Genomic DNA, 72089 nt, shown 5'->3' with positions numbered 1-72089 from the left:
AATTTTATAATACCTAACCCCTAAACTAAAATCTATGTAGAGTTTCCCACTGCAATTTGAGAAGTAGAATTGTCAAAAAAAGACTCAAATAGATCATGTGAGTTGGTCATGTAATGAGAGGCTCTTATAATAATTATCTAACTTTGTGTGAATGAATATAAACCTTTAGTTGTAAGTGTTTTACCATTGCTAAATTTGAGAATATCAATGTTTTGCTTCTTCATGGCCTCCTCAAGGCTGCAATCCTATGATGATATATTTTTTTGTCATGAATTGATAGTCCACAATAAGAATATGGTCCTCTACTTTTTTCTTTATAATGGAGGTACTCTTATTTGACTTAGAAGAAGTGTCCTGTGTATAATTTTTGTTCTACTTCGAGGAATTATCACTTGCTAAAGTTGAATTTGCCTTAGGTTTTGAAGACTTGTTTCACTATCTTTAGAGGTTTGTATCATTAATGCTTGACTTTTAGATGAGGTAATTGTATCCATAGAGACTAACTTAAATTGTTACCTTGACAATCTATCACAAAACTACTCAAAAGTTTGCAGCTTAAATTTGACACCAAGAGCATCCTTTTTTGGGTAAAAGGTAGAAGAAAATATTTGATATGGGCTTTTTAACTTAGACAAAATCAAGAATACACATCTTTTTATCTACTTTTTATTTGCCACAACCTTGAAGAAGAGAGAGAGAGAGAGAGAGAGAGAGAGAGAGAGAGAGAGAGAGAGAGAGAGAGAGAGAGAGAGAGAGAGAGAAGTTAACTAAGAATTCTTCAATGGAAGGAAGGGCAATAGGAGATAGAGTTGTCAATTTTGCATTCAAACAAGATTTAAATTCATTGATTGTACCAAATAAATCATTCAATTTATCCCACGTTTGTTTATGTGAAGTACAATTTACAATATAAAATTAAAGATTATCAAATTCATGCAAACCAATGATTCTAGGTTGTTCTAATATACAAATTGTTCATATTCCCTTGTAAATTGTATTTGTTGCTAACTTAACATTTACCACTTAGATGCTCCTCCTGAAAATGTTGTCAAAGATGCTCCTCCTAAAAATGTTGTTGAAGATGCTCCTCCTGCTTCTAGTGAGATGGTTCGTTCGGAGCCAATCGACGGTTCGGAGTTGTCAAATGTTGTTGGATTTGCCCATGTTGCTAGTTTTAACAGGTCTGAGGGTGTTGTTCATGTGTCTAGGGAGGTTGCTGGAGCACTTCATGTGCCTGTTGTTGTTTCCAGGGGTGTTTCTGATCCAAGTCCTGCTATGCCTGTTGGAGCTTCGTTGCTTGTTGGCTATCTCTCAGTTGGTGGTTCAGAGGTGTCGAATGTTGTTGGAAATGCCCCTTGTTGTTAGTTTTGACAGGTCTGAGGGTGTTGTTCATGTGTCTAGGGAGGTTGCTGGAGTGGTCCTTGTGCCTGTTGTTGTTTCCAAGGGTGTTTCTGACCCAAGTCCTGCTATGCCTATTGGAGCTTCGTTGCTTGCTAGCTATCCCTCAGTTGTTGATTTTCCTGCGTTAAATTTGTTGGAGTGGAAAGATGAGGCTGCTAAAGTTGAAGATGGTTGGATAATGGTAAAAGGTAAAAGATCTAAGAGGTCCTCGCCTTCTTTTGACATGACCTTTCGATCCCACATGAAGGGTCCCAAAGGGAAATCCTAAGTGAGGGGATTGTCTTAACCCTTGTGGGCAGTTGTGCTCTGTTTGTTTTGGGGTGCCTGTAGTTCCTCAGGCAGCTTGTCTCTTTGGGGTTTCTACCCTTTCTTTATTTGGTAGGCCTGCTGGTTTTCTATGTCTATTCTTTTTCACAACTTCGTTGCTTTTGTTGGAAGTTGTTGGGTCAGTTGTGCTGGTTTTTGGTTGTGGTTTTCATTGTTAATATCTTTGCACAGCTTGCTTTGTTGGGTTCTAGATCCTAGTAAAATCTTTTGGGTTTTAGGTTTCTTCAAAACCTGTTGTATGGGGTTTCTGGCCCCCTTAAAACCTATTTTCCCTTATTCAAAAACATTTACCACTTAGATTGGAGTAGTTGTTGTACCTTGATCTTCTAGGTGTGATAGTTGTGTGTAGCTAAGAGTTTAATATTAGGATCCATAATATAAAAACACAAAAAGGAATCGTCTAATGGTTTAAACTTACTTGATAAAAGCATTGAGTTCGGAACTCAAGTTCAAATCTCAAATAAACATCTAATATAAAATTTTAAGTTGTGTCTCTTGATCTTTCATTGTTTCCTTCTAATGCGAGATGGTTTATAAATAAATTGTGGCTCTTGTTCTCCCATAGGTGGTTTCTAGTATGGTTGCTTGATAAGAGATGGTAGAAGCCTCATTGTTGTGCTTACAAGAGCTTCTATTGGTCTCATATTGACATTATATGAGTAGAATATTTATAAATGATTAGAAATATAAAAAACATAAAAAGAAGCACTTGAAAGTGTGCCTTGAAGTTCCCCCAAATCTTATTAGTGTTGTAAAATAGCCCCCAAACAAAATTAACATAATCTGATTTTTTATAATTTAAAAGCCAAAAAGCCTAAAATATTTTTTACGACTTTTACAGAGATAAGCTTGTCAAGAGTTTGAAATTATGGGAAAAGAATAATATAATATTTTCTTTGGTAGCCAATTTTTTTTGGTTGAAAAAACACAATTGCAAAAGTTCTAGTGAAGCCCAAAAGTTTGAATTTGTGTATAGTTTCTTTAGAGCATGGAAGTCCATAGGAGTCCAAATTCCTACAAAGTTGTATTGAAGTTTAATAGGCCAAAGTTCTATATTGTTGCTTCAAAGTCTAGAAATTCTTAGCAATTCAAAGTCTTGCAAAGCTACATTGAAGACCGAAAGTCCACAATTGTTCTCAATCCTATAAACTTAGGATGAAGTCTAAAATTTCACAACAATTCAAAGTTCAAATTCTAACAATAGTTTAGACTTCAAATTTTATTAGATATATGTGAATTTAAAATGTGTTGTGGTTTAATTGGGTGAAAATTAAAGATGGCTTCTGACTACTAATTGACCTATGTGTGTCCACCTTAAAATGACAGCCTTAGTTTTTTGCCACCCATGCATAAATTCTCAACTCACCAATTTTGTTGTCAACATAACAAACATCACTCTCCTTTTATAATTTATTAATCTACATTGTATGGAAAAAGTAACACTACATAACTATCAACAAAAATCCATTTGAAACCCAAAAACTGTAATTTACATGAATTAAATTTGAAAAATGATGATATAGCTTTCATAAGAAGCACCTTTAATAAAGGGCCCTTATGTTGCCCCTTCCTTTTGATCAATCAAATTTTGATAGAAAATATTAACCCAATGCAAGCTCCAAACAATCAATCAAAGTTGCTATGTCAAAAGAGTGTGTATGATTGTAGCCTTCAAAGTAAGCTTTCTAAAAAGTATAATTTGAACTTTTTTTTTAATTTTCTAATAAAAAAATATTTTTTGTCAAACATAAAAGTCTTTGTTCAACATGTATGTATGACATAAAAATACAAAAATAATGCATGCACTAAATATTGGCTTTGATCTATATTTCAGAAATTATCAAATGACCTTATTAAAAAAATATTATGTTAGATGAGAAATATCACCTATTAAAAATTATATAAAGGATAAGAAACAAGTTAGTATACATGTTTAAAATGCAGAACAAATTAATTTTAAAAAATGGTTAAATAAATATTTAGAATGTACACATGGAATCTCAAAATGATTAATTTGTATCATTATCAAATTCTTAACACTTTACACAAAAACTAAAAATTTAATTAAAAATACTAATTTGAGTGTCTCATGTAGACCATAAAGTGTGGCATGCCCTTATGCTTCTACCCACTACCCAATGACTAACATCTTGACAATTTTTCTCCCACTTAAGTTGCTCCTCTACTTTAGACCTAAACAGGCTTCTAAAATGATCTTGTATTGTTCATTATCCACCTACAGAGGCTATGAACTAGCTCCATGAACTTCCTCTTACCTAGTATGAAGCCTTGATAATAACTACTACAATAAACCCACTACCTAAGGTTTGAAGCCACCTACATCATCCAACTAAATGCATCTCATGATAGAATATCCCTCACTCTAGGCCTATGGAGACTCCCTGCCAAGTTCATCACAACTAGAATTACAAGTATGGTATGAGTTAGAAGGCATTCTTATTTTACAAGCAAGGATAAATGGTCAACACACATGCATCAGATCAACAAAGCATACACGAATAACCTCAAACAAACCAAAGTTCTTCGTGCTACAACTTAGGTGCTTTGATATCAAATGCAATACCAAAATTTATTAAAAACATTAATAGGTTAAAGCATGCTCAACATATTTTTCACAATAACAATTACAATATAATTATGTCACAATGCATGCTCATGCACTAAGGAAGGATTTTGTGAATACAAAAAAAAAAAACTAAGCATGAGACAACAATGCATAATTGCATTGTACATAAATAAAAGTCTTCAAAATTCTCATGAGATGACCTCATTATAAAGTACAAAAGGGTAGATAGGTCTCACCCTAACACCAATGATAGGGTTCTTGCCTTTAATCACCAAGATACACACAACAAAAGTAAAGAAGCTGCAAATAGCTTATGAGGAAAACAAAAAAAGCATGATTGAATCATTTGAATTGCCCAATTATAAGTGCACACATCATAAACAAATAAGATAATAACTATTAAATATTGACATTCATTTGCACAAATAATTGATCAATATGAAGATTGCATAGCTCACCCAATTTTCACAAGAGATTGATTAAATACATTCAAGAGCACAAGTAAAACACAAAACATGTCAAATTCACTTAAGAAAGCACAAATATATAATTCAATGCACATTGATCAGTATGAAGATTACATAGCTCACCCAATTCTCACAAGAGATTGATTAAATACACTCAAGAGCACAAGTAAAACATAAAACATGTCAAATTCACTTAAGAAAGCACAAATATATAGTTCAATGCACATGAGGTAAAATGCAAGTCTCCTAGGTCAACCTTCCTTTAGGGCAACTTTTTGAAAAAAAAAAAAACGAGGGGGGGGTGTGTGGGGGGGGTTCATTTTCAATCCATCTTAGATTTGCCCCTTTCAAGTGTATCATCAACCCTTTCACCGTTTTGCATTTGCCTCAATAGACGCACATTGCCTCCTATGCAAACAAGCAAATGAGAATGGAGAGGAGGCAAAAAGAAGGTAGCTTAAGTTCATTTTCTCATTTTTCATGTCATAGGAGGATGTTTAGTTGACACATTTTCTAGGTTTTCAAAACTAAAACACTATGTTTCGATCAATAAAATTCCATCCCAAACCCAAATGCAAGCAATTGACAATGCTATAAGTAAATGGCTACAAAATGTCTTTTTTAAATATTTTTTTTACCATTAAAACTAGAATTGAACGATTATGCTAACATCTTAATCATCATTTAAATAGTTACAATTTCATTATTTTCAAATTATAGAAAATGTAGCTTTCACACTGTTTATATAGGTTTTCCCACTTTCATATACACTTTCAAACTAAGTTCAATATACAAACAAGGTTACAACTTCACATTTGCACCTAATGAATATATAGATAGTTACATTTCAATATCACTACATACTTCAAAATAGTATTTACTCAAATTTAAAAGCTTGTTCAATCACAATGCATAAATGAAAACCAAGAAACTTGATGTCTTTTATGAGCTTTTCCAACTCATTTATCCATGGTTCTAATTGTTAAAGTTTGATCAGATTTAGAGGTTATAGTATTTTTAAAATTTTCTATATAATATGTTGATCACAATTTCTCTATAATTTCGTCTTGGATATATATTAATATCAATGTAATATGAATATATATCGATCTGTAGAATTCTTAATATCAATATTAATAAGGAGATGCTTCAATACAATGAGATTGCAATGCAGATCAGAACTGTATACATAATGTTGCCGATATATCCTTGATCCAACGATTCCAAAATATATATATTGTTGAGACTGGTTTAGCACTTATCGATTTCGGTTCCTCCCAAGTCATATTGGATCGAATATAAATATTAATGAGTGGAAACATGTCTCTGTAGGGACATGGCTCTATGCGGACATAGTCCACGTAGAGACATGTCTCTATGTAGACATGGTTGTCCACTGAACACAAACTAATGTCAATCATGTATTGGTTGTTAATTATCATCGACACTAATATCGATTCATATTGTAATTTTAACCAAGGTCGATACTCATTATCGAACCGTAATGACATCAATGCAACATTAATATATATATGATATCGGTGTTATAGTATGCTATCATTGATAGCATAGTATGATATCGATATCAGCAATGTGGATATCGATACTCAATATCGATGTATGTCTAAATTAATATCAACAATGTGATTAGTATTAACAACATGATTAACATTAATGATATGAACAAAATTAACAGCATGATTAATAATAGTTATATTTCAATCATGTATATGATAACCAATATTCATAGCAGTATATAGAAGAAGGATAGAGATCAAAAGCTCAAGGCCGGTAGGCCACTTATGCATTTGATTTCATCGATAGGAATAATCCGATTGAAGCTACAATTCATTAACACTCCCTCTTAGCTAGGGAGGATGATTACTATCGTCGTGTAAACACAATAGATCCATATATTGTGTGGGAGGGGTATCACCTCAATGTGATATCAGGAGTTGTGGCATATCCACGAATATCAAGTCTAATGATATCCACCATAAATGATGTCACCTCGTGGTGACATCAGGAGTAATGGAATGTTCACAAATATCAAGTCACATGATTTTCACCATACTCACAATATCCTTTCTGGTATGTGCACTAGCATCAAGTCACATGATGCCTACCAAAAGAATATATGCTCATGGCATATCTATGGATATTACATCACATAATATCCACCATGAAATATATCAGTAATATAACTCATTGTGGTTACTCGTCACTCAGTTAATATCACTTAAGAGATATGAACTATCATGACATGTCCACGGATATTAAGTCACGTGATATCCATCATGATAGTAAGGTTTAACTATTGTAAAGTCGTCACCTTAAACAGTAACCATAAGAACAAGGGTACAACATTGAAAGATCATCACCTTTCAAGATGTTCACAGGGGCCCATGAAGTCATGTAATCACACACATGACAAAAGAGTACACACATTAAACATCTTTCAAATATATTAGTACAATAAATTTATATTGTTGAGACTCAATCTGAGATAAGTTTACATTTCTACCATACCAAGCTTACCTCTAAAGTATTCCACCTTAGTTTTGGACAGAGGTTTGGTGAGAATGTCTGTTGTTTTTTCATCTGTACTAATATATCTCAACTGAATAACATTTATCTCCACCATGTCTTTAACATAATGGTAAGGGATCTCAATGTGCTTTGATCTGTCATGGAACACTGGATTCACTGAAAGCTTTATACAACTCTGGTTATCATAGTGGATGATCGTGGGATCCAAGGATTGTCCAAACAATCTTACAAGAAGTTTTCTTAATCACACAACTTCTCAAGCTCCCATAGATGCTGCAATATACTCGGCTTCGGTGGAACTCTATGCAATTGAAGATTGCTTCCTGCTAAACCAGGAAATCATGGTTGATCCTAAGTTGAAGCAACACCCTGAAGTACTCTTACGATCAACTACACTTCCAGCCGAATCTGAGTCAGTATATCCATGCAGATTTAGATCTACATTATTATATCTTAATCCATATTCAATTGTGCCACGCAGGTATCTCAGAATATGTTTTGCTGCAACTAAGTGTAACTGTCTTGCTTCACACATAAACTAACTGAGTGCATTTGTTGCATAACAAATATTTGGTTTGGTGTTGACCAAGTACATCAAGGGCCCAATCATCTGTCGGTAGAGAGTGGAATTTGCTAATTTAGAGTTTGTTGCCACTTCTTTTAACTTATGTAGATTTGTCTCCATGGGTGTAGACATTGGTTTACAATCCATCATTCCGAACCTTTTCAAAATGTCAATAGTGTATTTTCCTTGATTTAGGATAATACCATCAACCTGTTGCCATACTTCTAAACCAAGAAAATAGTGTAGAAGACCCAAGTCCTTCATGTCAAATTCATATGCTAGGTCTTGTTTACACTTGGTGATGAGATGGTCTTCTCTTGTAATCAACAATTCATCAACATAAAGAATGAGAATCAACATGTCACCATTTATTACGTTGAAGTAAAGGTTCGGATCTACATCATTCTTGGATAAACCTAATCCTGAAAGATAGTTGTCTATCCTCTCATACCAGGCTCGAGGAGCCTGTTTAAGACCATATAGAGCCTTCTTTAATTTGCAAACATGAGAACCATTCCATGTACCACAAATCCTTCAGGTTGCTCGAGGTACACTTCATCTTCTATTATGCCATTAAGAAAAGCAATCTTCACATCCATTTGGTGAATCTTCCATCCCTTTGATACAGCAATAGCAATCACAGCCCTAACGGAGGTATATCGAGCAACTGGAGCAAATGTTTCTTCATAATCAATTCCCTCCTTTTGTGAAAAAACTCTGGCAACAAACCTTGCTTTATATTTTTCAATGCTCCCATCTGCAGCATGTTTGATTTTGAAGAGTCATTTAGATGAAACTATTGATTTGTCTTTTGGTCTAGGTACAATGTCTCAGACATCATTCTCAAGTATAGATTGGTATTCTTCTGTCATGGCATCTTTCCAAACTTGATGTTTGAAGGCTTCCTCAACACTAGAAGGTTTTGATTTGATGATTTCACTCATAAGTGCAACATAGCTGGAATATCTATTAGGTCTCTTTCTTTCCCTGAAGGTTCCTTTTGGAGCTGCATAATTTTTAGCCTCTTGAATCATTTTCCTCGCCCATAGAGGTCTTTTACGATTCGCATTAGGGTCTCTAGGCTCGTCAGCAAAATCCATAGGTTCATTGTGATTATTATCTTCTATAGGTTCATGTGTCTCCCTTTGAATCTTAGAAGCATGATCCTCTTCCATATTTAGAGGAGACTCATCATCAATTTCATTAATGTCTTTAGATCTTTTGAATGCAACATCTTCTTCAAATATTACATCCCTGCTTAGCTCAATTAATTTTTGTCTAGGGATATAAATTCTATAGGCTTTAGATGATTCGTTGTAGTCAACAAATATTCTCTTTTTCCCTTAGGGTTCTAGCTTAGATATTTTCTCTTTGGGTATGTGGATGTAAATAGGATAACCAAAGATTCTAAAATGACTTATGTCAGGTTTTATCTCTGTAAATGCTTCTTCAAGGGTTTTGTTATCTAGAAGGGAGTGAGGACATCTATTTTGAATGTAAACAACAGTACTAGAGGCTTCAACCTTGAAGGAGGTATGAAGGTTTTGGTCATGCATCATAGCTTTGGTTGCTTCTACAATAGTTTTATTTTTCCTTTCTGCTACCCCATTTTGTTGAGGGTTGTAAGGAACAGTGAACTCCCTCTTAATCCCAACATTATTACAAAAGTCTTTGAAGTTATCAGAAATGTATTCCCCCCCATTATCTAACCTTAGGGTTTTGATTCTTTTGCCTGACATATTCTCTACTAGAGCCTTGAATTCCTTAAATCTTATAAGGACTTCATTAGACTCTTTACATTTCAGAAAATACATCCATGTTTTGCTAGAGTAGTCATCTACAAAAATAACATAGTACAAAAATCCTCCTAAAGAGGTTACTGTCATAGGTCCACATAAATCTGTATGAATGAGTTCTAATACATTTTTAGATTTACTTTCACTACTATGAAAGGTGCCCTTTGTGTTCTTTCCTAAGGCACACCCTTTGCAAGTTACTTCATGATCTTGTTTTAGTTTAGGTAAGCCTGTCACAATTTTCTCTTTTGAGGGCAACACCCGAAAGTGAAGATGCCCTAATCTTCTATGCCATATCTCACTTGTAGTAGAAGATTCATGAATTAAAGCTTGAGAAGGAGGAGTGCAAAGTTTGTATAGGCATCCATGTCGAATTCCTATGGTGTGAGCTTTCTTTATATTTGACTTCTTAGGCCATGCTAGAACTTTACCATCCATGAAAGTAATTTGGTATCCTTTGTCTTGAAGGGCTTAAATGGAAACCAAATTTCGCTTGATACCAGCACAAACAATACGCCTGTTAGTTGAAGAGAGATGCTTGATTTTAGTTGAATAGTGCAGGTTTTGATTCCTTTCATAGGGTAGTTGGAATCATCTCCAATGGTGACTTCTTCACCTGAATTTTCCACTAGGCTATCGAGATGTTCTCTAAACCATGTTATATGTCGGGATGCTCCACTGTCTATGACCCAAGTATTAAGGATGGTAGATACTTGGCTTGATAGGGCTGAATAGAATACAAGTCTTTCAGAGTCCTTATTTGAGCTAGTTTTACTAACTTCTGCTAGGGAGGTTTGAGGCTTAGGCCTATCCGGACACTTCATTGCAAGGTGACCATATCTATCACACCTAAAGCATTGCACTTTAGGCATGTCCCTTTTTCTCTTGAATGAGCATTGTCCATGGGAGTCCTTTCCTTTCTTCCATTTGAAGTTGCCTTCCTTCCCTTTCTTATGAGAATTAGAATTTAAGACTTGAATCTCTTCATTTGAGATGTTTAATCCAATTCCTCTAGTTATCAGCCTTGACTCTTCTTGAATGCAATCGGTTTTTAAACAATCAAACTTAGGAAGTTTAGATCAAGCACTTATCCTTTGTATGAATGCTTCCCAAGATGTAGGGAGTTTGTTGAGAGCCAACATTGTTAACTCCTTGCTATCAATTATGTGTCCATTGGTGGATAGTTAATCTCTTAACTCTGTTATCCTCATGAAGTAAGACGTGATGGTTTCTCCCTTGTTCATCTTGACATAGTGGAGTTGTTGTTTTAGAGCAAGAGCCATGCTAGTATTATTTATTTCATACATGTTCTCTAGAGTTGTGAACATTTGATATGTTGTATCTAGTTTGGATATGATTGGAACTATGTGATCCTTCGCTGCATCCACTAGTATCTTCATAACCTTCTTGTTGTTCTTCATCCATAGAAGTTTATCATCATCTTCATTAGGTATAGGTATTGCCTTCTCCACAAATGCATTCAAATCATGTTCTCTTAGTGCAAGCATGATTCTAAATTTCCAAGATACAAAATTTGCAACTCCTTCAAGTTGGTCCTCAACTCTAACACCATTCACCATTTTGCTTAATATGAAATTCTGAGAATTTAATGGTGGTTAGTTTGCCTCTCTTTATCAATCTGATCGGATCTTCCTTATGCTAGCTCTGATACCATGTTAAAGTTTGATCAGATTTAGAGGTTATAGTATTTTTAAAATTTTCTATATAATATGTTGATCACAATGTCTATAATTTCTTCTTGGATATATATTAATATCAATGTAATATGAATATATATCAATTTGCAGAGTTCTTAATATCAATATTAATAAGGAGATGCTTCAATATAATGAGATTGCAATGCATATCAGAACTGTATATATAATGTTGTCAATATATCCTTGATCCAACGATTCCAAAATATATATATTGCTAAGACTGGTTTAGCACTTATTGATTTCGGTTCCTCCCAAGTCATATTGGATTGAATATAAATATTAATGAGTGGAGACATGACTCCATAGGGATGTCTCTACATAGACATGTCTGTCCACTGAACACAAACTAATGTTAATCAACATGTGTTGGCTGTTAATTATCATCAATACTAATATCGATTCATATTGTAATTTTAACCAAGGTCAATACTGATTATCGAACCGTAATGACATCAATGCAAAATTAATATATATGTTATCGGTATCATAGTATGCTATCATTAATAGCATAGTATGATATCGATATCAGCAATGTGGATATCAATACTCAATATAGATGTATGTCTAAATTAATATCAACAATGTGATTAGTATTAACAGCCTGATTAACATTAATGATATGAACAAATTTAACAGCATGATTAATAATAGTTATATTTCAATCATGTATATGATAACCAATAATCATAGCAGAATACAAAAGAAGGATAGAGATCAAAAGCTCAAGGCTGGTAGACCACTTATGCATTTGATTTCATTATTCCTATCGAAGCTACAATTCATTAACACTAATCTCACAAATCAATGGCAATGTCTACGACTTAACCTCGTAGTTTTGAGAGACCTGCCCTACAAGAGTGGGAGGCAAACACATGGATAACCAAACATGCTCACATCAAACATGTGGGAATGGCAACACACAAGTACATACAGCATGGTTTATCAAAAGGCCCATTTTATACCAAGAAAAAAAAATAGTCGAAGGCAAATGGAGTGTCATTTTACTCATCTAAGACACAATGCAAGGCAAGGTTGAGGATACAAAGCAACCTACAATAGATTTGTCTTAATGAACATCAACATCAATAATGCAAGGATTGCTAATAATGTTTCTTCATAATATTTCATCGAAACCTTAAAGAGGATTCATAGCTAATCCTTTATCTTTCTATGGTTTGTTACATTTAACTAGTTTGTTTTACTTGATTTAATTAATCTCTCTCTTACCACAACCATTATTTTCATTTAAAAAAAATATCAAGTGGAGATAGGCCACTCCATGCCTTTACCAATTCACTATTTTCTACATACTAAGGATGCTAATATTGCATTATCACCCTTAGTAAGGAACAAATAGGTTTGCAAGCAAATATACAAATATCCCATTTGATTTGATAAAAAAACCCACAGAATAAAAATCTCAAATTTCATTCACAATTTCAAAATTCAACTTTCCAGTTTTTGCATGAAGCTCAAAAACTCAAAAAATTCACACGTCCTTCGTTTATGTGATCTCTTAAGCTTTTTAAGCTAACTTGTAAAATACCTGAAAAAAATATTTTGTTTTCCTTTGCACAAGCAAAAATCTACAATCTTTCCTTAACATTCATACCGAAATCACAAAATAAGTACCTCGTCTTCCAAAAGCATACCCAAACAAACAACCTCAAACAAATGATCCACATCCAACAAAAGCTTCTCCAATAATCTCAAACATTCCTACAAGGGTTTTGGAATCATAGACTTTCTTTTTCAAAAATCACATAACATAAAATAGTAGAATAAAACTGACTCTTTCGGGGTGTAAGGTTAAAAGCCTTACAAAATAACTCAAAATCACAAAATAAGTACCTCGTCTTCCAAAAGCACACCCAAACAAACAACCTCAAACAAATGATCGACATCCAACAAAAGCTTCTCCAATAATCTTAAACAATTCTGCAAGGGTTTTGGAATCACAGGCTTTCTTTTTCAAAAATAAGTATCTCGTCTTCCAAAAGCACATCGAAACAAACAACCTCAAACAAATGATTGACATCCAACAAAAGCTTCTCCAATAATGTCAAACATTCCTAAAAGGGTTTTGGAATCATATATTTTTTTCAAAAATCACATAACATAAAATAGTAGAATAAAAATGACTCTTCTGGGGCATAAGGTAAAGCCTTAACAAAATAACTCTTTTCTCCTTTTCACATTCACAACGCACCTAGAGCTGATATCTTCTGAATCAAAATATGAAATGGCCCTCTAACTATGCTGTCAACAATCAAAGTCGAAAAAGTAGAAGTCAATTCTCTAGTGATAAAAACCAAGCCCTCCACCTCTCTATATAGCTGTTGGAAGCGACATCTATACATAGGAGACACTTAGCTATTTTTTGAAAAGTCCTTTGTATGATGCGCTAAATATATGGCTGGATAGCCACCAGCCTGTTGGAACACCCCTTTCATGCTCAAGAATAATCCAAATGGAATAATAATCCGAATGGAATTTAAAGTGGAAAAGTCAGCTGTTCATTTAGCGAAAAACGTTTTCCCATGAGAAAGAAACTGCCCTTAAAGGATTGATTACAAAACCGTTACAGCAATTTCAAACTCCACCTGTGGTAAACCGCTAATTTAGAAATTGTCCCCAATACAGAAACGGCAGATAGTAGAAAAGTTGGCTTTTCATTTCAAAATTGTTCATTTTTTCCATTGGAAAGAAGCTGCCCCTTTACACCAGGGGGTGATTACAAAACCACTGGAGAAATTTCAAACACACCCTGTGGAAAACCAACAGTTTTTAAACCGCCCCCTATACACAAATGTCAGTTGTATAAAACTGAGTTCTGCGGGTGATTTCTTTGCCTAAAACTTGCTGAAATGATTTCCTTTGAGGATAAGCTTTTCCTGGAACCAATATGGATCAATAGGAAATCAGCTAACTATGATCTCAGCAAGGACGGTTGGTGTGCATGATTTATTTTGTTTCCAGCCACCAGTCAAAAAAAGTGGAGTCAAAAACAGTCAAAATATTGCATTGATTTCTTTAGATTTGTAACAGATGACTGATACCAAACTAATTTGCTTGCTTATGCTTTTTGCGACATGTATGCTGTATGCATATCAACAGCGTGCTACTATGCTGTCCTTGTTTCAGGAAATATAACCGTGTGTCAAAAAGAGAATCAGGGAAATTCATTCATTTCTCTAAGAAAGTAGAAAATGGTATATATATATAGCGTCCTAAATTGTACTCCCTTAGAATTTTGACCGCATTTGAGCCCTCACCTTGGCATTCGTGTTCCGAGCCCTGAATAGGACTTGATTATGCCCTTGCTTTGCACATTTATCAACAAATTCACTAGGCACATCATCCAACCCTCAAATTTTGGAGTCTAACTGGGCAGGACCAGGGTGCCACACCCTGGTCTTCCCAATTAGGACCCAAATTTGGGCCTCTTAACGATCATAAAATTTGAGCAGGAATCCCAGCTTCGTGTCAACTCATGTCGACGGGCAAGTATAAAAAAGGTCTACCCCTCTCATTTGATCATCCACACACATGAAATCCAATTCAATATCGAGCAATCAAGCATTCAAGTTCAAGCAAGCAAGCAATCAGCCTTCCTTCAAGCATTAGAGCAGAGATAAAGTCAAGATTTAGGTGTTGGAGTTGACATTCATGTTCTATGTTATTGAAGACTTCATGAAACCCTAATTCCGTGTGGAGACGAACAAAATTTCACAGGGAGGCATATCATTTGTGTTTTAGATATTATTTAGCATCTCCCTCAAAAGGAGAACATTTTTTCTACAATTCAATCATATTTCATTTCTATTTCATGGTTAATTCCAAAACCAGGGTTTGACCTAAGGCAAACCCCTATTTCCCTTCTCTAGTGTGTGCAGGAATAGGTACGGAGCTGTGATCTTCAGGATAAGCTTTATTTACAGAGACGAATTGATCCCCCATTGGAGTGCGAAAAGTTGGGAGGACCAAAGTGACCAGCACACCGGTCCTAACAAATCAAGAGCTATTTCTGAGAACAGATCCGGATCCTCTTATAATCTTTAGATCCACGTTCGTGGCTCGATCCAGTGACTGTTTACATCGATTTCCAACCCATTTACTCTAATTTCTGCAAATTCAATAAATCAATTTAACTTAAGGGAATGAAGAGGCATATTCAACACCCCTAGAATTAGATCAGTATTCAGACCTCTTAGGTTTAGATCTAATTCCTATCATTCCCTAATGTAATGGTCCCCAAGTAAAAATTAGTGGTTTTCCTTCTATGGTGGAAACCCTAAATTTTTCACTATCTACAATATATATATACATATATATGTACATATACATTCATACATACATACACATATGGAACTGTGATTGGATTAAAATACAAAAGTTAAAATGCCAATTTAACATTTATTAAGACATGATAACGTCCAATCAATTGAAAATAATATTCTGACATAAAATAACATAGAAGTTGAAGAATAAGGTGTTAGCATCTTAGGAAATAAAGTGTGATGTCTATGGCTAGGCATATTGTCAACCCATAAATGTTACTATTTGATCTCGGATGTCCAAGTTGAAACTCGTTAACTTGGCTACGTACTAGTCTTAAGATTCAGGAAAACTATAGCCTATATTATTGATCAAATTAATTTGATTAGCGTTCAGAAGTAAGAAATTAAACCTCACCTGTTTAATACCTGTTATGAGAGTTCTTGAAAGCAACTTCAAAAATATATTTCCAAAAATTCCAACATGTACCTCCAAGAAAAATAAGTCCACACTAGCCATCTTCTCTGCATTATTTCCCTTTTCATGGGAAAACCTGTATCCAGACCCTGCACCTGTTCAGCACTTACCATGGGAGACCCTGAAAGCAACTTCAAAAATATATTCCCAAAAATTACAACTTGTATCTCCAAGTGAAATAAATCGATATTAGCCACCTTCCTTGCATTATTTCCATTTTCATGGCAAACACTATATCCTGACCCTACACCAATTTCTTTTTAATGTCTTTTCAAATTCAAAAATATCAATTGTTTTTTGGCAACCCAGCGACACATTGAAATCCTTCCAGATGCAACAATACCACAAGTTATAACACATTCACATTTAATATGAAAGTTTCCTTGATCAATCAACCACTTCACAAATTTTATAAGACAAAAATTTTGTCTTGGAAGGAAAGAATCGTGTTCTCTTCTTATTTTCTGTTAATTTTTTTGAGAGAAAAAATAATAGGATAGCTATCTTTTTCAAAGATAAATTCCACTCTATGCTCTGATGAAAAGGGTGTGCAAAAGCATGGAATAGCTTTTGGCTGCACACCAAATAGCTAAGAAAATCTGCACAAGAGCAGCATTTGATTGCATAGTGTGTACAATAGGACAGTGTAGCAACCTACACAGCCCTATATTACAATTTACGATCACCACAAATGGTGGTCAAGATCATTGAATATAAATTTGTTCTGTGGATTGAATAAATATATATCATACAAGAATGCCTCCCATTACAATCTAAGAACTTGCTCTCTTCAGAAGCACAAGAACGATGGGTAACTTTGTCTGGACTCTACCAAATGATTGCAATATATATCAGTGCTGACTATAGGTATAACATGCTTGGATTAAATCTGCTTCTGATACAATTGTGGAATACAATGGATGCTGCGTTCTTCTTTCTCAATATCTCTGAAAAATCAGGGTGAAATGCTTCCTTAACTTCGAACTTGCAAGCAAGATGAAGAGCAGCATCAGCCTATTAAATGCAGCCAATATCAATAAGAACTGTTCATGCTGCTTCACTACATGCTGTTTGAAGGTGTAGCATTAAACTCATGGAATGCCACTTGTAAAATTCATAGCATTTTTCCCATTTGCTAATGTGACTTAATTATTCCACAGCTAATGTGCTACATAATTGTTACACTATTTGTCAAGCAATGGAAATGGCATGGTCCATTAAAACAACTAACTCTCTCAATCAAAATTTGTTGTCACCTGATAACTGAGTTAAAGATGAAGAGATGAGCAGACTTGGAATCAAAACTTGAAATCATGTGTTTACTGAGTTACACTTGGTGTGATGATGCAACACTATCTGCCTTGAAAGGCAATGACTGTGTGGAGCCCCCATTCACTGACTTGTCAACCCCCCTAACATCATACTTTTCAATTACCCTTGCACGATTGTCTGACCACCAAACTTCAGCTTGCCGCTCACTAAATCTTTTGCGACTGCATAAGAAGCATGGATAATTTAAACATGGTGAATCAAACAGCATAATTAATAAAACAGAGATAAATTTTACACCTTTTATTTTTAATACAATACAATAATCAAAACTAAAATGGTCCCAATACATACCTCAAATTTTACTGGAAATGGTTTCTAATTTACTAAAACAATTGTACTTTTATAAAGGCATTGGTAGAAACACTGGAATTGAAATTAGAAATTTTTACAATACCTGAATCTCACTCGTCTGAGGCCTTTAGTGCCATTTTTGAGTAACATGAGCGTCAAGTAAACACCAGGCTCATCTTGTTCAACCCACTCTCTCTCAACTTCAGGACCATTCTCTCCCGCAGAAAGTCTATTCAATGAATTATCTATGCTTTGGTGAGCTGTAATCTGCCTTTCATCATCATTAAGAGACCTTGTACTTTGCAGTTCCATGTGATCTTGAGCTCCAGTTAAAGGACCACTGTGAAAAGAACGTTGAGAAATGATACCAGCCACATCACCATGATCAGTTGTAGAAGCAGTAACACGTTCATATTCTGGAAGAACTGTATGTTGAATTTCTGTGTCAACTGTCTGATTTGGGTTCAGAATGGTAGTATGGTGTATACCATTCAAGGGTGGGGCAAGCAAATAAGCTGGCCTTGGCCTCTCGTTCTCATAGACACCAACTGGCATCTTCTCTGCCATATAATTTAGCTGAAAAATAAAATGTACAAAAGCATGATCAATTCAGATAGCCTAAAGAATGGGTCATTTTCCAAATCATAAAATAAAGAAATTAGAATCTCTCATATCCACACAAACCAAAGAGAGCATAAAATGGTTAGACTGTAGTACCAGCAGGGACTAAAATACATGAACCCTAATCTCTCAAACTGCAAATTTTGCATCACAGATATATTAACTTATTGCATACACTTGGATCCATAAAACAAATTTAGATAAGTGACTGTATCTGGGAGAACAGTGGGCAAACTAGGATCCTGGAAGTTCGAAAATAAAATGACAGAAAAACACAACTGAACTATAGTTCAAACTCAAAAACAGATACATGAAAAACCGGTGTACAAATTAAGCATGGAGAAATGAGTAGGCTTCGATAAATAGCAGTATAATTAATTGGCTGATAAGTATAAGTAACAACGAATAGCTAAATCAAGTTCTAATTTGATCAGCAGACTCAAATGATCAATGGCTTCAAGCTTCCACAGTCCATAATGATTAAAGAAAAATTAACAATCTTTTAGGTCATTTAACGTTGGGATCTTTCTACACACTTTTCTCCAAAGTCTTTCTTTAAAACTCAAAAGATCACTCAACTCTTTCTAAACCAGACCTTGTCTCAATTGGCCTCTACCAAAGGTGGTTCTGAAATGGATTTTGCTCTGTCGAAACCAAGAACAATATGCCATAACCTAGCTCACTCAGATTAAAATATAGATGTACAATGATCAGCATTAACAAGGGAAAAAATCTGAGCTTCAAAATGTGCCCTCTATTAGTAGCTATTCAGATACGAAATTATAATATTCAGATAATACTAGAAAACAACTAAAACCAATATTTACAAGCTATGCATTAATCTCCACAAGATTGCATGTTTACATGGTACAAGTAGCACATAAAAGTGGATCAATCACCAATGAACACACTTCAATTCAATGCATTTTCCTATCACTTTGAAATAAATTGTACTTTATGAAGCAGTAAAAGCACTCAGGTTTCTTTATCATATACTTAATTAATTAAATATTAAACCAGAGAGAGATCTATTTCATCTATAAGGAATTATACTTAAATCAGTCTTTTATTTGTGTTGGTGTAGAATTGCACCTAGTAATATGTTTACTTAAGATATTAAGAATATTTAATTTTCTCGCCTAGATAACTAATAATGACATGTTCACCTTGACTTCAGGTACACAAGTGCCACTACTGCCTCATCAATCCCTGATTAAAAGGAGTCCGGTGCCACCTCTATTCAGTCAAGGTCTCTGTCTTAGTCAGATTGAGTGGAACTGATCCACAGATTGGTAGCCAAATTCTTGACCTCTTAGTTGGATTGAGTTAACTCACCTCCAGATTGGAAATGATTGGGAGTTCAACTCATGACCTCTTGAACATGTAATCTCCATGATTCATGCAGCCAAAAAGGCCTAAATATTTGTAAGCACTTTCTTGTATTTTTTCATATCTTCGATATTGGAATAGTGGATATTTGCATTCTACATTAATTGGGTTTGCTTGTAGTTTGTGTGACATGTCTTCATTCATCTAGATCTAGGTTCATGTGCTTGGATTCTCATTGAATCTTACAAATTGAATCAAAATTCAACTAATGATAGGAATTAGCTTTCATCTAGAAGGAGTAAAATATTCAAGTTTCATAATCAAATTTGAAGCATTTCAATATTAAACCATAGAGGGATCTATTTCATTTGCATTAAGTTAATTTAGTCTTTCCTTGAACCAGAACTCAACTAAAGATAAGAATTAGCTCTCTAGATTTTAAACCATTTTGGCACCAATTTACTGCATATTATACATCTTTTGCATACACTCGGTAGTTTTTTAAAACCATGTCTCCTTCCCATAACTTTGATGAATAAAACTGTATGAATTGGGAATTATTTTTAATGTCCAGTTACAAAACCTTTGTGTCAGCCTTAGAGTCACAGAATTTAGATAAGCGATTTCAGAAAAAAAAATGTATTTTTCCTTTGAGAAAAGGGTACAACCCTCCATAACAATAGAGAGCCTCTCATACAGAATTTTACTTTTTTAAGAAATTGATAAGGAATAAAAAATGTATAGCTTTTTTCACATAGATACGACTTTAGAAAAGAAATTTAAGACTAAGGAAATGTTGAGCCCTCCTTTTGAGAGATTTTGGAAATTGAATTTTTCTGGGGATTCTCGTGGTAATCTAGCCTTGTGGAGACAGTTGTGGTGATTAGGGACTCTTCATGAAGTTTTTTAAAGGTAGGCTGCTTTTTGGGACAAAAATTCCACAGTGAAGCAAAATGGGAGGCAACGACGGTAGGACTTGCCTTCTCAAACGTGGAAGGGGTGTAAGATATTGATGGTTGATAGGAACTCAGAAAATGTGATTAAAGGCCTAAAAATAGTGTATTACCCAGATTGAAAACTCTGTGAGCTTTTAGAAGCAGCAATTATCGTTAGAATTTTGAATCCATTTCCTTTGCTCAATATTCCACAATGTAATGGGGTGTCAGATAGGCTTCTTAATAAAGGAATTGACTTATTTCCTTTTACATCCCTTGTTAGTTCTAAGTGGAGTAGGATGGTAAGAAGAAATCATAAAACAAGAGAAGCCACTGTAATATTCATTTTTTGTTGCCATTTGCAATCCCTTTTGGTTGGCTTTCCCAAAGGTGAGTACCAGCTTTATTTGGCTTGTGCCCCAAGTTGTGCATTGATGATGATTTAATGCAAATTTAGTTTGATGTGAATTATGCTTGTTATTTATGGCACATCATTGCTTTTCCCGTAAAAGATGGTCTGATTGGTTTCAGTTTTGACATTTGAATTGGGCTTGGATGGGATTTTGTTTTTGGTGTGTTTGTTTTGCTTGTTATGTTATTGACATATTGTTTCTTTAGGTCTTAAGACTCATTGCAAGCTGGTCAATAGTAGCAGGGATCCATTCAATCAGGGTTGGATTTCTAACCACCAAATGCATTAAATCTTTTGTTGTCCAAACTTATTCTGCTCGATCTACTTAAGAGTATCTTGGGCAAAGAGGCATGGAGGATACTGGTTCCCTGCACTCCTGTGGAACGCTGTTGCATATTTTTGTGATAAGCTATCTCAAGAAGTTCCTTCTGGGGAGGTATGGGGGTGGTTAGAGTTTCTAGTCATCCTCCCTACAAATGTAACAATGGCAGAGAAGGATGTAGGATGCTGCTTTGAATACTAATAACAGAGAAGGTCTGCTGCTCAGCAGGTGTTGATTTGGATGGTTCAAATTTAGTTATGATCAAGACAAAGTTGTGCGAGGTAACTACAGATATAGACAATTTAACTACTTTCTTATGCCTTGCAATTTGCAGTACAGAATTTTGCTGGTTTCTCACATGCGGAACAATGGACAATGGAAGTCACCAGTATGTACATCCTATGAGTGGTCAATTGCAAAGGCCACCAAAAGGTCTGAAATTATTCATGGAATTAATTTGGGGGTTTAGGATAACCTGTGGGAAAGAGTGATACAGAACCTAAGTCTGTGATTGTAGCAGCCAAGAGTTGGAACAGCCATATGTTTGATACAGATGATGGGTTTAAAAATGAAATGGAATTGGACATAGAGCGTTTTGGAACTTCCATAGCTGGGCTGTTGTCTGATGGGTTCTTGTTTGGTCTTGTTTTGCTCCCAGTTGGCTTACAATTTTGGTTAATTGTTGTTCTCAGCCTGCTCCACCCCTATGTGGGTTGTTCATAAACACCTTTTGTTAGTTTCTGGTGTTTTTCTAGTTAGCACAGACTACATCTTTTGAGAACCAGTAGAAGCTCGAACCTCATGGGTTCCTCAATTCTCTTTTGCTAGTTTCTTTGGCTAGGTCCCCTATAGATCCTCACTACTATTTTCTAAAAAGAATGCAGCTCTTCAAATACATTGATTCAAAACAAAACCATACCAAGTAGAAATGCCAACATAACTTCACAGATTGCATTGGTTCCAAACAAAACAGTAGCAAGTATTAGTCAATTTTCTGTATCAATATAATTAGCAATTCGATAGTGAACATTAAAATAGCTTCTGAATTCAGTGAGGACAGGTCAAAATTGGCAATACTCCAAAATTTGCCCCCAACAAAATAATTAGCAATCATTGCCATTGGCCACATCAACCCAACCAATGGAAGCAGAAAGAAAAATGCACAAGATGACATGTAAACATAACTAAAAAAGTTAGCATCATCTTTGAACAGGTTTCACAATAGATCTGGACTTAAATTCATAATTAGAAACCTTACACCATCTTTGAACAGATTCTATGAGAATTTATCTTCTAAATACGGCTTAAAAATTAAAGAGCAATTTCTGAATTTTGCATATCAATTATGATGTTTAACGGTATTCCCCTTTAATGTATGTTCAGATTTGAGATTGCACTTGTTCAGGGCTATACTCCCTGACAATGTGTCCACAAAATTTTTTCGCCATTCCTGTTCTGGGGACACCTTAGTAACATCCATGAGCCATCCCTGATTTTTTTTAAAATGTCCTAGCCATTCCGAAAATATTCCCTAGACAGGGGGGTGCTGTGGAGATGGCCAGATGTCCCCCCAAGACAGCTTGGGACATGTCAGGAATTCCCAAACTGTCCCAGGGACAACCAGCTGTCCCAACAGCAAATCAGCCTTTTTTTATAAGTCCAAAATGAACAAATAATTATAAAAACCTAATTAATTGATAAATTCAAGGTGTCTCATGACTTTGGGTACTTAAGCCTTAGTTCAAGTGAAAGACTGCCTCCTCTATCACTATCAAATTTTATTTGGCTCTGGATATGACTAAAGAAATGTCTAATTGGTTGTGGCCGTTGATGATATTGGGATGAAATACAATTCATCATATTGGAGGATGCTTTTAATGTCCTACGATGCAGTGTAAAGGGTGGATAAGTAGTCCTAAAATTTGTGGTCGAATTGCTTCATCTCCATGTTTTTAGTTTAGATTTTTTCTGCAACTGGAGTAATCTCTAGCAGATATTCTTCTTGTTTACTTTTGATGTTAAGTTTTTCAACCATAGACCTTAGCGGTAATGGTTATTGTTATAGCAAATTCAGTCTAACTTTGGAGCAAATTTTCCAGCCTCCCTGACTAGCCTCATATGGCTTCTATCTTACGATTTAGGGGTTCTGCTGGCCTGAAGAGTTCATATTTCTGTTGCCAAAAAAAAATAAGGGTGACAAATTTAACACTAAGGAAACATGGTTGTGAAGGTTTCAGTACAGAAAAGTGATTGAATATAATAAACCACACAACTCTTTGATTTTTTGTCAACTGTTATTGGCTTGACAGATACCAATTGAGGTGCTTTTGAAGAAATGCATTAATCTGACAGTCACTTTAATGCTGTCCCTGAAGCAGGATTGCACTAGTACTTGATGAAATTCATCAGTGGCTTTTGATTTCAACTAAACTACATTTTGAATTGGATGCTCGGGCTCTGATATTTAGTTCTTGTAAAATTACTGAATCCACGATTCCAGACCCTGTCAGCACAAAGGAGGGGAGAAATGCCTGGACAGAGGCTGAAGTTATGTAACAAAGCAATATGATTTTCCAAAGTAATAGCTTAAAAACTATCTGAGTAAGTGGATGCTCAGAATAAGACTCATATTTTACAATGTCAGGCATTGGCCGCATATAGTGAAAAATAATCAAATAGATTTCAAAATGCTTGGACCTTAATCAAATTGAAGATTTAAAAAAGAACAAAAGAAAGAAAATGAATCTTGATCAAATTTGTTCAACTCTCATATGAACTCTCAATTCAACTCTAATGTTGTGGATTAAGGATCTATAATGTATATGATGAATTTCTTATCAAAATTATCATATGAATATTTGAAATTTTCCTATAATTTAAAAAATTTCCAGATTTTTTTTATATAGCTGTCCCCTGTGCCATCCCCTGCAATCCCTAAAATGGCCTCAAAAATTTTCATCACAAAAACATCTCCTGCCATCCCCATCCTGAAAACTTGGCAGAACATATGTTTAGGGTCCTCCACTCATGCACTTCACATCCATAGTGACTAATTTTGTTGACCTGGAGGGAAGCAATAGGCAATGATCCCATAAGATACATGCAAGCTAGCTTGGGTAGGGAATATAAAGCAAAAAAAATGTGATAAGGCATAAAAGAAAGGAAAGGACGGCAGGATGCATCAATCCAAAACTTGATAGGATTAAAGGTAGATAAAGAAACATGTCTTGAATTTAATTGAGGTACACATGTGATGAAGAGCAAAGAAATTAAGGCATTATAGATTCTATTTTGTTAAAAAAGAGATGAAAAAACAAACACACTTCCATAAATCATGGACCATCGTATCATGCTCAAGGTTTTGTAACTCTTTTACTAGTTTATTTGATCCTACTTTGGATAGCCTCGACATCAACTAAATAGTAATATTGAACAAACTATAACCATGTATTTGAAATTTTAAATGCCAAACATGTCACAGCTGTTCTTTGCTCTAAGTTCATGATCCTTGTTTACATCCTAACATAGGACTCCCTCTTAAAGTAATATTTCAAGCCTCTTCAATTTTTTCATGACCACCTAAACTTTCTTCTACCAATTTTGCAGCTGTCCCTCCTTTGTTATTGTTCTTTGGATCCAAAACAAAAAAGTATAAAATGGTGGACATAACGGTGCATATATTTGCTATAAGGGACAATGATTATTCTCTTTGAAAATAAGTATTCTCAAGAGGTACTCTTCATCAATAGTTAAGGCCTTGTAAATGTTATGCCAGACTAATAAATGCAGCCTCTAAACTCCAATCTTTAGCTAATGGCATCATGCATTCATTATGAAGCATAAATATGATGCAGATAGAGATTTGACGGAAGCTGAGGACAGTTATCTTTGCTTGAAGAATAAGGAAGTAAGATCATACTTTCCTCCATTCCCTCATCCTCTCTATGAGAACTTTTAATTTTTTAAATCCTGGAGATTAGAAAATTGCTTCTCACTTACTGATGATATATGTTTGTTTCAGCACATACACAATTTAGCAGTTACCTCCAATTGGTTGGTTAACCTCCTTCAGTAATGCTTCACCTGTATTTCGCATGAAGCATAGTCAAATCCTTGTCCAATGTAACTACTACTTCACTGAAAATATTTCCGCACTTAGTTTCAAACTTCATAACCATGGTTACTAAATGCACTTCTACGTTCCACTAATGTCTTCACCATTCATATTGCCATGAACACTAATTTGATTGTACACAACACCTGGAAGACCTCTTCTGGCATCTATCTTCTCCTTTTAACATTCTGTGCTTCCTCAGTAAACTTGTCTTTCGACTGTCAGTAGTCTTTACTCATATTGTTTTATCTTTTGTAATTCTTTAATGATTAATATCCAATAGTTTAAAAAATGCCAATGGTTTGTACTGAAACCTGTCATATGCAAAAGAAGAGTTGGCCATATCCTATGCTTAGGATTCAACCACAAACTAAGCATCAGGCGAAGCAGGTGAAAGATAAGTCTTATGATCTGGTCCTCCTGCTGTCGTTGGGATGATGCTGAACTCATGTAGGTCCACTCATCCCAATACAGCAGTCAATAATCATGCTACTAAAATTGTCACAGCACTGTAGGCTTCGTCTAACAATAAATATGGTTTCCATTGATGAAATTCAGTAGTTCTTAAAAATATACATATATTCCAAAAGAATTAGCATAGCTGCAAAGCTTGGCTGAACCAGATTGCACCAAAACCATATCGCTATCCTTCATTTTTAATATAAGAACATATGAAACGATGAAAAGGGCAGTAAACCAGGCTATGACTGTTACAGTATAGTGAAAAAGCACAAAACAAACAAAAATTAAGGAGATTGAGCTGTGTGTAAAATAAATCATGATATATGAAATTCCAAGGATCAGATAATACCTCAGAAAAATATTTTTATTTCGCTATCTTGCTGCATAAATTGAAATTCTAATTCCATGATTACTCTTTGCTCTATGCAAATTTCTTTGTACTCTGAACTTTAGAATGAAAATCATTAAAAGCAGGTTGATTAAATTGATTGGTACTCCTAACTCATGAAAACTAAAGAAGAATTGAAGATGTTAAAAATCAATTTGGAATTTCTGCCTTTTTCTGTTCTTGCACTCATGAAGACTAAAGAAGAATTGAAGATGTTGTTACTAATCAATTTGGAATTTCTGCCTTTTTCTGTTCTTGCATATGGCTGCATCTCCACCTTGCATAATTCCATCTTCATGAAATCAAAAGCATGATCAGATAATATCTTGCTTAAATATTTTTTATTTCATTATCTTTCTGCATAAATTCTAATGTCATGATGTACTTGTGCTATCTAAATTTCTTTGTGATCTAACAGTCTCTTGAAAATCATTATAAGTTAGTTTATTGAATTTGTCATTCACACTTAAAAACTCGTGAAGACTAAAGAACTCAAGACATGCTTTTGACTTCATTAAGATGGCATTGTGCAAGGAGGAGATGCAATCATACGCAAGAACAGAACAAAGGCAGAAAAACCAAGCCAATGAATAACAATATACTGTGTTTCTACCACCAAGAATCAAGGAATATTTTCACAGAACACAACTGCCAGATGTAGCAGAGTGGCAATTGCGTTATTGTCATAGCAGTTTGGTTTGTATTCACCGTGGTTGCACATGTAATGGCAATAATGCACATATCATAGCATTTTTGCTAGTGTCATGATGGTTGTTATGTGCCATAATGGTTTCTCCTAATGTAGTGGCAGCTTCACCCATGTCGAACTGAAAGCATAAACTGTGTTTCTTAAAGTATTCCTTGATGGTTGGAATCTCCTGTTCCACTCATGTTGCTCATCGGTTATCATAAATATACACTCAGCAAGTAATGGAAAAGAGCTAGAAGAGAACTCCAAGGCAATGAAGAGATTGAATGATAGCAAAGAGTAATCCAAGGGAAATTTTGAGTTAGAAGATGATTGTAACAGCAGAGAACAGCTGTCCAGCATGTTGAATTAACAAATAAGTTAATAACCCATTTTAAGAAATGTGATAGAGCACTGTGGACTGTAAGCAAAAGTTACAGTGAACTTGAAAGCTCGAATAGAGCTATTTCCTTGTAAAAACTTGAAAGATTATAGTGAAGATAAGAAAGCATAGCTTCACTCTTCTCCACAGTTCTCCCTCATTTGTGTTTCTCTAGGATAATTCCTACTGTTATCTCTCCTATGTGTGTTCTGATTCATTTGCTTGGTTGCTTCCATTCCATGCCACTGCTCCATCATTGCAAACACTTAAGAAAGCATAAGAATGATATATTCAGCTGATTACAAGAATAGCACTTGTTCATAAACGCCATTAGAAGCTTTATCAATTCTCACATAAGTTGAAGAAACAATCTCATGGACCAGACAAGAGTCACATTGTAATACTAGCATAGAAGGGGTCAGAAATATGATATGCAGAGAATATAAGCATATATATGAGCATGTCTGCAATTGCATGATGAATATATGATTATATATGTCATTTATAGTGCCATAGGAAGCATTAAGTTGCATCCTTAAATTGTTGTTTCAAACATTCAACTGCATAGAACTTAAAAACAACACAAGGAAAATTAAATGCATGGTATTGAATTATACAATGGAATAATTACCAATCACCCTTCCCCTTTGAGCAAGCCAAAAATTCAAATCTTGTAAGATTTTAACTATACGACAAAATAGCAACAAAAAGTAACGTCTATACCAGCTGGTGTAAATAGAATGGCCAGCCTGCACAAATGATAGGCTGCCATAAAACTCATAGTTTTAATCATGAAGAACATTTATATTGCAACTAGGATCTCTTCTCTCATGTGGCTTCTTCTAAGAAAAGGGTAAGATATAACAAGTTCAAGTGACGAAGAACTAAATATCTTAGCATGAATCATGAACTATAACAATAGTGCCCAACCATTTTCTTAAAACACATCAGTGCAAAAAACAAGTTTCCAGAATATATGAAAGATTGAGTTTTAAACAAGGTTACCTGTGCACTCAAGGATTTGATCGCTTCCTTTGCAGCTTTGCATTTACGAGATTCTGCTGCAGCAAAAGATATTGCTTCTTGCGCCTTCTTTGCTGCCTGTTCCAGATCTGATTCTTGTTGTTTGCATCTCTGTCTCAAGATCTCAACCTTAATAAGCAAGATACAACAATAAGAAATCTCACAATTGGAAAAGCATGCTAATTTTTAAAATCTTGAAGCTGCATGTCATTACTAGGCACTGATAACAAAATGAAGCCAATGTTCCAGGCCCCATGTTGAATTACAAAGTGTTATGGAACAACGAGTTACTTTTTATATAATGAAAATGTTATTGAATTATTGGAGTACCTGCTCTCGCAACTTCAGGACTTCTTCACTCAAAACTTGATTCGTCTTCTTAAGGTCTTCAACCAGACCTTTGGAAGAAGCAAGGCCTCCCATTGTTGGAGTTGGTGTTGCAGAACGAGGTGGACTAGATCTCCTTGTGAATGGTGATATTGATCGTAAGTTATTTTTTGACTGTGGAATTGAAATAACTGCTTTTGATAGTGCTTGTTGTGAATCAAGTAAGTTTGAGATGGTAATATCCTTTAGCTGTAGCAAAGGAAGTACTTGGGATGATGATTCCAGCTTCTTACCACGCTTGTTACCATGGGTCTTTACTTCCAGAGTCAGCAATTGTGTCTTTGAACCTCTCCTTTCTGATTTTTCTGGTCTATCTCTTGTATCATTCAAATGCCTAGGAAGCATGTTTCGTTTGTTATTATAAGATACTATTGCAAGTTCTGATGCTTTCTTCAATTTGACAAAACAAGAATCACATACACGGTGTGGTTTATTTGGATTTGGTGCCAGTGCAGCCTTCATGGCCTTTCTAGAACTACATGAATGACAGTGAACTAAACCACAATTATAGCAATGGTGACGCTTTCTTGTAAATCCAAAAGATTGCCTGCATCCTGAACACACTGGTTGATCTGCCCCTGAAACCCACTTGTGAAGGCATATGGCTGCAGTAAAATTGGAGCCACAAGCAATGTTCTTGACATGTTTATCTTTTAAAGCCTCAACTTGTGTAGGTATTTTGCGATCTTCTACATCCCCATGGCCCAATCTTCCATTAGCTCCTTTCCCCCAAGTATAAACCTCATTTTTTGACGTCAAAGCTGCAACATGGTATGCTCCACAAGATATCTCCTCAACTCTCTCATCTGCCAGTTTCCCTTCTACCGAACAAGGCAACTTGCCATCAGATTGGGGATTCCCAAGCTGACCATATACAGTACTTCCCATTGTAAAAACCTGACCTGAAGTTGTCAGGCCTACAGTAAGACTATGACCACATGCAAGTTGTCGAAAGTTATAATCTATGAGTGCTGGCACGCATGTCGGTACAAGCTTTATCTCTTTATCCCCATGACCAAGTCGACCTTTATCTCCATCACCCCATGTGAACAATTTTCCTGAGGAGCTTGCACTGGAATGTCCAACAATGACCTCTACCACTGCAGCAGTGTGCCACACACCACAAGCAATTCCAACAGTTCTTAGATCCTTTAGAGACTCCACTTCTCTTGGATATGACACACTCTTGCGATCCCCATGACCCAAGATTCCAAATGTTCCATCACCAAATGTAAACAGCTGCCCAGTAGAGGTTACCAATGCTGTATGCCAAGGACCACAAGAAACAGAGGAGACATGGATTCCATCTAGAGTACCAAAAATCTTCTTTGGTATCCAATGACTCACATCATTACCGTGTCCAAGAAGACCAACATTGTGGCTACCATCACCCCATGTAAACAACTCACCTGTCATTGTGACTGCACATGTGTGATATTCACCACAAGCAACAAAATCAACAAAATTATTAGCCAATGCTTCAACAAGCCGCGGTTGCCAAACATCTGAAGCCACTCCATGACCAAGACGGCCTCCAGACTCCTCCCCCCAGGTAAATACTTCTCCATGTCTTGTAACAAGAGCAGCATGTCTAATGCCACAAGCAATATGGTGAACATCTAAAAAGAAAGCTGATTCTAAAGGCTTTGGTAAAAGCGCATCTGTGTTTGCACCTGAAGCACTCACACCTTTTTCAGTTCCACCTCCCAGGAACCCATCCCAAATACCCTCTCCCCACACATAAAGATCCCCCAAGGCATCAGCATCATCTTGGGCAGAACCTTGACTTGAAGAACTAGGGGCACTTGAAACACTCACTCTAAAAGCTTCTGAAGTAACTCCTTTCGCTTGCATGTTTTAACAGTCTGAACCTGCATCTGAGCTTGTCAGATCAAAAATTCTTTAAAAAGAGACGAGAGATGCATTCCTTAGATGCAAACTGTCTGCTGTATTTAAATTTGAATCCTTCTCTGGTACAAAACAAAGAGAACTCCCACCCAATTTCCAATTCTTATGATTTTCGTTTTCCTGGATATTTAATATAAATGGGCATCAGTATTAGTTGCAAATAAAAATAAAAATGCAATCTAATGTGAGTATCTACAATCATAGCATTTAATGAAAATCGTCAATATCAGAATTCGAAAAGGAATCTATGCCATGCATCTTAAAGAAAAGCTTGTCTTAAGTTTTGTTCCTAGACTGAAGGTCCAAATGAACAAAGACCATATGACCCAAAAGGAAAAGAAAATAAAAGATTAGATCATAAGGAGCACAAAAAGAAGAAGTTGCAAAAGACATGGTAAGAATCAAGACCATCTAGAAATAACATAAGCTATATAAAATTCTTATATTAAAATTGATGCAATCCAAATAAGACTTTCATAATTGTTTTGATAAATTGATCACAGCTCAAATACAGTTGATCTCTGACACCTAATTGGGACTCCTAGCCTGAAACTTGCAAGATAAAACTGATACATGATATATGCTGACTGAAAATTGAGAAAATATGGAAAAAGGAAGTAAATCATTATTAGGGAAAGATACTGAGCATAAAAATTATAATATGCAGAAATTTACTGAACAAAATCATACACATTTGAGTTTATATTAAAAAAATGCACTTGTAATAAAAAAGAGAAGTTTCAATTGATTTTCCCTAAAAAAATCAAGAGTACAGAGATAACAATGCAGAAAGTGAGTTGCACAATTATCGTTTAAAAATATCATACTGCTAAGCATGCAATAATACTGCTTGGTAAAATGAAGAGTCAATATACAAAGTTGAACAGCCCCAGCTGATGTCATCCTCACAATGACTTCCCTGCCTATGGAGGTAATGCATGCTGCTTATTTTATAATAACTCGTCTTGATATGTTATGGAGGAAAGTGAAAACATTGCAGGCAACTTCATAATCTTCCTCTTTAGAGCCAATCAATTAAAAGGCAAGCCGCAGAGGGGTTTCAGCGTAGTTGGACAGTTATGATAACCATAATTTTCTGAGGTAGGTGTCATTTATCATAACCATCACTCCCAGTGTTCTCTTTGTTTAGATTCTATTTTATATTTTAATGTTCTAATGATCTCTAAAATCTTACTTATACCTTAATTTTTTTACTTTCTAGTTTTATTGTTCCTACTGTATTAAAGCAATCCCCTGCTCTTGCTAGCGTATTTGTCTATAAACCCACAAATGATCTATTGGTTTCTTATAAGAATTTTAATTGCAAATATGCATTTCACCTCTCAAAGAAATGTTCAGAAACTCATAATGGCAGAAAGCATAAAAACTTGGCACACTGATACAAATGTAACACGGTTCATGGTTATCCATTCTTTTATCAACAGAAAGTATAATTGCCAATTCTATATGGTACTTTAGAGATATGCATATGACAAACTGAAAAACTGAATCAGAATAAAAGTACTCTTCTTATTGTTCTCAAGAAGTCAGACAGCCATTTTATATTTGCTTCATCAAATGTAGTATCCTTAGGTATATCTGAATGTTAGAAGGCCTCAAAAGTAGGAAAGTTCAATTATAAATCAGTCAATATGCAAATCATCTTACACAGTTTTGTGTTTCGTTCAGGATATGGAGAATCTACAAGACATGCAAGTGGTAGAAGACAAAATATATATAATACTGGGAACCAAACATGGAGATGAGATAACAGAAACTATATTCCAAAGAGGAGATACATTCTGAAGTACATTCATATCATAAATCATATTCTTTGTTGGGAATCGAATGGTCTTCTTATAATTTCAACTAACAATAAAATTACTACTATCACAGAGGTATATTATATTGTGTTTTCTGTTATGCAAAATTGTTATAATTAATGGAACAGCAAGATACAAGAAGTGCTGGAGAACATGAGTAACTTCAATGATCTCTCAATATTAGGAAACCTTAAGAATGCACTCAAAAACAAACTTGTGCAGCCAACACATGAACACAGTGTATTCATGCCATAAAAAGAAATTTATAAAGAATCTATGCAGAAGCTGAAAACATGTACTTTTTCCTCGGGCTTCGGGTTCCAAGTGATAGCTAAAACAGTAAAAGAACAACCAAGATAGGAATGATAATCTGAAACCCAAATAGATGAAAATCAGGCATGCCACTAATGCACAATCTGGTCAAGGAAAAGAAATGAAAAAAAAATTAACAATTGCAGCAATAAACTTTGAAAAAAAGAATCAGAACATGTAAATCAGTGACCATCTCAGACAAAAATGAAAAGCATGCATTTATAGGCTGGACTAAGTGAAAGTCCCAACACGAACAAGAAATGATGTTCTTTGATTTTTTTTTACTACCGTGCTTAAAAGTTAAGCTGCCAAGGCATTTACTCATTTGGGGAAAAGATGCAAAGAAAGAAAACATGTCTATAGGACCAACCACATAGAGAAGCATTCAACCAATAAGGTACCCTGACCAATGTCTTGCATCATTTAAAATAGATCACACCTCCCTCATTAGAGAGGTTTTTGGTCCAGCAACAGATTAATCAGACTTCCCGTGAGGAAAACATCTCCCCACATCCTCCTCTATGGAGAGTGGTAGAGTTACTTCACTTTCCACACAATACATTTGGACACATGCTTCATCCAGGTCTTGTGGTTTGGTGGTGGGTACTTTTCTTCTTATACGATTATGAAACTCTCAGAGGTGTACTTGATACACATATCTTCTTATTCCAAGTCTATGCCCACTAACACGGCTTATCTTCAAAACTACATAGTGTAATCTTGTGCACTTTTCCCATCTTCTTGTTAAAGATACATCCACTTAATCTTTTGATCAGTCTTGTGACCAATGGTATAAAAATTCTCACAGGATTAGTTCTTTAAAGTCTTCCCGACTTGCTGCAATTGCCTTTTTTTTATTTCATAATTAAATTCATAATTCTCCCATCATACAAGAGCATGGCTTCCATTTTCAGACATGAAAAGAAAATTCATTGTACCCCATTAACTTTATCAACAAAACAAAAACTGTCTACTTGAATCCAGCCTTTTTGCATTAATTTGCCCAACAACAATTTTAATTTCAAATTTAGTTTCTGCTTTAAACACAGATTGTTCTTTTTCTTTGAATAATTCTTTCAAGAAATCCTCACCTTTCGTACCTTCTTCACCAGAGATTTCACCAAACTACCTAAAGAGGTTTTCTCTTTTGCCATCTTCATTTACTCTCTTGGCATGTGCTATTGTTGTTGGCTGATGCAAGAAAATCCAATCAATCCTATTTTGGCGTGTTTAAGTCTTCTTGTTTTCTTTCTCTTGTCTTCGTGTTCAGAGATACGAGGATGAATTTGTTTTGGTTTTGCTTCTATGCCTGGTTATTTACTTCTTTTTTAGAGCCTTCTTTGGGCTGTTATGCTGGTGCAGTGACAGGACGGTCAGGTCTTTTTAGTTCTTTTTAGGCTGGTGCTGTAATATGACTGTTACATTTGCTATTTTGGTTGCTGGGCGCTCAGGGAATAACGCTTGACTTTGAAAAGTTGATTGGTATGCTGACATCATTCTTTATTTCAGACTCACCAAGAGTAACAGACACCGTGCCTACCTATATTTACCAGTAACACCCTATTTAGCTGTCTTATTTCATCCTTGGCAACTGAGTGGCTAACAGGCATAGTTTTAGGCTGGGCAGTTTGAGATGCCCTCTCTTTTGGCAGAACAAAGGCTATTTATAAGGGGATGTTGCAGTAGAAAGGTGGTGTGGGAGTTTAAACAAAGTATTGGTAATAAACAAAAAAAAAAGCAGAAGAAGAAATTTGGTATAGGGAAGGATGCCGAGATGAATCTGTTGGATGCCCAGAATACTGTTTACAATGTTGCTTATGACTGAAATGAGCCTGTAGAATTCCCAGAATGCTAATTGTCCTATTTGATTCAGAAATGAGCAACTAGATATGAGAGTTGGTTCAAGAAAATCTGATACAGGGTGGTATTATATTGTTCTTTTGATGTATTAAAATTTTCTGTTATAAACTTGTTGACATTGTTTTTCAAACTTGTTAGAAAGGACTACCTTGTTCGTGACCTTTAAATGGGTTCCCAAACCTGGACTGCAGTCAATTCTTTCATGTGATTTTCCAATGCAATTACCCATGCATTCAACTCCTCCATTGTGGCACTCTATGCTCTTGTCACTGCCATATGCACACACTTCCACAAATCCCACAAAGATCAAAACCACTCTAATACCAAATTGATCTAAAATTTGTCTAAAATAAGCAAGGTTGCCAGGAGACTCATCTCCAACCCCCTGGACACATCTCGGGGACCAGGACGCATCTCCAGTACCCAAGACATGGTCAGGGAATCCCTGCATGCAGGAGGCACTCCACCACAGTCTCCGAGCGTCTCCCGACATCTCCAGCAAAATTTTTTTTTTAAAAATAACCTAACTTTAATGCCAAACATAAAAATACACCCACAAAAAGAGGAAAAGAATGCCACGAGAAGGAAAATAGTGCCGTGAGGGTTAGAAAAATGCCGCCAGTGCAAAAGAATTTGTGTGGGATGTGATTTTCTGAGGCAGAATTCATTGATTTGTTTGGAGTGCTTGAGATTTCATCATTTATGAGGCAACATATCTGCCGTGTTCATCCAATACGATTAATGTTGGTTTGCATCTTGCAACAATTGTCATATATTTTTAATTTTTTTAATTTTCCTATAGTATTATTGTATTTAATTATAATCTTCTTCTAAGATGAAATTGTAATCTATACTTACAGTCGGTTATAATCTTCAAATCAAAGGCTATTAAAATATTAGGGAAGAATTAGTTAAATGACCATGAGATGAAGTGCATATTGACCATGAACTATGAACATTCTTTTTCCAAAAATGTGAAGCATAAAAAACTTGAGGACTTAAAAAAAAAAAACTATGAAAACCAGAAATACAAATCAATGAACAGGTATAAATCTAAAACTTGAATTCTATCTAATCCACTTACTGTTTGTGAACCTCAAAAGTCAGGAAGATGTTTGTCCAACAGATGCAAAGATACTGAATCCAATCCAGAACCTTCAGTTCTATTGATGCCAATGACAAACTAAAGTTTGATTCCACTAGCTTAATATTATATAAGTCAGCAAAGCATTCTCCGTCATATGTGCATGTGTGGGTGTGCAGAGATAAAGCGAGATGAATATAGAAGTGTGTGTGTGTGCGTGCTTGTTCACATGTATGTGCATACACATACATGCTAGAGCAGCATGCTATAAATTCATCCACAACATAACAACATTAATTGAACCTCCAAGAAATGCCAAGTACATTTTATGGCAGCTATCAAAAGATCAACAAGATTTTATTAAAAGCTTTACCAAGTATGATGTGTTGAAGCACTTTGTAAACAGTGCAAAGGGCAATGCAGTTATGGTAGTAAAAATAAATAAATCATAAAATGACACCATAGAAGCACCATGGTGAAAGGGCAAATAGGAATACATGATTCACAACCATCTGGATTTTGAATATAAGGTCAGTTATAAGTTGGTTATGTCAAATGTAGTTTTATATTATAGAAGAAAACAAAAATGAGATGAATGCAAGCTATTAGAACAGTTTAATTTGTTCTATTGTACATTCTGCATTCCATCGTGACCAGAATTTCTCAATCAATGCACACAAGTTTTGCTGACAATTGAAGAAGTAGGTTTTGCCTTACTAAAGATGAATAAAAAATCTGCCAAAGACATCTGAATTTTTAGATTATAGAGCCTGCTAAACTGGCCATACCATCACGTCCGTTCAATCTCTCTGGTAACTAAAACAATTCTATAAAAAATTCTAAAATCCACAATTTACGTAATTTCAAAATATCATAGAATTGAAACAGGAATTCGTCAACATGAAAAAGCTACAAAATCACCAAATAGATCAACCAATGCATACCATTCAGATTCAATCGTTATAAAAAGTTATAAATGGCCAGCATAACTCGTGTAACTTGAGATAAATTTTAATAATGACGCAATAATTCTGGACCCACAATGCAGCCGCATCTCTACGGGAAAAAAACAGGTAACGTATCCCGTATAAAGCATCCATCACCATGTATCATCCATGTCAAATCAGACACCGGTTTCCGTACAATAACACTAACTATTTTCACGGAAAATTGATCAATAATTTCCTAAGACACGATTTCAAAAACCTAAAAAATGACTCCAAACCCTATATATTCTAACAAATATACATTGATCGATTCTCCTAAACAAAAATATCATTCGTTGATATACAAACAAACAAATATGCATAATCTGTATGATTTCAGGTTCCTACAGCGACTGCCCTCGTTTAGAACATTACAACGCAACAATTCTTCAAATCACGGACGAGATCCCAATTGCTTCGAAATAAATTGTAATAATGGTTTAGCAATGAATATGTATATTTTTCAAAGATTGTATAGTCGAATTTAACTTAGAAAACCCCTTACATCTCTGTGATTTTGAATCATAATTTCCTCATCTTCTTTTTTCAAAATAAAAAATGAAAGTATTGTGCGGATAAATCGAAACAAAAAATTATGCAGCAACATAAATAGTTATTCCTCTGTAAAAGGATTTAGTGATTGAATACAATTCGGCATGAGAGTAGGAAAACGAGCTCACCGCTTTCAATTTTGCACCGAATTGGGCCGTGTTTGGATGCGTTAACAAGCTTGCGATCTGGTCTGGACGACTGACACCTCCAAAAGACGTTCATCGGCTCAAAAACGTCAGAATCTCTCCATAAATTGAACCAAAGTGCCATAACTTGGAAGGCGAAGAAAAATATTGCGGAGGGCAGGGGACGCCATTTTCTCCTTAAGCATGTAAAACAAATGTTATAAATAAACTTAACGCGGTTTCATTAGTTTTTCACGTCCGAAAACAAAGAAGTCAAATAAAATGAAAAGAGAGACACATTCTTTGGGTCAGAGCATTGGGTTGAAATTATCTTTGTGCGAAGGTGAGGTTTTTATGCCATTCCGAAAACTCTGGAAGTCTCGGTGTACCAGCTTTCAGCCATTAAATTTTGTATTTGATATTGATGTGAATGAGGAGGAGAGAATATTACACAAAGGTGAGGATTATCCGTAGATTGTAGTTGTCCCTCTTTGATTTTGACTCTTTACGAGGGAGCCCTGAAAATAGAAGTGGGCCTCCCATTTTTATATTTTCTCCACATGGATGGACTACTTGGCGGCCGCCTGCATAGATTATTTGGCTCGTGGATCCTCTCATGCCCTATCTCTTTTCCTTTTTTTGTCTTAGTAATATATGTGCTAACATATATCTTCACAAAATCTATATAAATATATGGAGAGATATTGTTAGGAAGGTACTTATTTTTTAATAATTTTTTTAATTTAATAAGTTGAATAAATGCATGGAAAGATGTATTTTATAAAATATATGGAAAGATTTTCTTGTGGAGGTATTTATTTTTAATATTTTTTTAGTATATATAAATTGAATAGATGTTTAAAAAGAATTATTTTATATAAATTTTATAAGAATTCAAAAAATATTAAAAAATGCTGACAAATATTTTTAGGATTTTGTTTTAAAATTAAAAAGTGCAGTTTGGAAATAGACTTAACATAAAAGTTTCCAAGAATAACCAAAAAAATAAAATAAAATAATGAAGTTAAATTTGTATTAATTTATAATGATAATTAGTTGAAAAAATGATAGGTTTTTAATGATATAAGGTTTCCACAATCCATAGAATTTAAGAAAAAAAATGATAAAATAAAAATAAAAATTAATCTAAGGTTGCGTGAGTAGCCAAGTTGGTGTGAAGGCGAGTTGTGAGGCGTAGTGTTAGGCTAATGATCCTGGTGTTGGGCATCAACTCTAGTTCGATTCTCGCCAAGATTACCACAAACCCTTTTTGAGGCCCATTAAGGGGCCTAACTAGGTTTATTCAGTTTTGGATAAGCCAGCAAAGGTTGCCTGGGAAAAAGCAATGGAGGGATGGTAGAAAATTAACTTTGATGGGGCGTCGAAAGGGAACCCTAGGCCGTCAGGAGCAGGTTTCATTATTCGAGATTGGAAAGGGGATGTGTTAGCTTTGGGAGCAAAGAAATTGGATAATGGTACAAATAATGTAGCAGAGACTTTAGCAGCTTTAATAGCTATTAGATTTGGTAGGAAACTGAGGGCATTCAAAATTCACTTAGAAGGTGACTCCTTAATTATAATTCAGGCAATTATGAAGGGGAGTATTGAAGCTTGACATCTACAAAACCCGATTGTTGAAATAATGGAAGAGTTAGCCTATTTCGAGGACTTTTGTATAACCCATGTTAGGAGATCTGGGAACATGGAAGAAGACATTCTTTTGAAATGGGCTTTAACTTTTGAAGAGATTGGTGAACTAAGTGTAGCGTCGTAAAATTGCGACACTTGCAATTTCGACTGCATTTGGGTCTTCACGATGGCGGCGCAACGTTGAACCTGAATGGAGACCCCGAAACCTGTTTACGACATCAAAAACTGCATCTTTCTGCACCTTGGCCTGATCCTCCTTGCACCCTACTGTCCCAGGAGGTGGGACCATGGCGCCCTGGTCCCTGGCCCTATTTTGGGCTCGGTCTCTTGTTGGGCATTAGGTCTTCAAGTTTGCAATTTGGAAAATAATGCTCCTAGGTCAGCCTAAGGTCGGAAAAATCAGTCTCCTAACCCTAATTGACAAGTATATAAACTACATTTCCCCTCCCAGAAAGAGGAGGGTGAAAAAAAACATATGTGTGCAAGAGGCGGAAGCGATAGGCAAACATTCAAACATTCAAGCATTCAAGCATTCCTTCAAGCAATTGAGCATTCTAGGTCTCCATTCAAGGCTAGGTGTTGCATTCAAGACAAGGATTCAACCATTGAAGAGGAGATCACCTACAACATACAACATCATTACACCTTCGCATGTAAGAAAACAAACATTCTTACAACAAGGTATCAAGACTTGATTACATTACAAACACTTACATTTACAGCATTCTCATTTCTTGGTTAATTCCAAAAATCGGGGTTTGACCTGAAGGCAAACCCCTAATCCCTAACCCCCCAATCGTCCTCTCTTTTCTGTGTGTAGGTTGCAGGTATGCGGCTATAATTGAAGATCTGGAATCCTTGTGCAAAGATGAACAGATCCCCCTTCGTTTCGCGGATTTTTCGGAGGACCGTGTGCACTCCGGGCGCCATCGTCCCGTCAACTTTCGCTCAAACTTGCAGGACAACATCATCTCGACATTTTACTGCTAATCCGTAGCTTCATCTCGTGTCCCTATCTCCGTCTACAAGCGAATCTTTCTTACTTTTACATACACTCCTAGTTCAATCCTTCTATCTACATTCTTTACAAAAGAGGGTATCCTTGTTGTCTCAACCCTTGAAACTCATTTAGAATTCAATCTTGCATTGTGTGGGATTGGATCTTGTGAGTTTCAACCCCTCTTTTGAATGTAAAGTCTCTCCTAAGTGAAAACCGTCAATCTTAGTGACCTCCTTTCTCTCTCCTTGGAGTGGGGGAACACCTAGGGTTCGATTTTCTGCTTTACATTTTGGTGAACCCGACGTGAACATCCTAATTCTGATTATTCATGGTTAGATCTGAAAATTTTTTGCTTCCTTAATTACATTTCCATGTTTGATCTTTTGCAAATTTTAAGAGGTTAATTGCATAAAAAACCCTAAATTTTCTTTTTAGTAATTGAGCTTGTGAAATGTTTAATTGTTAATGCTTGTTTCAGATCTACCCTTCTATTGCAAATTGTCAAATCATATTTGTGCTTTAATTCTGAAAATTAAGTGGTTAAGTGTCCAAACCCTAATTTTTAAAACCCTCTTGATTCAACCTTTGACCGATGATTTCACTGATCAAAACACCTCCAAATCGGCTGTAACTTTGGATTCCGCAACAAAATCATAATATCTCTCATCCCTGAAAATTTTGAAAAAAAGTTGCGAGGACCGTGTGCACCCCGAGCGCCATCGTCCCCGACATTTTTTCTGAAATTTCGGGAGCTAGATCTTACTGTATTTTTCTGCTAGAATCCAGAATCTTGGCTGATTTCATCAATTCTAACACTTTCAAAATTAAAGTCAAAGTTGGTCTAGTGATTGCTTGGATTAAGGCTTATAATCATTCAAAAATTGTTGAAATTGAAATTTTGTGTTAAAATTGTATTTCTTACTGTCCTAAATCTGAATTTCAAAGCTTGCATTGCTTTTAGTATTCCCTCTAAAATCTTAAAATTCAAAATTTCAGTTTCCCTCTCTTTTTCAAGATTCAAATTTTGCATTTTTCAACAATCTTGGTAGGGTTCAATTTTGAGATTGCAACTTTAATTTGGCCTATCTACAGATCGTAAAATCACTCAATTTTTTCAGATTAGCTTTAAAATCATCATAACTTTCATCCTTGAAAATTTCGAAAAAAGTTGCGAGGACCGTGTGCACTCCGTTCGCCATGGTCCCCGACATTTTTTCTGAAACTTCGGGAGATTGTCATGATTGCATTTAACAGCTTAAATCTAGGAGATTGGCTGATTTTATTGAAATTTACTACCTCTAAATTCGAAAATAAATTCAAAATTCAAGATCTCAATTTTCAAGATAACAATTAAAATTAAGTGCTACCCCCTTGGCCCTAATTTTCAATTGTGCCTACCTTTTTTGGAAGTTGTGTTTCCCTCTTCTTTCACAAAGTTCAAATTGGATTATCATTATCTCATTGTTCAATTTTGCCAACTTTATTTTCAAAATTCAAAATCTTCTCTCTCTCTCTCTAGTGCATGAGTTTTACAACAATAAGCCCTACTTACACTATTCCCATTAGACAAAGCCTTAGAATTAAGTCTTTCCAAGGTTTAATTACCGAGGAGATGGAACCTAATTTGAATGGCCTTTTTAACGAGGACATGGGTAATTCCTCTAATCCTCTTAATGATGAAGAAGCTCTCCATGAGGTTTCTGTAGAACAACTTTCAAAATTGGATAACCAATTTGATGATTTTCAGCAATGGATGTCTCAAGAATACCCCGATAGTCAAGCTCTTTCATTAATTGAGGGTCTAAAACGTATGGTTCAAAGTGATAAGAATGGAATTGATATTTTACGTAGTATTGCACACATCGTGGATTCGAATGTGATGCCTATGAAGAGTTGTGCCGAAACTTTAGGTTATACACAACCTCCTACTCAAGTCAATCATTCTACCCCTTTGACAACTTCTATTGCTAGTATACCTACTTTTACATCAAACATAATGACTACTTCAATACAAAACATTCCACCTATGATCACCAGTCATGGGGGCAATCCTTCTTCTTCAATCAACCCTCTTCCTTCATTCAATCCGACTTCTTCATTCATTCCTTCAATAAGTGTCCCTATTACATCTCCACAAATGAACATGACGCAAGGGGGCAATTCATTTAACCATTTCATTCCTCCTTGTAGTGTTCCTTCTTTCCAATCATCTCCTATGACTAACTATCATAGTGTCCCGCCACCTTACTCTCAATCAATACCTTCTTTCAATAACATAATACCTCCATCACAATCTAACATGTCTAATATGAACTCTTCGACTGAAGCGACCATTAACAATCTTGCACAAACTGTCTCTTCTTTACAGCAATAGATTGCCTCTATGAATCAATCTAAGTTTAGTGTGCCCACATTTGATGTTACGAGCCCACTTTCTCTTGACATTGTTCGAGCTATCCCCCCTAAGCATGTTGAAATCCCGCAGTTGGAACTTTATAATGGTAAAGGTGATCCTCTAACACATGTTAAGACCTTTCAAACAATATGTACCGATTTTGCTCATGACCAAAGGTTGCTTGCAAAACTGTTTACTAGAACATTAAGAGATAAGGCTCTACAATGGTATTGCTCATTGCCTTCCTATTCTATTACTTCTTTCCAACAACTTGCAAATGCTTTTATTCAACAATTTCAAAACAATATAGGTCCTAAAGTTACTTTGATTGATTTAATGCATTGTAAACAAGGTGTTAAAGAAAAAGTGACTGATTTCATTGGTAGATATAAGCATTTATGTGCTCAAATTTCTTTTCCAATACCTGACAATGATATTCAAAGAATCTTTATTCCTAATTTACAAAAAGATATTAGAGAAAAACTTCTGTTTTCTGAGTTTACTTCTTTCCAACAGTTGTGTGCAACTCTTCACAATTATCAACTAACTGTGAGTCAAATGGAACAAGCAAATCCTATGGCTCCAAGTGATAAGGGTGATAGTAGTCAACAACCATTTGGGAAGTTTAAACCGAACAGAGGGTTCATTAAGTTCAATGAAAACATCACCAACAACAATGTGAATGCAGCATCAGGTGTGCCTCCTATTTCTAAGTTTTTCAAGAAAGAAAGAGAGTTTACTCCTTTGAATGAATCATTGCATAGTATTATGAATAAGTTATTGGAACAAAATGTGCTTACTCTCCCTCCTATAAATCAAATAGATCCTGCAAAGATTAATTCACCCTATTTTGATAACAAATCTTTTTGTCAATTTCATCATCAACCTGGGCATGATACTGAAAAATGTTTTTCTTTAAAGGGTAAAATTCAAGATTTGATTGATAATAATACTATCTCTGCTTCAGGTGTGAATGATAAAGGCAACACATCTGTAGCTCCTCCTAACCAAAATCTTAAGATTTTTACTGATCCATTACCTTCTCATACCTCTAATGTGATTGAGACTAATGATTCCTCTTTCTCACCTGACGGTCTTGTGTCTATGACTCCGAATGTGATTAACTTTGTGGAGCAGCAAAAAATCCCTAAAGAACCTTCCATCACATTTGATTCCAGTGAAACTATCAGGGCACCTGATGGTCCTTTATATATAGTTGCAAAAGTCAAGAATACACCTTGCTATGGAGTGCTTATTGATCCTTCTTGCATGGTTAATGTCATTACTGAAGAATTTCTTTTTACTTTGCAATTGAATCAAGTGATCTATGACAAAACAAATGTGGTTGTGAAACTATTTAATGCATTTTCTTCTCCTGCAATTGGTTCTATTACACTACCTATTGAGGTCCATAACAAATCCCTTGATGTGAGATTTGCTATTATTCCATCATCCGAACAATTTCGTGTGAAGCTAGGCTATCCTTGGCTATCTTCCATGAAAGCTATTGCTTCTCCTATTCACAAGTGTTTGAAATTTCCCATAATGGTGAAGTTGTTACTGTCAATCATAGTCTCTTTAAACCAGCTGAAAGAACTTCTAGCGTTCCTATTGATTATTTTTGGCCTAAACAATTTCAATCTCTTCCACCGCGAAGTGATCATCTTTTCAAATCTTATCAAAAGTGGAAAAAATATATGATCCTATCTCTAAGTGAACCTAGAACACCCAAACTTGATATTCCTATCATTATTGAGAAGGAAGTTCTTCCTTTGAAAGATAAAACTAATGTCTTTCCTCAAGAATATTCCCAACCCATCCTTATGGATGTGACTATGTCTATGACTAATAAACTTTCTAAAGGTAGACCTATACCTCCTCGTCATGATGGACTTGGTCTCCTTCCTAAACCAAATATTCCTCCTTTATATGGAGCAGTTCCTCCTCCTTCCTCTTATAGAGAGAAGAGACCTTCCTCTTCTCCTATTGTCCAACCTAAGAGACCACAACCTAAACACCCAAGTGATAAGGATGAGAACATTCCTCCTCCTCAATCTTCTCAACTTCCTACTAAGACTAGACGAAATTGTTCTGTGCGTGAACGCCGATGAAAACGTCATCTTAGAGCTCGTGCAGTTGTTTCCCAAACTTTGCAATCCCCAAAAACACCTTCAGCTAGTATTATTCCATTTTCTCCTCAGCCGAAAATTGAGCCAAAATCTCCTAAACATAAGATGCATGATGGTTTTGATCCTGTGCGAGTTAAAGATCCTATTTTTATAAATCTTGATGATGATATAGATGAAAATGTTATTCATGATGAAAATGTCACTTCTCTTTCTTCTGATAGTGAATATGAATATGTTGATATTGATAACCATTTATCTAACGAATTTTCTAAAGCACTTATCTTAGCTCCTAGACAAGAACAACGTGGCTTGGAACATGAACATAGCCCTTGTTTGGATCTTGTGATAACTCCATCTGTTGTGTTGGATGTTCCTCCTCTAGCGTGTTTCCTGCCTTCCCGAAATATTGATCAGCAAGATCGGGGGGTGGATGACGTGCTAGACTAGTTCATTAGCATAGCAGACTCTCTCCTCCTCTCTTGATCTCTTTTGTTACTTCTTCTATGTGTTATTCTCATTCATCTATTTGTTGTCCTTAGTGTTGTCTACTTGAGGACGATGCAAAGCATTGAGATCTCTTTTGATCTCTCTCATGTTGACTCAAAAGACACATGTGTTCCCTCCTTCTAGGTGACCTTCCTTGATTAGGGAATGAAGAACAATTATGCATACATACATATGATATACATGAATTATCATACAACATACTGACCCCAAGGAAAGCGAAGTCACCTCATGCTTTGTGTTTTGTGTCTATTATCCTCGGGTTTATCTCACACTTGGGGGCTAAATCTTTGTGATAACATGCTCCTTTCCCTTCTCATTTCTTATGTGTATCACTACCTTAAAGAAATCACCCCCGATGAGGTATGTGCGATCCCTTTAACGTAGGGGGCATACACTCTGTTCATATCTCTTCAAGATTCTTAAAAATTTCTTGGCGAACTTAGCTTTGCCTTGAAAATTTTTGGTATTATTCTTGCATGACTCATAGTGAGGGAACCTTACTACTGACAGTCATGGTTCTCCATCGTGATCTTCCCTTTTACTTTGTCAATCGAAGTCGTAATATCCTTAGTCCACTGGGGGCTTGGTGTATCTTGCCTCCTTGACGTGGTGAAAGTCTTTCAATGTTGTTTCCTTGTACTTTACCGGAAGTATGGGCGTACGCTTATACTCCCGCTAAAGTGGGGGCTAAATGTAGCATCATAAAATTGCGACACTTGCAATTTTGACTGCATTTAGGTCTTCACGATGGCGGCACAACATTGAACCTGAATGGAGACCCCAAAACCTGTTTACGACATCAAAAACTGCATCTTTCTACACCTTGGCCTGATCCTCCTTGCACCCTGCTGTTTCGGGAGGTGGGACCATGGCACCCAGTGCCCTGGTCCTTTAGGACCATGGCACTTAGCGCCCTGGTCCCTGAGGACCATGGCGCCCAGCGCCCTGGTCCCTAGCCCTATTTTGGGCCCGGTCTCTTGTTGGGCATCGGGTCTTCAAGTTTGCAATTTGGAAAATAATGCTCCTAGGTCGGCCTAAGGTTGGAAAAATCAGTCTCCTAACCCTAATTGACAAGTATATAAACTACATTTCCCCTCCCAGAAAGAGGAGGGCGAAAAAAAACATATGTGTGCAAGAGGCGGAAGCGATAGGCAAACATTCAAACATTCAAGCATTCAAGCATTCCTTCAAGCAATTGAGCATTCTAGGTCTCCATTCAAGGCTAGTTGTTGCATTCAAGACAAGGATTCAACCATTGAAGAGGAGATCACCTACAACATACAACATCATTACACCTTCGCATGTAAGAATACAAACATTCTTACAACAAGGTATCAATACTTGATTACATTACAAACACTTACATTTACAACATTCTCATTTCTTGGTTAATTCCAAAATCCAGGGTTTGACCTGAAGGCAAACCCCTAATCCCTAACCCCCCAATCGTCCTCTCTTTTCTGTGTGTAGGTTGCAGGTACGCGGCTGTAATTGAAGATCTGGAATCCTTGTGCAGAGACGAACAGATCCCCCTTCATTTTGCAAATTTTTCGGAGGACCGTGTGCACTCCGGGCGCCATCGTCCTGTCAACTTTCGCTTAAACTTGCAGGACGGCATCGTCTCGACATTTTATTGCTAATTTCAGGTCTGTAGCTTCATCCCGTGTCCCTATCTCCGTCTACAAGTGAATCTTTCTTACTTTTACATACACTCCTAGTTCAATCCTTCTATCTACATTCTTTACAAAAGAGGGTATCCTTGCTGTCTCAACCCTTGAAACTCATTTAGAATTCAATCTTGCATTGTGTGGGATTGGATCTTGTGAGTTTCAACCCCTCTTTTGAATGTAAATTCTCTCCTAAGTGAAAACCGTCAATCCTAGTGACCTCCTTTCTCTCTCCTTGGAGTGGGGGAACACCTAGGGTTCGATTTTCCACTTTACATTAAGAACTGGAGATCTTAGACAATTGTCTCTAGAGCAGCTTGATGAGTGATTGGGGGGCGGGGGGGAGGGAGAGCTCGAAGTCATTAATGGGTGTACCTCTCTGACAATTTTTAATTATTGCACTGCTCGAAGAAGTATTGTGAGAAAGGGCAATGGAATGTTGATGACACTACATTTATGGCGGAATGGAGTGGTAGTACATTCTTTTCTTGATGAATTGAAAACCATTTTCGTGTTGAAGAAGCCATCGAGCAGATGTGGAGTAGGGTGGGGAGTAGGGTGACAGTATTGGGGTTATAGTGATTTTATGGAGGTGAAGTTTACGCTAAAGACACGAAAATGGTATGTCCCTTTTTTGGAGATGTATCAGACAAAATATTAAGAGGAATGTTTTTATTCCAAGATGGAAGATTGATCAAATGTGTACATATAATACTAGGAAAGGTTTTTGGCAACTTGAGACACAGGTACAGAACGAATATGGATGTTTATTCTTTAATTCTGGCATGGGGATTGGATGTGGGTGAGTCGGTGGAAACAGTGAGAAAGATGATGGAAATAATTGTACACAGGGATTTCCTGGATAGTATGGATTCAATCCTTGAGTGGACGATTCTGGGAGTAGGGCTAGATGTTCGTGAAGGAATTGCATCTACACATCATGAACGCTTTGAGAGACCCTTTCCCTTTATTTGTTGGTCGGAAGGATGTTATAGAACACAACGCAGAGCTGAGGCCAAATATGGTTGGGAAGCTTTAAAGGTGTTTGTACAAATAATGGAGCTTGATGCAGTGATTCAACAGGCAAAGGCAGAAGTAGAACCCTCAAAGGGCAGAGTGTTGAGATAGTGGAAGAGGAAGCGGGAGTGTGGGCTGGTGGAAGCTGCAGATTCAAGGAGCTCGAATGATGCATGCAATTAACTCTTTCGCTATGTAATGAAGTACAAGTTTTTAGATGAACAGTGTTCTCTTTTTAGGTTAAACCATGTTTAGTTTAAATTCCTAGTTTAGTTTGAACAGTGTAAACTGGTAATGTCGATTCCTGATTCTGGAATTTTTCTCTGGTTTTGCGAGCGAATTTTTTTGAGCTCGTTATGGATGTATTGGAACTAAAGAGGGGTTTTTTGGGGTGATGGTTATGCATGAATAGATGTTTTTGTTTTTGGATGGTTTTGGGGGATGTTTTTCGAGAAATGTTTAGAAGCACTTAAGAGATGTTGATGTAACTTTTGATTCGAATAAATAAAAAATCATATTACCAAACAAAATAATAATAATAATAATCTACTTAAAAATGAAAAGAAACTTCAAAAAATCAAGAGTTGAAAAGATAACAAAAGATCATTTATATATTTGAATTTATATATACAAGGGTCTCTCCTATCAAAGAGGTAAGCTCTAGAAGCTCGAAGTTGCTAGACTAACCTGTCAATTCAAAATTAATGAACAAAAAAATATTATAATTATTTGATTAATAGATCTTAATAAATTAATTAATGAATCAAATTTTATATATATTATATATGTGAGGTTTCACAATCAAATATAAGATTGTATAGAAGTGAGTCATTCGCAAGTTAGATATAATTCTAATATGACTTCACATATTAGTTAACTTACAATTTTATGCTAGGTGAATCTTTAATAACTAAGCATGAATTTGTAATATATCTTGATGGACTTGAACCTAACATTACACATGTTGTAGTGAGATTTTAGTAAGTATTTTCAATATGTCATAGTGCTTGAGTCAATGTAAGTATTAAATAAGCTTCAACACAAATTAATTGTTTTCATGCATCTATATAGAGACATCTTTTTTAATATTTTGTATTTAACTTTTAAATTATGTTTGAAAAAATTAGATTTTATGATAAACATAATACTTTCTTTTTTAAATGTCTCAATCTACTAGAAATCAAATGATTTTTTGATTAAGATAAATTTGTAATATTTAATAAATTATCTAATCATAAGATTGAAATTGTATAATCTGTGCATTAGTTGATGTGTGTTTTTTTTTAAGATCACCAACTTGATGAATACAAATATTTTTACATGTCTTGATATATTATAATTCATGAAATCTACTTATCGACCCATTAGGAACAAATTCAATGTTCAACTAAATTATCATGACAAGAGGTATCATTATTAATTCATTGGCGCCATTTATGAATTACACCTAACTTCAATTTGCCTCTAAAGAGCTAACTACTTAATAAGTAGCCCATGCATCACCATCTTCATTCATTAGACATAAACAAGTTAAGATTGATAATTAATTTTAGTTGTACTAAACAGTAAAATGATATCAATATTATATAATTACGTTGAAGGTGTATTACACTCACATAATGGATGAAAAAATATGTGTTAATAAAAACTAGAACCATTAAATTTGACTTGTTTGTGACACTTAAATGCATGAAAAGTAAAAAAAATATTTTATTAGATGCACAAATATGTGTTAATAAAAACCAGAATCATTAAATTTGACATGTTTATGACACTTAAATGCATAAAAAATAAAATAAAATATTTAATTTATTTTCTCCCCTCACCTACTACTCACTCTAAGTTTAACTATTAATTAATTCTATCTCCATCATACTAACAGTTAACTTTGTAATTATGTCAATCTAATATTATAATAATAATAATAATAATAATAATATTTAGTCTTAATAAATTTTTCGCTTTGGTGAAGAGTTTAATAGAAATATGAAAATATAAAAAAATAGTAATATCTTAATAATAAACTAATATTGATTACAATATCATATTATAGTAATAATTTAATATTAATAACAATGTAATAATATAATATATCTTAATGGTTCTTCTCGGTATAACATATCCGGTTGCATCTGCATTCTGGTATTTAATGCTCCAATAACATAACCATTTTTTGTTTACTATTTTCTCTGTTATCTGGTACTCCAATCTGCTATTGGGTATTGTCAGTATTCTGGTTTCACATCTCCACCGGTAGCAGGTGTTAGTCTTTTGGAATTTGGTATCAGTGATGTACCGGTAAAGGTCCCATCTGCTATCTGGTTTTGTCAGTGTTCCGGTTTCTCATCCCACTGATAGCAGGTGTTAGTCTTTTGGTATCCGGTATCAGTTCTGGTGATTTTGTTGTACCGGTAAAAGTGTCTCTGCAGTTACCGACTTCATTTTTTGTGGTTGTGATAATTTTGTACCAATATTTTAGTTCTGGAATATTTCATTCGGCTGTGTTCCTCTTTTTGCGCTTTACAAATACTGGAATATGCTCTCTGGACACTGGTGATGGTTGGTTTGCAATACTTTGGACTTTGGAGATGGTTGGTCTGCAATATTGATAACTGGTTGTCGGGGTCGATTCTAGGATCTCTCTTAGTTTATCCTCTTCCACTATTCTCATCTGTGGCCTTTTTGTGGATTGCAGGGGTTCCTTATAGCTCTATTTTATCTTTCTCCTTTGTATCTGAGCAAGGATATAGGGTTTTCTTCCTGATTCTTTCCCTATTGAGCTCTTGAATCAGTTTCTTATTTATATATATATATATATATATATATATATATATATATATATATATATATATATATATATATATATATATATATATATATATATATATATATATATATATATATATATATATATATATATATATATATATATATATATATATATATATATATATATATATCTCTATGTGGCTTGCCACTTTTGCCAAAAATATATATATATATATATATATAATTTTTTTAAGTGGAATAATGAACAAATATGATTCTTTCAACGTACTTTACCTATATTTCTCCAAAGATGGATATACCAGTTATATTATGTGTGAATATTTTATATATTATTTTTATTAATATTAATAGTTTTCTAATATTTCTTAAAATGAAAACTTAGTTATGAGAGATTTTTTAAAAAATTTCTTGTAAGTTTTTTCTTTTCACTAACAAAATATTTGTCAATAAGTTATTACATTATTATATTATATGTCCACTTACATTAGAATTGTATATGTCATCTTGTTAAACATCATACAAATATCAAAGCTTAAATTTATACAATTCATAAATTTTAATAAATATTTTTTTATAAAATTATTATTTTTCTTAAGTGTTAATTTTTCTAGCTTCCTTTCCACATATTATATGATTTTAAATATCAAATATAATATTACACTCATCAATAATAGAATGATATATATCATCTTATTAGACATTATACATTTATGCTAACTTGTTAGACACTAATTTTTATGTTACTTTGTCAAACAACATACCTTTAAGAAGGATTGAACCTATGAATACAAGAAAAAATTTAAAATTAAACATTTTCTCTTTAACAATAGCAACTTTTTCTCTAGTGGGAAAGGATGACAATGAAGGCTGCAATGATGCTCTATGTTCTTTCTCGTGCTAGGGCTTGCATGCCCTAGTTGCAGGCCTTCTCTCTATCAAATCAATGTGCATGTGCCTAATGTAGGTGGGGTTGAGCTATTGTATGTGTGGGGAGGGTTTTTTTTTAATTTTATTTATTTTTTGCTACTTTGTGGGGGTTTTTTAGGGTTATTCTTGGTGTGTAGAGGTGTAGGTTTCTTCTAAAGGGGTTTGTTGGTGGCCCTTTGCTTTTTTTTTTTGCTAGTTCTATTAGAGATATCCTTGTCTGGTGGACTAAACGATAAGCCAATTTTGTCTTTTTGGAAGACTATCAGGGGATATGTTGTCCCCATTTAAGCTTGATAGAATTGTAAATTTTCTAAATAAGAGCAATTTTGAGGAGGGCTCTTTTTAGAATAGAGGACTACAAATTCATAAAGAGAGTGGTTGTCTAGAGAGGGTAACTATTTGGCCACCCATGCACTGATTTGCAAATTTATGGGAATCTTGGTTTCTCTTCCCTTTCTAGGTTCTTAGGCCCAATGAAATTAGAACTTAGAGGGGGATATGGAGGTGATGTTGGCAACAAACGATTATTTCATTATGGTTTCCCTTGCTTGGCAGATCATGACAAGGCTTTCGAGAGAGGTCCTTATTTTTACAATCAAGTTAGCCTATTTATCAAACCAAGGCATGCAATTTTTAATCCTTCGAAGAAGCTCCCACTGAGAGTGCTTATATGGGTGCAACTTCCTTGGTTCCCGTTGGAGTTTTTGGAGGAATGATTTTTGCATATGGTCGATTTGTTGCTTGGTAAGCTAGTGGGCCCATCACAATAGACGTTGAATAAAAGGTAATCTCTTTTGCTTGTGTATATGTTGAAATTGACTTAAACAATTTATTACAAGATTCCTTAGAATTTTTCCATATAGAGGATAAATGAATCATAGGATATAAAAGTTAAAACATGTACAAATTATAAATAAGAAAATTTAGATTATCCAAGGAACAAGTCTTACAAGGTACAATAATGATAAGATAATATAAGTTAAAATTATGGGATAAAGGATAAATCATAATATAAACCTAATATTAATAAAAATATATAAAATTATAGATATCAAAACTTCAATGAATTTAAGAATACATGAATATAAATTCTTATATTAGATATGAAAAACCTATTTTTTATGAAAGGAAGCCCTAGACTAAAACTTGGTCATGTGGGATTGGTCAAGTTCACCAATATGTAAAGGAATTTACTAAAGTTTCCTTAAGCTTAGTCTAGGATAATATGATAAGATATATGCACATGAGAATAATTTGTTGCAAATGTTAATGTTGATGTCAAGGTTGGTGCTATCTCTAATAGTTGGAAATATTGTTAATGATGTCAAAGGAGTGTGTTGCACAAGGTAGGCATTTTTGGATCCTTACCTCTAGGTTCTATGTTGCAATTGGTAGTGTTTGATCTTACTTATCAGGGTTAACCTCTTTGCCCTAAGTCCAAAAAAAATAAAGCAATATATGTCCTAGTTGTTTTTGTTGAACACATTGAAATACTAGAGTGGGGGTGAATCAGTATTCAATTAAAACTCAAACCCTTTAGCACCACTAAAACCAAACACTTAGATCAACAATTTTAAAAATCTAAAATAATAGAGCATTTAACACAATTGCATATGAAGACACCAGATTTACATGGAAAACCTAACAAGGGAAAACCACAGTGAGCAAGTTGCTTGGATCTATTGTCCAAATCCAACTTCACAATAATATAAAAAAAATTATAGCTTTGTTTTAGGTTATCAACCCAAGTAAGCAAGAAATTTTTGAATCACAATTTTATGGTCACAATCAAAGGAAGTTCACTACTCCCTAAGAATTACAACACTTACACAAGGAGGTTATAACCTTAGAGTATCATTAAAATGATTGATAACTTCCATTGCAACACATCCATGTCATCAGTTGCCTTTGATGCATTGCCTCTAGCACACTTTTAGGATCATTCGAATGTAGACACCTTCAACTCACTACTTTTAGTATGCATTAAGCATTTCTTCACACACTTTTGTACTCAATACCACATGCAACAGGTTTGATATTTCATTTATATCCTTTTCAAGCACCCAACAACCTTCTTCAAGTTGGCCAAAGAGGTCATCCCAAAAAAATTTGTAGTAGAGGGGAAGCATCTATGACCCAAACCTGGAGATAAACAGGACCCAAAACACCTTAGCACACCTCTCCATGTTGGCACAAACCTCAAAGCATCAACATAAATATTCCAAGTCAGCTAGACAAGCACCTCTCCTTTCATACATCTACTCCAGACCACAATTAGTATTGGATATTTTAGGAACCAAATTTCAAAGCACATACAAGCATGGTATGATGTTCAACATCATTCCTATGCACTTCATTCATAAAATTATGCATAAATGAGTTGGTGCAAGCTAGTTAATATTGGACCCATCATTGTACGCAACCCACATAAAATAGACTTGAGATATAACAATTAGATCCATACTTGTGATACATCTAAACACCTAAAACTTGAGAAAAGGAAATATACAAACAATATGAGAAAGTCTGCCAAACCACAAGGATAGAAAAATAAATGAAGAGAAGTGTGGAGAATTCTTTGTGTCCATTATGATAGGCGATAATACTAACTCTACTCTACAAGCCCCCAAAACTTGTGTCACATGAAAATGAGAAACATACTTATTTCACAATTTCCTATGTCATATTTACAAATCGTGAAGCTATATCTTTAAATGAAGAGAAATGAAAAATAATCTCCTGAGCCAATGACACTAAAACTAGCACTACATACTTGAGCTGTTTTATTGCAACAATCTATCAGTCATAGCACATATGACATCCAACCTAATGGGCGAGGTTGTTGATGTCACAACTTGCATCATTTAATCTTTCAATTATCAAACCGAGTGTGTCTTAGAGTTGTATGCGATAAGGATGTTTTCAAGTTGGGGAGTTTTACACTAAAAACAGTTATTTGTGATTTGGTCATGCTCCGTTAGGAGCTCTACATAAATCAAAACTAAGGCACTTAACTTATCCTAGAATGAGACTTTGGTGACTCAAGTTCAGATTGGACATGACTTAATTGAAATCAATTCATGAAATGTTGAAGCTACAAGTATTATTAGTATTCTAACTAATCTACTGCACACATACACAATTCAAATTTTAAATCTACTTTGCTTGAAAAGACGCTTGCGGAAAATTGAAATGATAATATAAAGAATAGTTGAAATGAATCTAAATTCCATGAATAAACTCAATAAAGTTTTTGTCTAATATTTACTTCCATCACCATTGCCATATTCTACTGGAATCATTTTCAATCTAAATATAATTAACAATTGAAATGCTTCAAATATCTAAATCTAAACTAACTTAATGAAATGCAAATTTGAACATTCATAAAAAGATTAACTAACTTCAAACACCACTAAAACTAAGAACTACATACAAACTACAACTGTGAATTAGATTTGATTTTTGCTTTTTAACTTGAATTTGAAACTTGCTAAAGATAAATACAAGATAATACAATATCACCTCCTTTTGGTTGAGCATGCCCTGCTCTTCCTTTGGTGGGGTCTTTAAAAACCGTGATTCAGATCAACTTCTAATTTGCATTCAAATTGGCCCCCTAAGGTGAGTGAAACAAGGTTCGAAATTATAGAATTGAGAATATTGACAATGGAAAATGACTGATGACTAACTATTTTCTATCCATGAATAGATGGATATATAGACATATCCTTATTTAAAATTCAAACTAAGGTGTTGGCTACTTAGATGGGTAAAGGCTACTAAAAAGACTAGAATGGAATTTTTCATTACAAAGATTCACTTCATCATTGGCAAAACTAGAAGTTTCACAAATGTCCAAAGAAGTAAACTTGGAGATAACAAATGCACTGCATAGCTGGAGCGATCAAGAGTTCAATCAAGAGTTCCACATTGCTAATCTAAGAATTTAATAGTTCCACATCATGAAACAACCTTTTCAAAAATTTGATACAAATCCACCAAAATAGGACAAGAATATAGTTGCAAAGATTCTAGATAAATGGTCATTTCTTCATTCATTTAATCTTTGAAGTCGTGCATTTAGTACAAAATATTATTTCTAATATATATCCTAATTAGTTAAGTACAAAAGAAAAATGAGTAAACATGAAAGTATATAGTCTACTGCCAACTACATTAATTAACAAAATAAAAAAAGTTTTTAAGTATAAACTAGGTATTTAAAATGCCATAATTAGGCACTCATCACAACCATGAACTTCAACACATCACTTATTTTCCATCCATCCACGAACATAAAAAGCAAGAATACAACACAACATTACAACTCCTTGAAAGCTATGAAAATAAAGATTTAACTAATTGTTTGAATATTAAAATCTAATGCAAACTAAATCTTATACCTTCATGCTCCATGAACTAAACTAAAGTGGTTGCTCCCTTGACCACTTGATTTGTTCTTGATTTTGTTGGATATGTAGATTGCTCTCTAATTGCATAACAAAATATGAGCTAAGGATGGATTTTGGACTCAAAATGACAACATGAACTTAGCATGAAAGTGTGTTATGGATATGAAGGACGAAGCTCCAGTTTATAAAATTTTGGAATGAAAATGGACAGTGAGGATTGAAAGTTAATGGAGGTCTAAGATTGAAGGATAATATATGAGTTGGATTGGATTTATAGCCTTGTAACAAGTGTCACAAGGTGGAGACATTGGGAAGAACACTTGTCATGGAGAAGAGTGCAAGGTGTGCTCACACGTGTGAGCACATCTTGGGAAGAAAGTGTACATAAAAATGGCAAAGTGGAAGAGGTATAAGAGGATGGAGATGACAAATGGATGAAAGGGAAAAGTGTAGGGTGACTCCATTAAGAAGAGCATTCTCACATGTGTGAGAATCCATTGTTTTATTTGGTCAAAAGGTGAGATGGAAGTGGGAAAGTGACTTGTGCATGCAAGTGATACATGTGGACTTGGGTAGGCGTGAACAATTAAAAATTAGAAGAAATGTTAATGAGTGTAGGAATCAAGGAGACTGGTTAATTAACTAATCAAGATTATTAGGTTATTTGGCTAAAGTGGGATTTAATTTATTAAAATAAATGAAACATTAAAGGAATTAGTGGGATATATACTTCATTATATAGAAGGAAAAATAATTAATTTAATTAATTATTTTAGAAGAATAAGGGGAATTAATTATGTTACAAGGGATATTTAATTAAATAAAATTTGATTAATTTTATGTGTCTACATTTTGCCCCCTCTTTGATGCGGTGTTGTGAAATGACACCAGATCAAAGATACAGATGCCCCAGCAAGAATAGCAAGGCAATTATGGAAGGGCGATGTCTCCCTCAAGAATTTGGCTAGAAAATGGAATTTTGAGAGCAAGTTCTCAAAAGGAGAAAGAAGACAGATAAGAAAGAATTAAGGTGGCATATGAACGGAAGAAAAAGGAAGAAACAGGAGCGAACAATAGATAAAGGAAAGCAAAGAGGGAGACTATATATAGGCTATGGGGGGACCATTGGAGGTCATATGTGCACTCTTTATTGACAACACGTTAAGAACCCTAGAGAAGAACAAGTAGCAAAATGTCAAATATTCCATGACACCCGCAATGGGGGAAGCGAGTGAGGCGATACCAGTGGCCGCCTGAGCTCAGAGAGATGATATGTACCATAACTTATCTTGTGGTTTTTTCTAGATAGGAATTTATTACACAAAAAGGGGGGAAGTTGGTCAGGGCGTAGATATCGATCGTCGATTCAACGTCTATGCCCATAGCTCGACATCTACACCTGAGAATCAGTGTAGGCACAAATGGGTCTATGCGAGCACATACAAGGAATCATATGTGCAGGCATCGATCCAACGATCGACATCTGCGTTGGGTGAATTAGGGTTTTATAGGGGATAAGCGGACTGAGGAATTTCATCTCCATTGTTCAATGCAGGTGCTTGTAAAATGACATTTGTGTCTTAATTTTAGCATCTACGCTTTTTAGCGTGGGAGGGTTGAAAACAACATCTCCATTAAAAAGGGAAAATGAGCTATAAGGAAAAAGGGGAAAGGAGGATAAGGGGATGCCTCGACTGCCATGGGTAGAAAATGATAGGTTAGAATAGAAGAAAAAAAAGAAATCATCTGGATTTGGGTATGGATGTAGGAGCAGTTAGGCATTGTGGAGTCGAGGGAGCACTGACTGCTGACTATGCAATTACATGTGGAGTTGGGGAGTATCGATAGGGCACTACTACAGATAGTTGGGCTTGAGTAGGTGAATAGATGGTCATGTGTGTGACTGCATAATGCGATGATGACAACATTGATTGAGAGGTGGCACAATGATACCTATAGTTTTCACTTGTCAATGGGAGAGGCATCAATCACCCTAGATGATGTGTGGAGGATCCTCCAAATCCCCATTTAAGGTGTCATCCTTGAGTACTGACTAGAGCATGGAGAGCACTATATGCGACAAGTATTTAAGACAAAGTGGTTGTCGATGGATAGGAGACAGATGAGACTGGAGACAATGATGGAGAGACATAGATGGATATTGCGCATAGCCTTGTCAAAAGAATGATTGATCAACGGTTGACTGATACCTAAACCTAAGTGAGCACGGATTCTACATTGGCTAAGTGAGGGTTCTATAGCGGAAAGTGTCTGATGCAGTGACTTATGTGTAGGGATATGTTGTGCTCAGATAGTTGGATCATGATATTCACATGTGTGTACCAGGGGTTTAAAAGTTTGGGGACAAGAGTGACACTCCTTCACATATGGGCATTCAAGACATAGTCATTTGTCGACTGCTCGAGGTTAGATATAGGGAGCCACAACATCCATATGTCAAAATATATGGAGGTCTTTTATACTATGCATGGATGGATGCATTGCACTACTGGAGGAGATGTCTAGATGAGATGATGGACTTCACATGGTGGTCATATAAGACCTATGAGGCATTGGAGGATGATGGTTATTATGTTTCATATGTACAAGCCACATGTTGGCTTATTTAGCAATTAGTGCATGTCATCGACCAATACTTGCCCCATAGGGTTATAAGATAGTTTGGACTATAGCAAGATATTATGGGGGAGGAGTTGACACATCCACGAATCACACGTGAGGCTGGAGAATGGGGGATCAAATAGATTTGATGTGGGCCTGGTCCAGCTTCTTAGAGATGACATCTATGCCATGGGATCCACATGCAAATATTATGGATGTAAGCACATCACCAAAGTATGTTGCATGGTGGGATCAACCCAAGCCGATCATATTGACCATCGCATGTGTGTTCGAGGTGGATGAGGGAGGGGTTGGGGTGGACTAAGTGGTAGGAATATATGGAGATGATAGGGGTGATGGGGGAGAGGGAAGAGGAGATGGAGGAGATGTATTGATGGTCAAGTCCTCAGCAACGGCTTAAGCATGAGTGTGGAGGCCAACGTGAGTACTGAGGGAGAGGAGGTAGAGAGGAGGGAAAGTAACACCATAGGTGCCAGCATAGGCACAAAGATAGGCATAGGTACAAGCTTTACTATAGGTTTAGGCAAGTTCCCTAGCATAGGAGTAGGAGGGAGGGCATAGAGTTGATACCACAAGGTTAAATATAGGTTTTTACAAATGCAATGGATGCCCAGAGAGCTATAGAGAGGGTCATGTGGGAGACCGAATATTATAGGAGACTATATGAGGATATAGTACCAACAGATTAGTGAGCTCCTTCATATGTCAAGAGGACATCATTAGGGAGGATGATATCAGAGGCATCGAGAGGGTCTATCACAATGAGGGCGCTATGACCACCACCATAAGCATCTAGCATAGGAGGGGTAGGTCTCACACCATCTGAAGGCGAGAGTAGAGGATAGAGGATCATGTTATGTCACAACTATATTTTGACCCTATGGGGATTTCCTTTGTACTATGAGTTGACACATTATTTTGTTGATATATATGAGATGGGCATGATTTTGCCATTCATTATTTATTGTGTACATATACATTTATTATGGATTTTGTGATGGACATTGATTATGGTTATGATAATAATTATGATTATGTATTATGATGTTTATGATATGTTTATGACTTTACTAATGTGTATGGATGTAGTATGTGTGGATAGATGCAAATATGTATGCATATGTGAGGATGCTTATAATATGATTCACATGATGTTGATAGTTTATGATACAAGTGGAGTATGCATGATATGGTTTATTTGGATGTATGTCATGATGATGATATATTTATGGATGTATATATTGTGTGAGTGTGATGGATATGAACATGATGGACTGATGGGTATATGTTTGTATCGAATGATTTGTGGTTGCAGGTTGATGAGTAATGTGCTTATATATGTATATGTGGATATATGACTTATGCATGCATGTATAAATGAGATGTATCTATATGTATGCATATGACATGTGATGATATAATGGATGAGCTAAATTGAATAATGCACTTAATATGAATAAATCTAATATATGCAAAATGAATCTAAGGAAATGAACATAAATAATGTGCATATAAGGTTAAATGAAACTAATGAACTTGAATGAGTCTACCTGAGACTAATTGGACTAAAACTGAAACTAAATAATTTAAATGGGAAATTAATACAATGGATCTATATGAGGGGGTAATACACTAATGTGCATGAGAGATTAACTGAATAGTGTGATTAATGATAATAGTTTGATACACAAATGCATGGCACAAGTAGTACCGAGTCTTATCCACTATCAAATCCCTTGTCTAGGATAATCAAAATGACTAAAGGGAAGCATGAACATTCGGGATCAGATTGTATGGTGGCATGTTGAACATGTTGGGAAAATGGTGTTTCAACCTTGCATTTACATGAGGTTAATATTTATATTAAGCTTTCATTTGAGCATTAAATGGTGTGAAATTCTCCCCGAAGCTTCTAGTTGCCTAGATGAGCATGTCGGTAATTTTTTGTCACAAGATCATAGCTAGTTTTGAAGATATTAAAGTTTTCATTTTTTGAGGGTGCGATGAAAGGTTTAAAATTAATTTTGAGGAATTAAAAGGCTCCAAAATGCCTTGAAAAGAGGGTGTAAATGGTGTAGTGGTTTACGAGGTAATAGAGAACTTCGAGAGATTTGTGGCGCTTCAAACGGTGTCAATCAGACACACGGTCCACAAGTTATGGCCTTCGAAAGTTTGGACTCCTAAAATAGGAAATATAAATTGCATTGGACACATAAATGAGTTGTAAAAGGGAGGAACACATGTTGATGTGTGCTTTGACACGTCATAGGGCATCTAGAATGGAGATAAGGTCGACTCTACTTTATTGTCTGGTTTTAGCCTATGGTTTTGTAATATCGTTTGGCGGTTTCTTGTATTATATCTCCTATGTATGAGGTGTGTGAGATAGAGGTTGTCTGTAAGAGTCTTATGGCTATTGAGTTACCTTTGAATATCTGATATGTGGTACTCTTGTGAAGAGATTGCTCTATAAGTATTGTAATATGTTATTGATTACTGAATAATATATTGAGTTGCTTTTGGAGTGTGGGGGTTTTCTCTCGAAAGGGTTTTCCCCACGTAAATCACTATGTTGTGGTATGAATGTTATTTATGATTATTTTTGTTAATCTTTTGTAACTATTGTAACAATCTGTAAAAAAATTTGCATTACTAGATTTGAGTGGGAGCTTGTGCAGAAGATACTTTTTTATCTTGTTGTAGGAATTTTCAGATGGAAAGTTTGCCAGGGAGAATAGAGGTGGAGAAATTGAATGGTAGTAATTTTGAGATGTGGAAGCTAAAGATGGAAGATTTGCTAATAGATTGAGATCTGTGGGATGATGTTGATTTAAATGTCTCAAGACCTGCAGATCCTACTGCGGTTGCTTAGTATGATGTTATGGACCGAAAAGCTAAGGGTCTAATAAAATTATGTCTGGTAGACTTTGTTATGATCAACGTCCATGAAGAGAACTCTACAAATAAGCTATAGACTAAGCTTGGTGAGATGTATCAAGCCAAATCTTTATTAAACCAGATTTTCTTGAGGAAGAAATTGTATTCCTTGAAAATGGAAGAGGGTATACGAATTGTAGACCACCTGGAAGCATTTAATATGTTGGTGGCTCAATTAGTATCTACTAGTGTTAAGATGGACGAAGAACAGAAATTCCAGATCTTGTTTTGTTCTTTGCCTGATTCGTGGGATTCTCTTGTTATGGCTATCGGTGATACTTATGTTGTTTTGAAGTCTAAAGATGTGGTGGGTGCCCTACTCGGTGAAGAGATGCGAAGGAAGGTATCCATGATTTCGAAGGAAGCCCTAACTGTTCATGGAAGACCTAAGGAAAAAGGCAAGAAGAATTTGAAGCACAATGAGTCCAAATCTAGAGGGAGATAGAAATCTCCTGGAAAGTCCAAAATCATTTGCTGTAATTGCAGTAATTCAGGTCACATCCGTAAGGACTGTAAAGAAGAAAAGAAGAAGAAAAAGAAGAAGTTTGATTCTGACTCTTAAGTCCAAGAAGGAAGATGGTGATGCATTCATTACAACTTTGGCTACTTGAATGCAGGTAATAATGCATGGTTAATTGACTCAGGTGCATCTTTTCATATGACTTCCAATAAAGATTGGTTTTCTGAATATGAAGAATTTAATGGAGGCAAGGTGTAATTGGGTGATGATTCACATTTAGACATTGTTGGTCAAGGTAAAGTTAGGATCAAGTTTCCTGATGGTAGAATAAAAAGGATTAGTTGTGTGTTGCATATCCCTAGTTTAAAACTAAATTTATTATCTATGAGCAAACTGATATATGGAGGTGTACAGGTAGTCTTTTTTGATGCAGGATGTAAGATGATTAAGGGTGCTATGGTGATTTCTAGGGGTTTTAGGTTTGGCACTTTGTATAAGCTAGAGGCATACACTATTGAGTGTAATAGTACTTCTATAAAAAGTAAATCTTTGGATACTTCATCAGAAGATTTGAGGCTTTCACCTTCAACGGATGGACATGGTTTTTGGGTACCTAAGGTTTCTCTTTATTCTGAAGCAAAGTTACTTGCAGAGAAGACTATGTTATGGCACCAGAGACTTGGCCACATTGGAGAAAAGGGTCTGAGGACCTTGAAAAATAAAAACCTTGTTGAAGGTTTGAATGATTGTAATCTTGACTTTGATTTCTATGAGCATTGCATTTATGGAAAACAAAACCGTGTTTAGTTTTACTCAAGTTCTCATAAATCTTATGGTGTTTTGGATCTTATTCATTTTGATGTGTTTGGTTCTATAGATGTTCCTTCAATTGGAAAATCCATATATTATGTTTCATTTTTTGATGATTTTGGTAGAAGGACATGGGCATACTTTCTAAAGAGTAAATATGAAGTTTTCAGTCATTTTAGAGAATTTAAAGCAATGGTTGAGTTGTAGATTGGAAATAAAATTAAATCTTTGAGGACTGATAATGGCGGTGAATTTTGCTCTAATGATTTTGATAGATTCTGTAAAGATTGTGGCATTAATAGACAAAAGACAACTATGTAGTCTCCACAACAGAATGGAGTTGCAAAAAGAATGAACAAGACACTGATTGAGAAGGCTAGGAGTATGCTAAGTGGTGTTGGTCTAGAACAAAATTTTTGGGTTGAAGTCATTGCCATTGCTTACTACCTAATTAACAGGTCTCCTGCATTATCTCTTTTTGATAAAACGCTTATGGAAGTATGGCCAGATCACAAGCCTTCATTGAGACATCTTAGAGTTTTTGGTTGTGAGGCATATGCACATGTGCCAAAGGAGAAGTGAACAAAGTTGGAGAACAAGGCTATGAAATGTATCTTCATCGGTTATGGTTATGGTGTGAAAGGATACGAGCTTTGGGACACTATTGCACAAAAGGTAATTCATAGTAGAAGTGTTATTTTAAGAGAAATTAAGTTTCCTTTTGTTACATTGCAGCCAAAATAGACTAAATAGGAAGATGTGATTTAATTTTCTTCTATGCCTGAAAGAGTTGAATCAAGACCACTTGGTAGGCAAGAAGTTGAGGAGAGCTCATCTAGCTTTGAATCTTCAGAAGAGGAGGAAGAACCTCCAACTCAGCTTGTTCGAAGGTCTACATGGCATAGACAACCACCTGAAAGGTATTCACCTGATGAGTGGAGATGTATTTTTGCTTTGAATACTAATGTGGATAAACCTAGATTTGTAGAAGAGGCATTTGGCATGAATTATGCAAAATCTTGGAAGATTGCTATGGAAGAAGAAATGGTAGCTGTAAAAAAGAATGACACGTGGGATCTTGTACCATTTCCTGAAGGACGAAAACCCGTTGGTTGTAAATGGGTGTTCAAGAAAAATATTGGTTTTGATGGAGGCATTGAAAATTATAAAGCAAGGTTGGTTGCAAAAGGCTACTCTGAGGTTGAGGGTGTTGATTATGGTGATATATTTTCTCTTGTTGCAAAAATGGCATGCATTAGGTTTTTACTTTCTATTGATGTTGCTTACGATTTAGAGGTTGAGCAAATGGATGTGAAAACTACTTTCCTTCATGATGATTTGGAGGAGGATATCTATTGTATATAGCCAGAGCACTATGTGGTAAAAGGTAAAAGTAATTTGGTCTGTAAATTGAAGAACTCTTTGTATGGCCTCAAACAGAGTCCTAGGATGTGGTACCAGAAATTTGATACATATGTGTTAATTTTGAGATTTGAGCATTCTAAATCAGATCATTGCATTTATTATAAATCTGATGATGATCATTTCCTGTACATTGCATTATATGTTGATGATATGTTATTCATTGGTAAAGGGAACGGTATGATTTCAGAATTAAAGTCTCAGCTTGCTTCTAAATTTGAAATGAAAGATCTTGGTGCATCAAAACACATTCTTGGGATGGAAATTAGAAGAGATAGAGTGAATAGAAAGTTATGGCTAGGCCAAAGTAAGTATGTGAATTCACTATTACAAAGGTTTAACATGCAGGATTGTAGACCATTATGTATTCCCTTCACAATTGGGATGAAATTATTTGTTTCAGATTGTCCTACATATCCATCAAAGATGGAAGACATGAGCAAAGTGCCTTACCAGAGTGCAATTGGGAGTTTGATGTAATGCTATGGTCTATACTAGACCGGACATTGCCCAAGTAGTGGGAATTCTTTCTAGATATATGTGTAATCCTAGTAGAGTTCATTGGGATAAAGTCAAAAGAGTCTTTAGATATCTAAAGGGTACCTTAGAGTATTCTTTGTGTTATCATGGTAATTTGGTTGGAGATGAGAATTCCCTTGATATTCATGGTTATGTGGATTCAAACTGGGTAGGAGATATGGATAGAAAAAGATCCACTGGTACTTATGTGTTTACTTTATTTGGTGGTGCAATTAGTTGGATGAGTAAGCAATAGGTTGTGGTTGCTTTGTCCACTACAGAAGAAGAGTATATGGTAGCTACTCATGCCTGTAAAGAAGCCATTTGGCTTAAAAGACTATGTTTAGAAATTAGAATAAAACAAGGTGCAGTGATAGTTTATTGTGACAGTTAGAGTGCGATCTGCCTAGCTAAGAACCCGATATTTCATGCTCGGACCAAACGCATTGATGTCTAGTATCATTTTGTCAGAGATATGGTCGAAGATGGTAGGGTGAAGTTGTTTAAGGTAGATACTTTGATGAATGTTGCAGATTCTTTAACTAAGGTTGTGAGCACAAATAAGTTCAAATGGTGTTTGGAGTCTATGGGCCTCATGGCCCCTAGCAATTAAATTATTGTGTTAAAACTCCAATTGCTCTTGCAAGGTGTTCGAAAAGTGGGAGAATGTTGGGAAAATGGTGTCTCAACCTTGCATTTACATGAGGTTACTATTTATAATAAGTTTTTATTTGAGCACAAAATGGTGCAAAATTCTCCTCGAAGCTTTTGGTTGGCTAGATGAGCATGTTAGTAAATTTTCATCGCAAGATCATAGCTAGTTTTGAAGATATTAAAGTTTATGCTTTTTGAGGGTGCGATGAAAGGTTTAAATTTAATTTTGAGGATTTTAGAGGCTCTAAAACTCCTTGAAAAGTGGTTTTAAACAACATAGCTATTTACGAGGTGGTAGAGAACTTCACGAGCTTTCTGACGCTTCAAACGATTCATCAATCAAACACACAGTTCACAAGTTATAGCCTCCAAAAGTTTGGACTCCTAGAATAGGAAATATAAATTGCATCAGACACATAAATGAGATGTAAAAGGGAGGAACACATGTTGATGTGTGTTTTGACATGTCATAGGGAATCTAGAATGGAGATAAGGTCGCCTCTACTTTATTGGCTATTGAGTTACCCATGAATCTCTGATTAGCGGTACTCTTGTGAAGAGCTTACTTTGCAAGTATATTGTAATGTGTTATTGATTATTGAATAATATATTGAGTTGCTTTTGGAGTGTAGGTTTTTTCTCTTGAAAGGGTTTTCCTCACGTAAATCATTTTGTTGTGGTATGAATGTTATTTATGATTATTTTTGTTAAGTTTCTGTAACTATTGTAACAATTTGTAAAAGTTTTTGCATTACCCTCCTCTCAAGGTTAGTGTAGGAAGTTGTTTCGCTACTTAACTTCCTTACTAAACATAGAGAGTATCGTTGCAGATTAAAATAAATGACACAATGTCAACTTGGTTTGGAGTTGTATGTACCTTGTGACAAACTGATTCCATTGATTAGACATTATGAGTGAAATGCATAGGGGGTGACCTAGGCTTGTATGGAAAGGCATCCTACATGAAAATGACTTTTATAATGAACTTCATGATCATAATATGCATGTAGCAAGGGATTATGTGTCTAGGGTGCCTAGGAAGAAGCATAGCCACTCTTGAATCTTGAAGTGTGGTTGCTCTCTATTGTGTGTTTGTGAGAAATTTTGGTAAGCATAAGAGTCTTCTACATATTTCATTCTTTATAAAATGCAATGTAAACAATAAAATAATGGAGGCCATTTAATTCAATACGTGTTACAGAGGGGGTGGCGGGCCCTGATGCAGTCTAGGATGAACTACATGAAAATGATGAATGCATTATGAATGAAGATTCAAATGTGAGGGATAAAATATTTTTGTGTGTACAAACCATAATACATAGGACTAGGAAGAAATAGAAGGATAAGTGAATAAATTGGAGCTCAAGGGAACATGAATAAGGAGGTGATGGAATAGGTAGGATGGAAGGCTTTATAATGGATAGGATGGGTTGATTGTTATGAATTTATGTGGAGGGAAATCCTAGTTTTGATATTGTAAAGGAATAAAAACACCATTGGTTATAAAATCCAAGATGCCTTGATTTCCCTTTGCATTGACTATACTCTCAAAGAATAGGTAATCTTATGCATGCAATTGTTAGTATAACCAAGAGAGGAGATATGATGCATGAGAGTCTAGGGACATCCCTGTGCACACATGTCCTTTACGAGTACTTGGTAGGTATATATGCAAAAAAATAGTAAACATACCATAGCTTCATATTCAAATTTATATCTAGACTTGTTGGATCATGTAGAAGAGACCCATCAAACATGCCATACAACAAAAACTATGCCTCAATATACACCAATCAAGACACACTAAGATATAGAAAGATCTAGTCAATTCCAAGTAGGTATAGTGATGGGAAAAAGATAAAATCAAAATGAAATATCAATGCATGCAAACAATTCCTTTGGCCAACACACATCTCTTACTAAGAGGTAGGGCAGGTATTTGGATAAAATTTCCAAGCATGGGAAAGATGCATCTTGATGGGCATGATGGATAAAAGATCACTAGAAGGAAATTGAAATGTTGAAAAAGGAATGTGGGCAAGAAAAAGCCTGATTTTGGGTGATACACCGCTGACGGATGTTTAGGATACATGAAATTCAAGTAACTCCCTTTGGTGGGAAGCTCAGTGTAATGGGATTATCCTTATTCACAATATTGGGATTACTCATCATCTCATCCAGAGGGAGGGGGGTGATGGGGAGAATGGATGTGGGAAATGAATGCATGAGGCAAAGGTGAAGGTGAAGAAATCTTGCATGCATAGGTAATGGATGGTGATATGAATTGGATGGTGAGATGGAAGTTTGATAAAGGTTTGTCAGAAAAATATCTCTACTCAAAAGGTGTGAGGTGAAAGGGGATGGGTGGAGAATGAGATAAGAGTACATAATAAGTATCCAAATAGATGGTGGATTCAGTTTATTTACCTTGACACTTGAGAATGATTTTTCACAAAGTGGTTTTTCAGTAATGGATGAATGATTTTTTCTTTACTTTTTAAATTTTTTATTATTTGTATGTTTTGGCATTTTTTTAATTTTTCTGGATTTTGTGAATTTTTAAAAACTAGGACACCCTGAGAACTTTTCATAGAATCTCTTAAGATGGATGATGTTCATGGGCTCATCCAAGGGTTCTCCTTTAGGTGTAGCAAGCTAATAGGCCCCATAACCATACTTAGCAAAGATGATGTAGGTCCCTAACCAATTAGGCTCAAACTTTCCTTTCTTTTCTCAGTCCCAAAGATTTTTCTAGTTTTCCTTAAGTGCAAGGTCACCAAATTCAAACTCACAGGTTCTAACCTTTTTTTGTATTGGTGATAGTTCTGATACTAATTATAAAGTACAGATGCCAATAGCTAACAAGATGAGAGGGGGGGGGGGGGGGGTGAATCATACAAACTTAATCTTCCATAAAATCAACAGATTCAACCTCGGTAACTTATACTTCAGCAATATAACCAAAACTGTTAAAAATGTAAACTCATAAACACATAATCATCATAACACTCATAACACCAGATTTAACATGGAAACCCAAATAGGGAAAAACCACTATGGGATTTTGGACCCACTAAGAAATATACTCTTCTAGAGTATGCTCGGTTAAAAGCAAATCCTGTTAAAGATTACAAACACATTGCTAGATGTGACCCAGTTAAGGGATTTCCCTCAGATCTGTTAGGATCTTCACTTTGTTAGAAGTGACCTTGTTAAAGGATTTCAAACACTCAACTAGAATGTTGCCTTGGTAGAGGGTTTACAAATAAGACTGTTAAGTCCACTCGGTTAAGAGATTTCTTGTCACTTACAAAATAACAGTAATTAAAATATATCTGCAACTTCACATCTAAAATGCTAAAGCAAATTCTTATTTGCTCAAAACAATCTAGTCACAAGACTTATCTTGTCCCTTTGTTGGGCTCTCTACTCTGTTATTCAAACAGGTCTTCAAGCTTCTGTGCTTGGTAATCACAATGTAGCATCCCTGTGCATACACTTTCCCGCATACATTGTTTATCAACAATTCCTTATTTATAAACAATTGCTAATCGCTTAATCTCCTTGATTACATTTCCCATGATCAATCTTAACCATCAGATCTTCAATCTTGACCAGGTTTAATGTATCCTTTCAATCTGAAAATGTTTTACCTCGCCTCGGGACTTGCATTCCTTTCTTGGAACTTGCACAAGGTTATTGCGGTTCAATCTACACTGTAGATCTTCCTGCCGATTTTCCTTTTGCATAGATCCTTAACAAACTTCATGCACGACATACCAATCATTTATACATCTCCAGCTAATCATTGTCCTTCATTAAATAATGCTTTTATCCATCCAATGCGCACTGTCATAACTCGGTTGCAACTCGGTAAATACTAAACTTTACTCGGTAGACATTCTACCTTCATTAACCGATATCGATAACCTTAGGGTTTACCGACTAGGTTCTTTGCTCGATGACATAGTATAGTATTAACCTTACAATCAACAACATATGTAGGATATCAAAACAATCTAAACATCATGATCTCATCATTGTCTAACTCGGTAATAGTTGCCCATTGAATAACTTATTCCTCCTCTTATTCATCACATTCTTTTTGTGTCTTTTACCGACATCTTAATTCTCTTCTAATCAATCTTCTCAAGATATGGCAACATCATACTGAATCAGAAAATCAATTTCTTGACATCAATGACAAAATAAAGTTATAAAGATAGTTATCATCCTTCTTCAGTTATATCAATAATCTTCAACAACCTTCTCAATATCCTTAATGAATATCAACAATCTCCTGATATTGAAATGCCAACAATATTTCTTACTGTAATGCCAACAATTGGGTCTAAAGGCAATTTTGATATGCACATAGATGATTCAATGCATTGAGATGTCTTTCACCTAACAACTGAATCTCGTGAAGTCATGCAACTATATATTCCTCTTCAAGGAGGATATTATGCAATGATACCCTTAACAAGGGAAGATCGATCTCAATTGGTAGGATGACTTCAGAACCAAAGACAAGGGAGTATGGGGCAGTGCCAATGGGTGTGTGGATGCTGGTGTAGTAAGCCCATAGGGTGGAGTTAAGCTACAAGTGTCAATTATGGCCAACTTCATTGACTGTCTTTTCAAGAATTTTGATAATGCTTTCACTTGAAGCCTCAACTTGATCATTACCTTGACCATTCCCTTACATCGTGATTCTTGAAATTTTTACAAATATGCCTTCAGCTTGTCATTGATGTCAACTCTTAAGTCTGGAAGTAGTTTGGTTGTATTCAGTACAATCTGGTTAAGCATAATTTATGTATATATGTGTAAGATATTATCTGGATGATCAAAATCTATCTAAATATGTTTAGAAGGTTAAATAAGGTTATCATGATGTATTTCCATAATATATGAAGATTTTTTTTGGTCTGGTCAATATCAGAGATATATTTAGATGGTTAAATATAGAGGTTGTACAGGTTCAAGTTGATGCAGAGGAATGCATTGCATTCCTCGTCTGGCTGGTACACAAAAGAATGATACATATTGTTGGATCATGTTGCTAATTCTTGTTGTGAAGATTTGCTTATCTTAATTTTGGTTTGAAATAATGATTAGTGTGTGATGACCTATCCCTTGAAGATGTTTTTGTCTATGTGGTTGCATGTAGAATAGTTAGAACTCTTTTTAGATCACGAAGCCAATAATGTGAAGGTCTCTACATGTTTTTGTGCAATCTGCAATTGTGGAATCTATTTTGTGGCCGATGACAAAATACATGTTACATCTTCACTAGGATGACTTTATGAAGAATTTTGTTGACCTAGATGGTATAAATAAGTTGGAATTGTTGGGTAAATGTGTGTGTGATATGGTGTTTAGTTGAAAAAAAAAGTGATGCAAATATTATGCAAAGATAAGGCAAAACAGAGATTTGAAAGTGCTTCAGAGAAGTCAGATGTCTACTTTACCTACATTTTGATAGATTTTCTTGTTGGATATTGTTGTTGTTAGGATATGTTGTTGTCATTGATGTCAACATATTCCTGTGTTTTGGTGTTGCAGAGAGCTATTTGGTGATCTGGTGATTGCATTGAGTTGATATGGGTGGTTTATCTATTTGGGATGTTGGGATACTTCATTCCTTATTGGTTTCAGTGATCCGGAAGTTTACTTGATCTATTATTTGATCTGGTTTGAAGTTTAGTCTTTATGTTCAGTGGTTGGCAGATTTTGGTATTTGATCCATTGTGCTCTGGTATGATCATATCTTTGGTTGTAGATTTTAGAGAATTTTTTTGATGTTCATTTGTATCTTCTTTTCAGATGGTTCATGATTTGGTGCTCCACGAGTCATCTTTCTAGTCTAAATTGTTGTTGTGGAGTGTTCTTGTGAGTTAGCGTGTTGATCAATGAAGATTTGGATAAGTGGTGTTCGTGCAGCTATTGCAGATGGTTCTTATGTGCTTGTTGGTGTTTCCTGATTGTGTCCTATTTTTTTTAGTGGTCTGCATTGATCCTTGTGTGGGGTATTGGTGTTTTTGTTGATCTGGTGATACTCTTCGTGTTATGCGGTATTTCTGGTGGTGTAGTGTGTTGCAGTTGATCTTGGAAAGATTTTCGGTGGTGATGCGTGTTTGGAGATTTGGTTTAGGTCCATGCTATGTTTTCTATGACCTTATATTGGTTTGGTGGTTTATTTATGTATCGTGTGATGTAATTTTGTAATTAAGGTTTGAGGGTTTGGTCGGCCTTGTAGTCAAGGTTGATGAATTGTATAAATAGGTATTAGATTAATGTAATTTGGGTGTGGTTGTTGTGTCTGCATTATCAGGGAGAGGTGTATGTGTGCATAAGCAAATTTATCTTTTAGTATGATGTAATGAGCAAAGATTGTTGCAAGGTAGACAAATGAGCTTAACCGGAACTGTCATCAAGCATTAGCAGATGCTATTTTTGCAGTTCATGTATTTTAGATTGTAGTCCGATCATTATTGTAAGGTAGTGAACCTTCCTTGAGGGTTGAAGCCTTCTAGGTCATTATATCTTGAGCAGTGAGCTCTAGGCAGTGTTCCTGAATGCATGTGCATTCCCCATTGTAATATTTACACATACTACTACAAAGTATCATCTTATTGTGGG

The 72089-nt window shown here is 35.3% G+C and overlaps 1 protein-coding gene across 2 annotated transcripts; it reads right to left on the bottom strand.

The window, feature by feature from the left end:
• Nucleotides 1–16727: 16727 nt before the first annotated feature.
• LOC131061263 (PH, RCC1 and FYVE domains-containing protein 1) lies at nt 16728–38117 on the bottom strand. Of its 2 annotated transcripts, none has more exons than XM_057994834.2 (5): nt 37506–38117; nt 28796–30880; nt 28448–28594; nt 17893–18365; nt 16728–17659 (listed from the first exon to the last, which is right to left on the bottom strand). In XM_057994834.2, exons 2-5 carry the CDS (start codon nt 30704–30706, stop codon nt 17494–17496), a joined length of 2697 nt encoding a protein of 898 aa, XP_057850817.2. In that variant the 5' UTR covers nt 30707–30880; nt 37506–38117; the 3' UTR covers nt 16728–17493. The 2 variants fall into 2 exon arrangements, with proteins under 2 accessions (XP_057850817.2, XP_057850818.2); XM_057994835.2 differs by having other exon boundaries at nt 28796–30723; nt 37506–37957.
• Nucleotides 38118–72089: the final 33972 nt, after the last annotated feature.

The sequence above is a fragment of the Cryptomeria japonica genome, chromosome 11 (genome assembly GCF_030272615.1).
Source record: "Cryptomeria japonica chromosome 11, Sugi_1.0, whole genome shotgun sequence".
Taxonomy (NCBI): domain Eukaryota; kingdom Viridiplantae; phylum Streptophyta; class Pinopsida; order Cupressales; family Cupressaceae; genus Cryptomeria; species Cryptomeria japonica.
The sequence above is the reverse complement of the archived record's forward strand: the minus strand, read 5'-3'. Positions and strand labels throughout refer to the sequence as shown.

Excerpts from the sequence above, each read along its gene's own strand:
- LOC131061263 (XM_057994834.2), bottom strand. The coding sequence starts at position 30,706 with ATGCAAGCGAAAGGAGTTACTTCAGAAGCTTTTAGAGTGAGTGTTTCA. Across the intron at positions 28,595-28,795 it reads TCCTGAAGTTGCGAGAGCAG|GTTGAGATCTTGAGACAGAG; the intron begins GTACTCCAATAA and ends TTGCTTATTAAG. Across the intron at positions 17,660-17,892 it reads CTCAGACGAGTGAGATTCAG|TCGCAAAAGATTTAGTGAGC; the intron begins GTATTGTAAAAA and ends CTTCTTATGCAG.